Consider the following 72,089-nt stretch of genomic DNA (forward strand, 5'->3'; position numbering starts at 1 on the left):
CTCTATACTTTTAGAGGTTAAGAGTAATTTTACAATCTATAATAACCTCTCAATAAATAATGTTCTAGACCCCTATTCTACTTTTCATAAATTTTTCAAAATTTTTTGGGAACTTCAAGCACAGTTTTCAATTTTGCCCTTCCTTGACTGAAACTTTTCAAAATAACAATCCGGTCCCCACCCAAGTTTCACTTCAAAAGTTGCTTCTTCTTTGTCTCTACTATAGTGCCTAGCCCTTGGTTAGTTCTAAATTCCTCATTTACCAAGTTAAAATTTTCTAGATATGACAAAAGGCAAAGGAAATAGTTGAATAAGGGATTCACTGAAAGTAATTGTGCTTAAGTGTAAAGATGCTAGGAAATTGTTCAAGTACATGCATGTATGCTGGTTGATCATACATTTTCATCCTATTAAACCTATTTCAAACATTACAACCCACAAGATCACCTTGATTCATTTGTCTGAGTGTGTATTGTGATAAAGAGACTAGAATACTTAGAAGCCTATAGGAAGACCTAGCTTATATGTGTTTTAAATAAATTATTCGCTTTTAGTGATTTAAGCTAAGCACTTATTTCTAAGTACTCTCTTTTGTCTATTGCTTTGTTTAATCCTGCACGGCTTTAATTGTCTTGCATCTTTAGCTTATGACTTGTGTTAACCTGGTAATTATAGTTGGTTGAGTCATCACATCTATATCTTGAGAGCATGTCTTAGCTTCTCTCTACACTTGGAGTGTTTTAAGCTTTAGATAGTTTTTGCTTAGGAGTGGATCAAATTTATATCATGTTTTATGTAGCATTTTCAACGCACTTTGCTAGTTTCTTAAAGCTTATTGTATATCTTGTAGCTTTTGGCAAACTTAAAGTTATTGTATGGTTATAAGGTTTAATTTGGATGTTTTGCACATTTTTGTAATTGCTCTTGTTTTAATTTGATTCCTTGGACCTTTTGATTCTACAATATATTGTTCTCACCTTGTAGGTACCTAACAATATGAAAAAAGAAAGTGCATAGAGCCAAATAAAGAGCATCAAGGTTGAAAGAATCAAGATAGGCCTTTCTGAATCTACACCATGACCAAGAAAATTTGCACCTTGATGAGAGTTCTAGAATATGTATATGTGTGTCCTTTCTTGAATCTATGCCATGGTCAACAAAATCTATGCCTCGATGAGAGTGTTAGAATACTTTTATATATTGCGTCCTTTTTGGAATCTTCGTCGCAGCTAAGAAAATCTGCATTATGGTGAAGGCCCATTTATCATCATGCCTAATTTCAATTCCAGATGAGAATTTGGAGCCTACCCACACACAAACTGACCCAAATTTGACTCTTAACCATTAGTAACATTAGGTTTCAGCCAAGACTTATTCATCCATCATCTATCAAACCCTAAACATGTTTTCTCTCATCTTTTCTTCTCTTTTTGCACCCTCTTTGAACCATCCTTCCTTTAACCCTTCAGAGTATGCATTTTGAGGTGCTACAGTTCAAGCGATTCATGAAATAAACCTGTAGATTGAAAATTTGTAATTGGTTATTAGGTTACTATTCACTAGTTAAATTCCAGATTTAGTCCAAATTTAAAAAACCATAACTGATTATAGAAAAATCATATTGATATGGCTCAAAATTTTATTTGAAGCTCTTTTAATTCTCTAGAGGAAAAAAATATAAAACTAGACTTAACCTTTGCCAATTTATATAGTTTATTCATTAAATTTTACTGTTCATTTGGTAAAAAGTGTACTTTTCAGATTCTCTACTCTAAATTTGAGCAACCATAACTCTTAGCACATATATCCATTTAAGGTGATCTACCACTTGTTTTAAAGCTCAGGAAGTGTACTTTAACCATACCAAATTTCATGAGCAGAATCAATCATTTGGCTCATTGATGTATCCCTGTTTTATTATATATTTATATATATTTTGGGAATTTTATTATAATTTAAGGGTTTAATTGCAATAGTTGTCAATAATTTGAGCTAACAAGGAATTACATAAATAAATGCTTAAATAGGTCTAATTATTATGTTTTCTCAGTTAAACTAATCTACATGAAGGTATTTCTACTTTCTTGTGTGTCTTAGGATATTTAGGAGCTTTGAATCTAAGCTGGGCCTAGGACACTATTGCAAAGTGATAATAGATCAAGGAAGATAGGCTTTAGAGCCCAAACAAATTGATAAAAAAACGTAGGTGTTGACAAATCAATAGATTTCAGGGCCTTAAGGATGTATTTGGGCTAATTTATAGCATAGTTAGGGTCCATACATATTAACTTACTACTTATACCTCTCAAATAGGCCCTAATACCTCCACTTAAGCCTAAATAGCATCTCTTTCATGGCCTTTTTGTTCAAAAACGTGGCTCACCATGAATGAAGGGTAGGAAGGTGATTTCACAAGGTTTTCTTTCTTATTAGGTCAAAGAAAGTGTCACCTCATTAATGAAAGGCAATTTTGGGATTGCAAAATTAATTAAAGTAGGAATTGTTAATATCTAATTAGATATATCTAATTAGAGAATATTGTAAAATATCTTCTTTAAATTAATTATATCCCAAATCCATATTTGAATAAATCAAAAACTCCTACTAAATCCCCTTACTTTCTCTCCAAGTCTTTCCTTTTAATCATTTGAATTATCCTAAACCCTTCCTACTTCCATTCACATTGTGCCAACTAAGCTTCTCATTATCCTAACCATTAATTCAAATAAACCTAAGTCATCTTTTATCCTAATTCAAATATTAATTTGATGATTTATTTTTGCAAAGCAAAGATCAAGAGTCCAAGATAAAGTAAAGATCATAATCTTTATCCTATAAGGAGGCAATGAGGGGGTCAACCAAGCTATAAAAGGAGGTCCAAGGGCCAGGAGTAGGACACATCTTCTTCACTCACACTCTACACTCTCTACAAGCATCACTAAGGTGTCAAATTCTCTCTATATCATCTCTATATTTTGTTTTCTTTCTTTATCAATATGATGTGTTCTAGCCACATGAGTTTCTAGTCTCCTTGTTCTTGAGGAGAGATGTTGTGGTTTGAGTCCTATGCTTTAATCTGGATGAGTTGTAACTAGAGTTTTTAATCTTCCATATGTATGCTTTTATGATTTCCTATTTTTAGATTTTGAAACTCTTATATGTGATTCTTTTGATTATTAATGTGAATTTCTTTTTCAATTATAATTTGTGAGTTTATTTATAAATCCTTTTTCCTCTCATGATTATTTCATGTTATTCTAGTATGTTATTTTTGGGGTTGCATGAGTAGTTATAAATTAAGTTTAGCGCTAGCTTACTTTTTAAAAATATATCGTTTGAGTATTCTTGTTTTGAGGAACAAATTATAATTGGTATTAAATTTCACATGCTAAGTGGTTCTAAAATAATAATTTAGTTGATATTTATATTCTAGTTCTAGTTCTAGGTATAGATATTAATTAAATAATTATGACCTACGTGTTCACCTAGGGTTTATATTTTGACTTAGTACTCTTTTCTTTATCAACTCTTATTAATTTTTGGATCGGCATAGCCACACATCAATCCTTGGAAAGCTCATCTTATCGGTAAAGTTTTTCTTCTTCACTATCTCTTATTTTTACGTTCTCTTTACTTTCTTATTTACCTTAATTTAAAATCAACATTCTCTTCTACTCCTTATTCTTCTTTAATCATGTAACTCAACTTAAAAAATGTTTTAAAGCAAGCTTTGACTCCACAAGAGACCGACTTAGGGTTAGCTCCTATACCACATAGGATGAATACTAGTAATTAATTTGAAGTGCTAGTGACAAGTGCAATCACTCATTTTCACTCTGTCACTAATTCATGGCTCCTGTAGGGATGCTTTATCCCCCTAACTTGCATCAATAATTCATAATTAATTCTTTTCTTGCATAATACCATTCTATCCATGCATTAGCCATTCACATACATTATCATAGTCAGTTATACATGTCATCATCATTATTTAATATCACATAACATTAATGGCATGTTTATATCATACATTAACATACAAATTATACAATTTAATATAATTAATTTTTTCAATTCCTTTCCTCTTTCCTTACTTCCACTTCATGTATCATTTGCTTGATCATTATCATCTATTATGGTTAGTTAAGGGAGAGTGAGATTCAGGAGAATCTCAGTAGCAAATATTACCATTTATACATACAAGATAGATGCAAGTGTATGACATGCTTGCTTATAACATATTCTCATGCTTAATGTTTCATATTAATATGCATGACCATGGAAAATATTAATGAAATAGAGCATCATGCTAGCATTAGCATCTCATATCATTATCAAACAATATAATGCACATCAACACATGAGCATACACATCAAACACACAAGGAAGGTAAGTTTACTACCTTGTAACCTTTAGGCTTTCTTCTTGCTCCCTTTACTTTCCAACCACCAAGATTGCTTGAACAACCTTACCATTCCTCTTTCTTGGTGTCCCATGGCCCTAATTTGATAATACACAATAATAAGCAATCCATTAAGACTATGAAAAACCATTAACCATCTTAACTCTTAAACTTGTTCCTCTTTGACCTTAATTTTTACTTTCTTTTTCATAGCCTTTAAAATCATTCTCTTGGCTATTTCTTGCTCAATTTATCATGAGGAATCCAAATATGAGCTTGAATTTATCAAAATCCAACTCCTTCCCTAATTTCTTGACTTGGTGGAATACTATGCACTTAGGGTTCAAAAATTTCATTTTTAATTCCAAGGCTTCCAAACTTGTTTTCTCACCTTTACCGTTACACAATTTTTCATTCTAAACTCACTGGAAGCATTAGAATCATCAAAATCAAATCCTAGCCCCAAGAATCATCTCTGGCCAAAATCTTACTTAAGTTACATAATCATGAAAGTCAACCAATTTCAATATAAAACCACTTGACTCTTATTCCTTTCAAGCTTTTAAACATTATTCTAACATCAATTTCGTGTTTCCTCACACTTAATAATTTCACATAGCATGTCTTAGTAGGGTTTCAAGCTCCCAAAAACCATTAAAATCCATAACCAAGCTTAACAACAACAAGGATAGTGAAAACTACATCAAAAACCATAAACAAACCTTGTTTGAGAGCTTAATCTTGCAAGGGATCACTTGATCTTTCTTTTCCCTTCTTCTTTCTCCCTCTAGAATTTATTTTTGCAAGATTTTTCCCATGGATTTCTTAAGTCTTGGACAAAATGAGGGGAAAAGAGGGGTATATAGAGAGTTTATGAACAAATCATAGTCATTGATCTTGAAATTGCAAGATTAAATCTTGGCCATTCAATTTTCCTCTTTGTCTTGTGGTGCAAGTGTCCTCATGGCATCATGGTTACCTCATCTTACTTATATCATGCTTACATCATTAACCCACATGTCTTTAATACAACTGTACACATGTCTTGCATCTAACTGTACACGTATCTTGTATTCAACCATGCATGTGTCTTTCATCAAACCGTACACTTGTCTCTTCCATGTCTCTTCATTATTTTTGCATTAAAATAGGGAGAAAATTAATGAAAAATTCGTGCAAAATATAGCCCCTAAGCATTCCTCCACCTATCTTGCTATTCTGCACCGTATTGGGTGCTTTTCTAGGTCCAGACTTCCTCGGGATGACTGGGACATGTTTTGTATCCTCTTTTCACCTCAAAGAAGTCTATATAGTATTATATAACATTCCTAAAGAGGAAGTGATGCTCTTCCCTTGTTCTTCTAGTAAAACAATTAATAATATTTATTTCGGAGTAAACTTGATCGAATTCTTTCTACCAGTCTATTGTTCCAAGAATTTGTCTCTGGGTACCAATACTATTTATTCATCATAGGAAATTTCTCTAATTTTTCTTAAGTTAAAAGTCAATCTCTAGACATTTTACTTTGACTTTTCCGGATAGTGTATAAATAAGCTTTAAATTCTATTAAAGCCAACCTCTTTGCTTTTTGGGGGTGAAATTATTTTTAAAACCCATGATAATTCCTCAAGTACTCTCTCCTCTTTTTGTCCACTTATCTAAGACCTCCCTGTATTTTAAATAATTCTATTTTTGCTAATATTCAAAATTAGCCGAAACCCTAAGAATTTCACAAATTCCCTCCAGGAGTATTTTCATCATTTTTAGCCTCATACGGGCCTCTGGACTTCATTCCTATTTTTCTAAAATTCTTCTAAAGTATTCAGCCTACTTTCCATCACTGCTCTTTTTGGGCTAAAACTTTGCAAAACTTGCGTTTAAAGTCTTTGCTTAGGTTTAGCCTTAGGAATCCTCTTTTTGATGTTCCTAGCACAACTTTTAGCCCTTAATTGTCTCAACTCCTTATGCTAGACCCCAGAACTTCACATATAGGTCTTAATATGTCATTTCTCATTTTCTGAAATTTTTGGGCATAAATTTCATTTTTGTCCTCACTAGCCCAAAACTTTGTAAAATTACAATTTTACCCCTGGTTCGGTTTAACCCCATAGTTCACCTCATTGCGACCACTAACATAACTTTTGGCCTATATTTATCTCTCATTCTTGGGCCTTAAAACTTCACCAGAGTCTCTATCTTTCTCTTTTCTCAGTCTTAGAAAACTTTTCCTTTGCGATTTAGTCCTTGGGAATCCCTTCAGGGAACCTATAGGACCTCTACTAAAAAGAAGTATGGTAACCTGCCTATTTCAGGCTAATTCTGGTATTTCTAGACCTAAAATTTAAGATATGATAATTCTCCCCCTCTTAAAAGAAATTTCATCCTCAAAATTTTTAGGTCAAACCTCTATCCTTACCCTTAATGAGAGGTCAACTAAGAAGAATATCCGTATTTAAACTCAATTTTGGCTTTTTCAACTTTTCATCGTACCTTATTACTGGGTTTCAATCATGGATTCATTACTTACATAGCTTTCCATTCCCAATTTCTCTGTCATTTACATGAGCATGGCCTTTGCTTTTACATATTTTGTCATTACCGCTTGCATTTTTTGAAACATCCTTCCTTTAATATCCTATTATACAATGATTGGAATCCTTTAGGATCATTATACAAGCTTTAAGTATGAGAAAATGGTCAAAAATTTGAAACTTTTTGAAATTTTAGTCCAGGTCATGACTTTGTACTTCCAAGTCATGACTTGTGTTATACCTTACTATTGTATCATCTTAGGGTTTAATTAAGACCATTTTAGACCACATTGGATGGTCTTGGGCTCATTTTTATCTCAAAAATGCTAAATTTTGGACTTTTACTGTTCATCAGGTAAAAATCCAGTTTTCTAGCGCAACTTCAAAAATTCATAACTTAATAAAAAAAAATTGAAATGAAGCGGTTCAAAATTCTATAAAAAGCTCTTTGAATGCTCTTTCAGGGAAAAATCATTTTGGCCCTTAATTATTTAGGAATATTTCTTATTCCTAATTATTATAGTACTGGATGTGACAACTTGAGGTCACAGAGGCCATTTTTGCTTCCAGGTCGTGACCACAACTTGCCAGGTTGCAACCTGGGGTCACAACTCTCGTGTACTGTTTACTATTCATAGAAATTTTGCTCCAACTTTAAAAAATCATAACTAATTATAGAAAAATTGTACTGAGATAAATTAAAATTCTATTTACAACTTTTTTAGTACTCTCCAAGGGAATAATATCAAACTAGACTTATCTCAAGCCAATTCATACGGTTTAATACGTAAAGATTACTGTTTATTAGGTAAATCCTAGAATTTTTAGATTTCTTACCTCAACTTTGGAGATTCATATCTCTTAGTATAAAAATCCAATTGAGGTGATCTACCTCTCATTTTAGAGCTTGGGATGTGTACAATGTGCCTGCTAAATTTCATGGCTTAACTCATTTATTTGATAGATCAAACTGGAGCTAGAAGCTGACTATTTTAGGACCTACGTTTTATCTATTAAACAATTCTTGCTTTAATTCTTTTTATTACTTTGGCATGCATAACTTGGGTTTTCTCTTTCCCACTCATTCTCATACATTTCCATTTATGCCATAAACATTCTAAACCAATAGATTGCATTATTGGCATTCATATACATAATTTACATAATAGGAGAGTTATACATTAACTAATAGCTTAACATGAATAATTCTCCACTTTCTTCTCCTTCCTTCTCATGCTCTCCTTCATGCAATCATTGTCCATCATACTTGACCTAAATTTTTGGTTAGGGAGGGTGAGATTCTGGAGAATCTCAGTAGCAAATATTACCACATACATGTATAAGATGGATACTAATATATGGTATGTAATTTTCAATAAACCTAGGTTAACAAGTGACATGCCATCATGCTTTATGCTTGGTATAAAAATGCATAGGCATGAAAACATATTAAGAATAGAATTTTTAGTAATAATCATCATATCACAACATTATATAATCAACATATGAAAACCAATACATAAGCATACCACATCAAGCACATAAAGGGGTAAGTTCACTACCTTGCACCATGAGTTTTCTCTTGTTCTTCAACTTGCTCCCTAAGCTTTCCAACCATCTAGCTTTTAGTCAACCACATCCAAACCTTCTCTTAGGTGTCTCAAGGTCCTAATCACAGCCACAAGGGTAATATTACTCACTAGGACCAAGAACTACACAATGTGGAAGACATATGTCCTTAAACTTGATCTCTTTTCCTAAATTTATATTTTAGTGCTCTAGCTTTTTAAAAATTGTTCCCATAGTCCAATCCAACACAAATTTGCCCAAAGAATCCAAATATGAGCTTAGTTTCATTGAAATCAAACTTCTTCCCTTGGTTCTAGGGCAAAACCAAAATCTGTCACCTAAATTTTAATTTTGATTCCAATGCTTCCAACTTCATTCTTTCATCTTGTTCCTACACAATTTTCCATTCTAAATCTATTAGAAGCCTTAGAATCAACAAAATCACATCCTAGGCATCAAAAATAGCCCATCTTCTTTGGTTCTAAAGTTATGGAATTCAATTAATACAAAGCTGGAACCACTCGATTCTTGTTGCTTTCAAGCCTTTAAACATTACTCTAACATTAATTTCATCTTCCCCTACTCTTAAGAATTTCGTACAACATACCCCCCAAGGGTTTCAAACTCTTAAAAATCATTAAAATCTATAACCAAGCTCAACAACAACAAGGGTAGTGAAAACTACATCAAAAACTAAGAACATACCTTGTTTTAGAGCTTGATCTTGTATGGGATCATTTGGCCTTTCTCTATCCTTCTTCTTTCTCTCTCTAGAATTCATTTTGTAAGAGTTTTCCCATAGTTTCCTTGAGCTTAGGATGAAATGAGAGGAGGGGAGGGCTATTTATAGAGTTTAAGAACAAATCTTAGCCATTGATTTTAAAAATATGTGGCTTAATCTTAACCATCCATTTTTCCTCTTTGTCTTGAGGTAACAGGTATCCCTATGACATCATGCTTACATCATCTTGATGACACCATGCTTGCATCATCAAACCACATGTCCTTAATCTAACCATGCACGTCTTCTATCCAACCATACACGTGTCTTGCATCCAACTATACAAGTATTTTTCATCCAACCATACACTTGTCTTTCATCTAATCATGCACTTGTCTCTTCTATATCCCTTCATCATTTTGTCATTAAGATAGGGAGAAAATTGATATAAAATTCGTGCAAGATACAGCCCTTAGGCATTCCTTTACCTATCTTGCCATTCTGCACTGTGTGGGGTACTTTTTCAGGTCCTGACTTACCCAGAACCACTGGAACATGTTCTAGCACTATTTTTTCACCTCAAATGAGTCCACATGGTATTATATAATATGTCTGAAGAGAGAGTGATGCTCTTTCCTTGTTCTTCCATTAAAATAATTGATAATATTTATTTCAGAGTAAACTTGACTGAATTCTTTCTACCAGTCCACGACTCTGAGAACCTGTCTCTAGGTACCAATGCTATTTATTCATCATGGAAAATATCTGTAATTTTTTAAAGTCAAAAGTCAACCTCTAGATAATTGACGTTGACTTTTCCTGGATAATGTATAAATAGGCTTTAAATTCTATTAAAATCAACCTCTTTGCTTATTAGGGATGAAATTATTTTTAAAACCTGTGATAATTTCTCAAGTGTTTCCCTCCATGTTCTTCTAATTATCTGAGGCCTCCCTATACTTTAAGTAATTCATTCTTGATAATATTCAAAATTAGTAAAAACCTTAGGAATTCCATAAATTCCTTCTAGAGGCATTTTCGTCATTTTTAGCCTCATACGGGTCTCTGAATCTTATTCCTATTTTTCTGAAATTGTTTTAAAGTATTCAAGCCTTAACCTACTATTTCCCATTTTCTAGGATTTTTTTACCATTTTCAGGCATAATTTTCATTTTTCCCCTTACAGCCCAAAACTTTGTAAAATTATGATTTTGCCCTTGGTTTGGCTTAACCCCATAATTCACCTCATTGAGGCCTCTAACATAACCTTTGGCCTTTATTTATCTCTATGGCTCATTCCTGGGCCCTGAGACTTCATCCGAGTCTCTAATTTCCTCTTTACTTAGTCCCAAAAAACTTTCCTTTTGCGATTTAGTCTATGAGAATTCCTTTGTCCTTCCAGGGAATCTCTGGGACCTCTGCCAAAAAGGGTCTAGTAGCTTGTTCATTTCAGGCTAATTTCAGTACCTTAAGGCCTAAAATTCGGGATGCAATGATTCTCCCCCTCTCAAAAGAAATTTCGCCCTCAAAATTTCCAGGTCAAACCTCTATCTTTACCTTAATGAGAGGTTAACTGGAGAGAATATCCCCACTTATACTTAACTTTGTCTTTTTAACTTTCCATTATACCTTACTTCTAGGTTATAATCTTGGAATTCATACTTATATAGCTTTCTCTTTCTTACTTTTCTGTCATTTATATGAGCATAGCCTTTGCTTTTACATATTTTATCATTGCCACTCGCACTTTTTCCTATAATTTAGGCCCATTCTTTTATAACAATGCCATAGCAGTGTACCTGTCTTTATGGTCTTTCACTGTACTATGGCATTCTAGGTTCTTCTAACATTGCTTTTATCTGTTCTTTTCGGCATACTCTACCTTTCTCATCTTTGTCTTAAGGGCTTATCTCATTTCTTTCACATTCTTATTTTGCATCTAGCTTGCCTGAATGCATACTATTCAAGACTTCTAGCTCTTAGTTCCTTCAACTCTTACTTTCCTCACTTTCTTTCATTGACTAGAATAGAATTGAGCTCAGTCTAATCAACTATAACAGTACATATGAAAATGTCAAGGGTACTTTCTTTGTACTACAACCAACTTGAGGAGGTTTTCTCATCTTAAACTCATCCCTGGTCATCTCATTCTTATGCCCTAAAGAGATACTACTCTTATGGCTCAGTAACTTTTCCTTAGGCTTGGTCTACTACGACCTTGAAAGCTACTGCTTTCTACCATAAGCCTCTTCAGAATCCACCATGACACTTGATTCTTTCACATTATACCCGAGCCATGTTCCATTCTTTAAAGCATTTAGACTAGTGGACTGAGTTAAAGAATAAGTCATCTACCCTTAGCTGGTAACTTAACTGATTATTCCCTAAGACTAATCACAAATGCCAGTATTACCTTTTTAGGCCTTACTCAAATCTCTCTCTCAACTCTGGAATCATTCATCTTTCTTGTCTTTCCTTTTCTCTTAACTTTTAGCTACCTCAGGCTATTTTCCTTTCGTTGTGCCCCTGCAATTTTCTAGACCATTGGCTCATATCTATGGCCTTTTGGGCCTGTCATCATATCCATACCAGCTAGCCTGCCGTGTATTATGATTTTCTTTCTCATCTTATAGGGAGAGGTCTTGTAAAATCATATTTATCATTTTCTCAGGTATTCCATCCTTTCATCACTCTTAGCTAGTTTCGCTCTTATTGGGGTAAGGTTAACTCTGTAAACCTTTTCTTTTCTTTAGAGAACAGCTCACTCTCAGTAGAACGACGTCAACTTTGACCCCATCGTAACTATTTCCTTTCCTTTTCTTCAGAGAACAGCTTGCTCTTAATAGAGTGGTGTTAACTTTAACGCCATTATAACTATTTCCTTTCCTTCCCTTCAGAGAACAGCTCGCTCTCAATAGAGCGGTGTTAACTCTGTTTTCTTTCCTTTTATTTAGAGAACAGCTTCAGCTTCTTTGTTTGGTGGAGGTTCATCAGCCTCTTTTGGGAACTTCCTCGAATATTCCCTTATCAATAGTATTTCCTCTATTTCCACTTCTATTTTTGCTTACACTAAAGAGTTCTCATGACAATGTGCTTACATCATCTTACTTATCTTATCACATTGCATATTCCTACTTTAACCATACCCATGTTCTTCATCCAATCGTGCACGTGTCACTTGTCCATTAAAACAATTAATAAGACTTACTTCAGAGTAGGCTTGACTGGATTCTCACTATTAGTCCATGATTCTGAGGATCTGTCTCTAGGTACCAATGCTATTTAATTCATCACGGGGAATTCCTCTAATTTTTCTTAAGCTAAAAGTTAACCTCTAGAATTTGACTTTGACTTTCCCCGAGTAGTGTATAAATAGGCTTTAAATTCTATTAAAGCTGACCTCTTCGTTTTTTGAGGATGATATTATTTTTAAAACCTGTGATAATTCCTCAAGTATTTTCTGGACTGGTCAAACATGAATTGTATGCAAGATGGATATAAGTGTATGATATGCTTATCTGATCTAACTCATGCTTACTTATAACATATTTCATATTCAATGTTTCATCCTAACATGCATGGCCATGGAAAACATCATTGAGATAAAGCATCATGCTAGCATCACCATCTCATGACATCATCTAATCACATAATGCACATCAATACACAAACATGCACATCGAGCATACAAGAAAGATAAGTTCACTATCTTGTATCCTTGATTTTTCTTCTTGCTCCCTTTTGATTCCAACCATTAAGGTTGCTTGCTCAACCTTTTTTATTCATTTTTCCTTGATGTCTCATGGCCTTAAATGCACTAACACATCATTTTCATTCATTCATTAGAGCCATGGTAATCAACAACATCAATACTTTGTTTTCTTTGAGCTATATTAGCTTCTAACTTTTGAGCTTGATTTCCAACCATTTTAAAATTAATTTCACATGTTATTCCCACACAATTTTGCATGTAGAATCCATTTCCAAGCTCAAAACAATCAAAATCAAACTCCTTACCCATGAACTAGCCTTGACCCAAATATTACTCAAGTTACATAGTCATGAAATTCAACCAATTTTAGTATAAAACCACTTGATTCTTGTTTCTTTTACACGTTACATTATTCTAACATGAATTTCATCTTCCCCTATTCTTAAAAATTTCATGCAGCATATCCCCTAAGGGCAATAGCTTAGAGAATATTTATTTTCCAAATATTGGATAAGTTCAATCCAATATTTAGAAAATAAATTCTCTAGAATAGTACATGTGTCTAATTTAAAGCTTTTGCTTCCTTCATTTTGGTAGAGGTTCATCAGCTTAAAAAATTGAAAATTTGATGAACCTCCTATGGTTTGGTTTTCAAAGACTCCTCTTGGTGGATCATTAGCTTTGAATCTAATTTGATTGTTTTTCTTGCTTGCTTAATGTGCATGTGTTGCTTGCTTTATTTTTCTTTGAATTGATTGTTTTATACTATGGTGTGAAATGCTCTTTGATATTTGATATGCTTTGGCTAAATCACATTGATATGAAATGTGAATATTTACTCAATTCCTTAATGGAATAATTTGCTATTCATATAATTGGAATTGATTATGGTGCATTGCGACATGTCACATTTTGTAAGGCATGATAAACATGATAATTCTGATTCATTTCTATTGAGATTTCCATGAAATCTCACTCCTTTCAATGTATAAACAGTAATAGGAATCTTAGGTGGTATCACCAAGGACAAGGAGAAAGGACAGGAAGGCATATTAGAAGGGGATTAAGCTTAATGTTTTGTAATTATATACATTGTTATGTATATGTATGAAATTACATCAAATTGTTGTATCAGGGATAAGGGTACCTTACATGTGAATAATTGGTTAAGGAATCATAGTTAAATATGTGTCATATGATTAGAAAAAGCTAAATGAAAGAATGGTATGAAAAAGGGATAAAAGTTGACTTTTGAGAAAAAATTTTGACCAACATGATTATGAGTAATTGGATGAATCTGGATCTGAAATTTGACATGCTTATAGATGTCATTTTTAGCTTTAAAAGAAGTGGTAACTTATTAAATTTGGAGTTTTGTACAGAAAGTTATGCCCTTCCAAAGTTGGGTATAAATCTTGAAAAATTGGAAATTTGATGAACCTCCAGTGGATCAATAGCTTTGAATCTCCATCAGAATTGGAAAATTGGAGGGTGTGTAAGGAAACACCAAGGAAAAGCATTTAAAATCATTGGAATCAAAAGTAAAAATTTTGAAAAGTATATACCCCTATTTGGCCAAGACTTCGAGATAAGGCATATTATCATCATAGCCATTAATCTTAAAATTGCAAGATTAAATCTTAGCCATCTATTTTTTCCTCTTTGTCTTGTAGTGACAAGTATCCTCACGACATTATGCTTACATCATCAAGCCACACACCTTTAGTCCAACCGTACATGTGTCTCTTCCATCTAACCATACACTTGTCTCTTCCATATCCATTTATCATTTGGCATTAAAATAGGGAAAAAATTAATATAAAATTCGTGCAAAATACATCCCTTAGGCATTCCTCCACCTATCTTGCCATTCTGTACCGTATCGAGTACTTTTTCAGGTCCTGACTTACCTGGGACTACTGGGACATGTTCTGTACCATTTTCTCACCTTAAATAAATCTATATGGCATTATATAATATGTCTAAAGAGGAAGTGATGCTCTTCCCTTGTTCTTCCACTAAAACAATTAATAATATTTATTTCAGAGTAAACTTGACTGAATTCTTTCTACCGGTCCATGACTCTAAGAATCTGTCTCCATGTATGAATACTATTTATTCATCATGAAATAGGCCTAAAGCAATGACCATACCAGAATAATGTCAAGGATTGATAAACCTCAGGCAAGGACGATGACCGAAGGAGCATTCAATTTTAGTGATAGCCCAATGTACTCAGAAGAACCAGACATTTTAGACAGTGGGGTAGAAGTAGTGCCAAAGACAAGTTAATTTAAAGGCTCCTTATTGTATGACCCTGATGAAACAACTGGGAATCTAGCAAGCCTATCAGAGGTAAGGGTCTATACTTTAGAACAAAAGTGGATCAACAACCCAACTTCCATATGATCAATATAACCTCAAGAGAGGCAAGGTGGTAGGATAAGATGCTAAGGGTTGTCTCAACCCTTAAATAATGTAAAAACCCCTAAGGGATGGCAAACCAAGAGGGATACTGATTTGATGATGGTGGATGAAGAATTGATGATGAGTTAGGTACCTAGTGTAGACACAACATAGCAAGGTGATTAAATATTTGCTCTGTGACGTAATCAGTATATGATGATTAATACCTAACCATACGAATGATTAGTTAGAAGATAAAGAAGGTTAGAAAGAGTAGAGTCAGGCAAGATCCTTATTGAGGATAGAGTCAGATGGAAATAGATGAGTATACAATAGTTAATGGGTGTATTGGCAATTTATATGTAATGAGAAATGAATCAAGTCTCTATGGTGCCTAAACCCTGAGGGTGCTCAAATGTCAATAATGTTAGGGACTATATGACATTCCTTGGTGTCCCTAAACAATTATAGGTATGCAACCATGGCACACAGAATAGTGTGAGAACCGAGAGACAATTTTCCCAATAAGAAATTCCACTGCCTATGGAATTATATAATTTCAGTGGAGAAGCCCCCTTCTAATAGGGATATGGAATTGAGGAGTGTACCCTGACAGGGGATTGAATACCAAAAAAAAAAATGAATTATCCATAAAGTACCTTTTTGAAAGTAGATATGATTCCCCGACACAGAGTTGACACTGCTCTACTAAGAGTGAGCTGTACTGTGAAAGGAAGGAAAGAAAACTGATATGATTCCCTAACACAGAGTTGACACCGCTCTATTGAGAGCGAGCTGTTCTCTGAAGGAAAGAGAAGGAAACAGTTATGATGAAATTGGCAATGATATACCCTCTATCAGTGGCGTTGAAAATAGGGGACTGCTAATTGCTTGGTATGAGTAATACATTCACCACAAGGGCAATTTCTCTAATGAGAATAAGGAAGACTGTCAAGCCAAAATACAGAATGAATCTTATCCTAAGGAGAGAGAAACTGGTCAAGAGTAATAAGAAAGGCATTATGGGGTAGATACATGAAACTCCTTGAGCTTAATAGGGTACTATGGTATAATGATGGGTAATAAGAACATGATAATGTAAGCTCTCTCCTAATACTATTTAGAATAGATAAGAGGCAGCAAGGACTACAGAGTCCTAAGACAAGGCGGATTGACATTAACACGATGATAAGCTAGTGAGCTCTATAGATGAGCTAGTGCTTGAAAATTCAAGAGGCACCATGAAAGGAAGTAGCCTAAAGTAGTCAATTAAAGGATTAAAGGGATATGAAAAGATTAAGAAATCCCAATAACCTCTACCAAAAAAGAGGAGTAGAATTTATGATTGAGGAGATACATAGGATGGGATTAATTTTAGAGGCTCCCCACCGTGTGACTCCTAATGAAACAGCTGAGAATGGAGTAGACCTAACAGAAACAGGAATCTATGCCTTAGTAAGGAAGTAGAGATATCCTCCCCAGTGAACTTCTTATCAAAGATAAGAATAGAGGTTTGAGTTGAAAATTTTGAGGACAAAATTTATTTAAAAAGGGGAAGAAATGTCACATCCTACAAAATTTAGCAGTAATAGAAAGGATGAAAAATTTGGTTAAGGGCCAATAGGGAGAGAAGATTGGCTAAGAAAACTAGGCATGGTGTGAGACTCAAAAAGGGCAAAATGAGAAAATTTGAAAAAAATTCTAGAAAATTTCTTGAAAATAGAAAATTGGTGAATTAGAGGTTTTAGAACCTCAAGGGAGGCCCTAGATTGAAATTGGTGTGAAAAATAAATTATTACAGAATTTCCCAAACACAGAGGTTTTTCGGGAAAACATTGGAAAATTGAGAAAAATAATTATTTTAAATAGCTAGAGGCCTCAATAATTCCAGGAAAAATATGGATTAATTACCTAAATATTTATGAGAATTTAAAAATTTAGTTGCAGGCCTTGAAAGTATAGGAAATTATTTTTGGGAATTTATTTCCCATGGTATTATTGATAAAGGCCTAATTGAAGAAAATTCAAAATAAATAGTTGGAGGTAGAGAAAAATTCTAAAAAATTCTAGATCATGTCCTTATATTAAAAAAGGATTTTTCATGGTGAGAAATGAATTTGTGAAGGCCTAAAAATATGTTACTAGTGAACAATAACTAATAAAGTTTGGAATGATTTGGGATTGTGATTTAGTTTGTGGGCCATTTTTTTGGGCCATCCTAAACCAAAAGTGGTCCCCACATTGAGCCCAAAGAAGGCCCAATTCTATGATGTCTCTAGACCCTTCCATTAAATTGAAATAAAATCAATTTTCACACAAAATATCAATAGGAATATTCTAGAGACTGGACACTTGGCATGATTTGAAAATTAGAGGGTTGGATGGCAGCCAAATGGCCTCCTAAGTGGGAGAAAATCACACCTAAAATAGAGAAGGGAGGGCAGATTTATTTTTCTGATACAAAAATTATGAAGGGATATAACAATTTACATTTGGTGCATTCAACTTGAATATAACACTTGACGATGGCTAATTTCCATTAAGTAAATATGGTAGGCCTCTGTATGATAATGTTACATAACCCAACATTTCACATAACCATAATTTCTTAGTCAATTGCTCATAGTTAGAGCATCCTTAATCATCAATATACTATTCCAACATAGTTTACAATAATACATAACAACTCATAATAATTTACAAATCATAACTTCAATGACATTAAGCTTAATCCTCCAAGTGAATATCTTCTCTTTCTCCTTGCTCTTAATAACACCCCTTGGGGCTCTTATTACTGTTGACACATTAAGGGGAGTGAGATTTTATAGAAATCTCAGTAGCAAAGAACCATAATCATCATGTAACATGTAAAAATGTGATATGTGTGCATCAAATCAATATCGTTATGCAATATTTCATGTGCATATCATTTGCCATGTAAAAAGAGCAATTCATTAAGCCATCAAGTCATTCTGTAAACATATTGTCAAGGCACATTTAACATATAATTTCATGCATCATCACATACATTGCTCAACCACATCATGGCAACATTAATAACATAACACATATACATTTAAACAAGAAAGAAAGCAATCAAATTATATTTTCAATGCTATCTCTTATGCTTAAAACAGTTCAAGCTCCTCAAGAAATTATTGTTCTCCTTGGTTCTTCTCCTCAAAAACCAATCAATCCATACATAAACATGTTCTAATTTATCAGTAATTCAAGCATAAACACTAATGCTTGACATTAAACTTAATTAAACCCCTTTTTCCTTGATTTTTGACATAATTACTCCCTCTTTGTTTCCATAAACCTCTTGGTCTATTCCTACACAATCTTTCATATAGAATCCAAATATCAAGTCAGATTTTTCAAAATCACATTCCTTTCCTTTTATTTAAGCTTGGCTGAATAGGGTAGTATACATTCCAAAAATTTTATTTTTGATTTCAATGATTTCAAACACTTTCTCTTGCTATTTCCCTACACCAAAACACCTTTTGAACTCATTGGAATCATCAAAACACATAAAAACAAACTCTTACTCCAAGAACAAGTCATGGCCGAATAGGGTACTATATAAATCTAACTTTGATTTCTTCCAAAATTCAATCTAAACATCAATTAAACATATAGTTTCAAGTCTTTAATCATTCTTCATGTCAATTGAAATTGGATAGCATATTACCCTCGAAAGACAACTTGAAATTCCATCCAAAATAAGCTTTGAATCCAACCAAAACAAAGTCAAACTTACCTCAATCAATCCTTGATAAAAGTTGAACACTTTCTCCTTAATATGCATGATCAGAAGGTATCTTTCAAGGTCAAGAATTCAGTTTGGCAACACCTCCCCTATGTGTTTCTATTTTGGCCAAAATATTAGTAATATAAGGGGGCATTTATAGAGAGAAAAATCTGATCTCTCTCCTTCATCAACGGCCAAAATTTGGCCAGAAAAATGGCCATGTGGGTGCCATCCAATGCACTAATTTTCATATCATGACAAGTGTTCAGTCTCCACAATCTTCCTACTGATATTTTTACTAAAATTGGGCTTAAATCCAATCAATTGTTGGGCCACTTATTTGCATGAAATTTTGGATTTTCCTTGGCCCAAAATAAAGTCCAAAAAGAAAGAAAAAGTAGGGCCCACTCATAACTATCAATTCTAAGCAATATTGCAGTTTATCGGTTACTATTCACCTGTAACTTTTCATAATTTTTTTGGGCCTCCAAAATTACATTTTTCTCCATAAAAAACCCATTTTAATATAAGCATACAATCTGAAAAGTTTTAGGATTTTTCTCTACCTCTAACTATTTATTTTGAATTTTTCCCGATTAAGCCTTTATCGGTAAAACTGCGAGAAGATAAATTCCCTAAAATTAATTCCTATGCTTCTAAGGCCTAAAATCAATTTTATAAATTCAATTGGCTATTTAGATAATTATTTGATATTTTTTTGGAATTATTGAGGCCTCTAACCATTTACAATAGTTATTTTTCTCCTATTTTCCATTGCTTTTCCCAAAGAACTTTTATTTTCAGGAAATTATGAAATAATCTATCTTCATACCATTTTCACCTTTAGGGCCTCCATTGAGGTTTCAAAACCTCTAATTTATCTTTTTACCATTTTTTATTAATTTTCTGAAATTTTTTCTAAATTTTTTTATTTTGCCCTTCTTGGACCAATAATTCCATCCTTAAAATTTTCATTTTCAGATTTCCACACACTATTCATAGAATTTTGGGCTAATTTTGAAAATTCATAACTAAATGTAAAAAGTTTGAAATTGAGTGGTTCTAAGTTCTATGGAATGCTCTTGACATGATCTTTAAGGGTTTGTTTGGTTGGAGGGGAGGGGAGGGGAGGGGAGCCCCTCCCCTCATTTAGTTAAAAATTTTGGAGGGGAGGGGAGCTAAAATGTCCCCTCCCCTCCCCTCCCCTCCCTCCCCCCATTTTGGCTCCCCTCTAAATTGGGGGTTTTTGGAGGGGAGCCAAAATTTTGGACCATTATGCCCTTATAGTTTTTTTAATATTTCACTTCTACCCATAAAATATATTATTATAATATTTATTTAAAATAAAAAATATATTATCCTAAGTAAAAAAATAAAAAATATGTACATTATTATAATTAAAAATATATTATAAAAATTATTTAAATAAAACATTATAATATTATAAAATTAATTGTTTTTTATAAATATATTATTTATTAAATATATTTTAAAGTTGGAAAAAAAGATAGCCTAAAAAGAATAAAATTTCATTTTTCTTAGAGCATATAAAATTTGTTAATTTGATTATTTTAAATATATTATTATATTAATTATAATAAAAAATTACTATACCAATTTTTTAATGCACATATTAACATGATAAGACTAAATTTTTATTAAATTATATGATTTAAATTAAGATGTAAATTAATTTATATAATATATCAATAAAAAACATAAACTAATATGTAAGGGTAAAATGGTAAATTGATTATTACTATCCCTCCCCTCACCTCCTTGAACCAAACAAGGGATCATTAAATACCCTCCCCTCTCCTCTTTTTTAATCAAACCAAACAAGGTGAGGATGAAACCTCTCCTCCCCTTCCCTACCCCTCCCTCCCCTCCCTCCCCTCAAACCAAACAGGCCCTAAAGGAAAAATACTTGTTGGTATCCAGATCTCATGCATCAATCCCAGATTTTGTTTAAAGTGGTATTGTTAATTTGGTCATCTTTTAATTTTTTAAGATTTATGCCCAACTTTGGAAGGGCATAACTTTCTATACAAAACTCCAAATTTAATGAATTACCACTTGTTTTAAAGTGAAAAATGAGATCTGTAAGCTCGTCAAATTTTAGATCCAGATTCATTCAACTGTTCAAAATCATGCTAGTCAAACTTTGCTCCAAAAAAGTCAATTTTTATCCCTTTTTCATACCATTCTTGCCTTTTCTTTTTCTTTTCCTTTCATCTAGCTTTTCTAATCATATGACACATACTTAATCATGATTTCTTAACCAATTATTTACATGTAAGGCACCCTTATCACTGATACAACAATTCGATATAATTTCATACATATATATAACAACGTATATAATTAAAAAACATTATTTCAATAACATCAAGCTTAATCCCCTTCCGATATGCCTTCGTATCCTTTCTCCTTGTCCTAAGTGATACCACCTGAGATTCCTATTATTGTTTATACATTAAGGGGAGTGAGATTTCATAGAAATCTCAGTAGTAATGCATCATAATTATCACGTTAATCGTGCCTTATAAAATGTGACATGTCTCAATGCACAATAATCAATTCCAATTATACGAATGGCACATTATTCCCTCAAGGAATTGAGTAAATATTCACATTCCATATCAATGTGCATTTGGCCAAAGTATATCAAATATCAAAGAGCATTTCACACCATAGCATAAAACAATTAATTCATAGAAAAATAAAGCAAGCAACATATACATATTAAGTAAGCAAGAGAAACAATCAAATCATATTGAAAGCTCCCTCTCTTACACTTGATACAATTCGGCCTCTTCAAGGGTTAACTTCTCTTACTAAGTTTAGTTTGAAGCTCAACAAAATGAAATGGGGAGCACCTCCCGTTGTTTTTACCAATTTTCTACCTATTTTTAGGTATTTTGAGGGGGTATTTATAGGCAAAATAATTTGCCATTTTCCCCCTTATTTCAGACAAACAAATACCACCTAAGGGGTGTTATTTGGCTGCCATCCAATGCAAGATACCTTTAGATCATGCCATATGGATTTTTGCTAGGATATTCCAATATTTATCCATGAAAATTGAGTTTTTCTTTAATTAATTTCAAGGCTCTAGAATAGTCATGAAACTGGGCTTGAATATAGTAACTCGGAGCCAAAGCTAAAATTTTGAAATTTTCTCATGCTTAAGACTTGAATAATGGTTCTGAATAGTTCCAATTGATATATAATAAGGTAATAAAGGAGGTGTGACACTTTTTGGTATCAGAACAAAGGTTCTAGCTTACTGTAATATGCTCTAATTATGTGATACGTTTGCTATGGATTAAAAATTTTGGGTGTGTTTGATAAATGTTTTGGTAGTAGTGCTCTGTGGTACTGTATGGCATTGTATTGCCCTATGTTATCTTGAATTGTACTGTGCTATATTGTTTGAATTATATTATTGGTTTAGTTTATGGCACTACCAGGGAAAGAATAGAAATTAGAAAGATGGCATACTATGAAAGTGATTGCTTAGTAGAGGTTGTTAACCAGAGGATGCTTGGAGAACTATACCCAGAATAGTACTACCCTCTAGTAGGAGATCCCAATGATCCTACTCCCTCAATAGGATATTACCATTACTCATTTCCTAGAGAAACCAAGGATACTCATTCTAGAATGGGTTCGAATCAAATAATAGAGCTATAGGAGGATGAGGCAGAGTCCTGCACACAGCCAACAAAAGAGTTATAGCTGAGATTACGTTCACGACCAATACCTAGATCAAGAAATCATGACGATAAGGTAGGCCCTAGTAGAGCTTTACCTCTAAGGAAGAGGTCATCATTAGTGCCTAAGGAATTTAACACAATTGAGGATCTTCAAGTACCTAGGCAGGCACATTAAGAGGGATAAAGATCAGTATGCCATAGTTTACCTTGACTTCTTCTATTGGGTTAGGTGATTATATACATTAGTTGACAAGAAAGGCCAAACGCTGGATGTAGACATGGGGGGTGCAGCACTGCTTGAAGGGAATTGAAAAACGCACAACGGAAAATAAACTTAAAATTTCAATCCCTTGCCCGGATCTACCGATCGTGTTTAAGTCAAGTAGTAAGAAGCATTACCTTCGATGTTCGATTTCTTGGTGGCTCAGTGATTCCACCATTCAGGATGCCTCTGCTCGCCTCCTTTGTCGCTAGAAGTCGACAACTCCGGTCGGCTTCCTCTATCAGTATCCACACGAGCAGCTCTCCAGTCACGAATAACGTGCTAGCACCTCTTTGTTCGTCTAGGGTTTTTCAAAAGAATCCGTCCTCCCTCTCTATTTTTGGCCGTCTCTTATCTGCAAGTGTTTTCACTCTCTCACTAAAACCCTAGCTCCTAATATCAAATATATAGGATGCTATAGGTATTATGAATGATATTTAATTTCAAAATTAATCCTAAATTAACTCCAAAATTAATACAATATCAAATATTGCCTAATCAGATAAGAGAACAATTAAATAAATATGGTTTATATTAAATCCGTCTCACATATTTAATTCACCTATTTATTTAATTCAAAATAAAGATATGACGGAATTAATTTATATAGATTTAATTTATCCTTATAAATTAAATCTAACAATTAATATCTCTTATATTTATATAATATGTATATATATACAAATTTATATATATATACACACGTCCACCCTATATTATTCATTGAATCTGGACATATCTTAGATTCAATGAATCTGGACATCATAACTCGTGTTGGGCTATTTTGTGTGCGACCCTGTAGGCCCATATGAAGTTGGCAGTGCGCCATTAATTATAATGACTCACAAGTCGTAAGCGGTCTCTAGCAAGACATCACGACTACCCAAATCATATGAGGATCGTTGAACGATGTAACCTTTCATACAACCATATCACGTCCGTTTTGTCACACGACATTTTGGTCATGGATGAGGCATGGAGAACGTCATCCTCCTATTCATGACTGTTACTTTCTCTATCCCAGAGTAGTCTGAGTATAGAAATGGAACTACCTTTCCATTATAGTATGGCCATACATTTCTCAGACTCACTCATCGAGGGGCCCAGTAATATCTCTCTATGAATGTGAGGGACAAATTCCATCTTGACCATTCACATTCCTCCGCATGAAAAACCACTAAGCCTGAACATAGTCTTTATGATCACTCGGTCAAAAGTGACTTTTGACTAGGTCAAAGCTGAGCATTTCTCAAGTAGGAATCCATGATGATCTCTGGCTAAAGGGCACAGTGACATGGTTTGTATATGAGAGAAGCTTATGACTTAACCCATGCAGCTCTCTCATAGCGGGTCGGTCCAACACCTTGTACTCTTACATGTGCCTATGACTTTAATTTATATCTCTATATATCTTTAAAGTTATGCTGGTCTTATTTCATCTTTACTCCCACATAGATGACCGACCAGGGACATTTAGGATAAATCATGAGTTATCCAAGGATAGTCATCACAATAAACATGCAAATAATATGATAATGTAATGAATAAATTCATAAATCAACAATGTTCATAACATAATGATTGGCCCCTAGGGCACAATTTCCAACATCGCTATCTACTCTTCTGAAAACATGGATATAGGAAGAAGCCATACTATCTATCTATGACAGGGTAGATAGGCATACTTTTAAGTAGATGCTGGATGTTTTAGAAGACTTTGTCACTAATATTTTTCTTTTTCCAGAAGGGTTCTAAATAGCTATAGTAACTACATGACTTTTGATATGACTGGCTGTGGCTAATAGAACTATGCTGCCATTTGTATATGAATGGGTCATGCATATATATAAGTAAAGGTTATATAGTAATGTTGTTCCTTGTGAAGTTAAGAGAAGATAGTAAGTATAGGGAGGATAAGATATGACATACAAGAGGAAGAATAGAACAAGCCCCCTGTTGATCTAATTGAGATAATAATGAACCCATTTAAGGAACAACAGTAGACGATACAAGAGTTACAAATAACCTAAGCTTATCAAGAGCAAGGAAGGGATGCTACAACAGCAACAATGATAACAACAGCCACAGTATAGTTGCAACAACACGGGCAAAGAGCAGTTCATATAACCCAACCCTAAGAATTGATAGTAGAGCAAGCAAGGCCTGCAAGGGAAGTAGATAAGTTGTAACAGTCGATTACATACTTGGTAAGCATAATCCACTAGTGTTTGTGGGCACACTGGATGTGCGAATGGCTAGAGACTAGACTACCTGGCTAAAGGAAATCTTTAGAATAATGGATTGCTCTGTTGAGATCAAAGTACAGATGGCAATCTACAAGGTAAAAAGGAGAACTGGATAAGAGGTAGAAGAACTCAGGAATAGTCCACTAAATTGCTGAGACCCTAGTTACTAGAGGACCTTTTAAGGGTTAATTCTTCTAGGAATATTCCCTTGAGATCAATATGGGGTGAGAAGGAAATAGAACTCCTTACTGCAAAGCAAGCAGAAAATAAACCTTGTGATGAGTATTTGGCAAGACGCATTAAATTATCTCAGTACCCCACCTATCTACAAAATATGAATGACAAACGGTAGTTCGTTGAGAAAGTGATTAGAGGTTTAAGACCAGAAATAAGAGCAAAAGGGTAGCCTGAGATAAGTTGGGAATATCAATAAAGTAGTGAAAGCCTACTGAATCACCAGGAGTAGTTGGAATTATTATGATTGTACCAGAATAATGTCGAGCGTTGATAAACCTCAGGTAAGGACGATGATTGAGGGAGCTTTTAATTTTAGTGATAGCCCAAGAAGGGCATGCACCGAGAAGAGCTGAATATTTTTAGATAGGCCTAGATTTGTGAAAATTATGGGAGAAGTCACGGAGACTGGTGATACACAACGGATTAGAGTTTATACCTTTATTTTAGAAAACTCAGATAGTTTACGAGGGAGTATTGCTCTAGGGGCAGGAGTAAGCTAGTGAGTCGCTTAAGGTGACTTGAGATTTGATCCATGTAATTAATTGTACAGGGTACAATATTCGATTCAGGCACCTGCTATTTGATTATACCATATGGTTATGAATGGCAATTGGGTTTTACTGGGAAATATTGCCATATGATTTTCACTCCCATTGGCACTAGAGCAGTAACCTCTGGTGTGTCTGAATCGTATTGTCCAGTGTATATATTGCCATACTATCTCTGATCTAATGTGCATATCATCTCGTGCCATTGATTTGAAAACTGGCCTGAATTGATTTTCACTTAATAATGTCCTTCTTGACTATAAAATTTGAAACTTAAACTTTTCGCTCCTAAGGAGCTTATCTCTTGCCTAAAGGTAAGATTGAATTTTACTAATGAGGCCCGGATAGAGAAATAATTAAGAAAGGATTGTTAAAGGTATATGATAACTCTCAATGTAGGTAGAGATAACAGTGGAGACAGAGGAAATGTTATTGATAAGGGAACGTCAGGAGAAGTTCCTAAGAGAGATTAATGAACTTCCATTAGAACAAGAAATTAGGAAGTGCGATGGAAGTAATGCCAAAGATGAGTTTAATTTAAAGGCTCCTTATTGTATGACCCTCAGGAGACGGCTGAGAATATAATAAGCCCCTTAGAGGCAAGGGCCTACATTTTAGAACAAGGTGGGGCAACAACCCAACTTTCGTATGATCGATATGACCTCAAAAAAGGTAAGGTAGTAGGACAAGATACTTAGGGTTGCTTGAGTCCTTGAATAATGTAGAAATCCCTGAGGGATAGTAAACTAAGAGGGATAGTGATTAGATGATATTAAATAAAGAATTAATGGCGAGTTAGGTGCCTGGCCTGGCCTGGACACAACACAGCAAGGTGATTAAATATTCACTGTGTGATGTGATTAGTGTATGATGATCAATACCTGACCATAGGAATGATTGGTCAGAATGTAAAGAAGGTTAAAAAGAATAGAGTCAGGCAAGATCCCTCTTAAGGATAGAGTTAGATGGAAATAGATGAGTATATAATAGTTAATGGATGCATTGGAAATTGATATGTAATGAGAAATTAATAAGTCTCAATAGTGCCTAAAGTCTGAGGGTGCTCTAATATCAATAATGTTAGGGACTATATGATTACAAGGAAAGTTTTCGCCATAAAGTACCTCTCCAAAAGTATATATGATCCTATGTCACAGAAATTATATTACCCTCACAAGAGCAAGTCATTTTTTACAGGAATTACAGTAAATAGGCTAAATAGAGTTGATAGTAATATATCCTTCATTTGTAATTTTGATGATGATGGTGGTAGGGTATAGTTAAGGTAGGGTGAGGAGTGGATCTTACCTTGAGAAGAGTGAAATCGGTCAAGAGTAATGGGAAAGGTATTATGAGACAAATATATATAACTCCTCAAACTTAAAAGGGTACCATGGTATGGTAATGAGTAATAAGAAAATAATTATGGAAGCTCTGTCCTGATGTTATTTAGAGCTGAGAATGTGATAGTCGACGGTTGCACTAGGAATTGGTTTATAAAGAGAGATAAATAAGTTCCTGATAATGTTTAGACATACAGTAATGCTTGGGACTAGTAAGTGTTCCTTTATGTCCCTAAGGCATCAATGAGAAGTGCGACTATAGCACTCAGGCCAATAAGGAATGTAAGAGGTAAGATTTTTATGGATAGATGCCATTACCATGGTGATCAAATGAGTCAGGACGAGAGGGTCCCCTAATAGGGATTTGACATACAAGAATATGCCGAGACAGAGATTAAGTGATCGGCAAGTCTAAGCCATATAATGTCTCTCAAATTGGGAGGTAGTTCTCTAATGCAGAGTTAACATTACTCTACTAAGAGCAAACTGTTCTCTAAAAGGAAGGAAGAAAAATGGTTAAGATGGAGTTAACCTTACCCTAATGTGAGCAAAGCTGGCGAAGAAGTGATGAAAGGATAAAATGCCCAAGAAGATGATAGAAATGATTTTACAAGACCTCTCCCTATGAGATGGGAAAGAAAATCATAAGACATAGCAAACTAACATGGATATGATGACAAGCCCAGAAGGCCATGGACATGAGATAATAGCCTAGAAAATTACAGGGGCACAACAAAAGGAAAATAGCCTAAGGTAGCTAAAAGTTAAGACAAAAGGAAAGACTAGAAAGATAAATGATTTTAGAGTTGACAAAAAAGATTTGAGTAAGGCCTAAGAAGGCAATACTGGCATTTATGATCAGTCTTGGGGAATGATCGGTTAAGTCACCAATTGAGGGTAGGCAACTTATTCTCTAACTCAGTCCACTGGTCTAAAGGCTCCTAAAGAGTAGAACATCATTGGAGCAGAATAGGAAAAAAGCCAGGGTCATAGTAGATCCTGAAGAAGCTTATAAGAGAGCGTGGTAGCTCTTAAGGTCACAATAGACCAAGCCTAAAGGAAGGTTGCTAAGCCATAAGGGCAGTATCTCTTTAGAGCATGAGAATGAGATGATGAGGAATGAGTCTAAGGTGGGAAAACCTCCTCAGGTTGGTTGCTTAGTACAAAGAGAATACCCTTGACTTTTTCATAAACATTATTATTGTTGAATAGACCGAGCTCAATTCTGTTCTAGTCAACAAAGGAAAGTAAAGAGAATAAGAATTAAGGGAACCACAGGCAGTAGGTCCTAAAGATTATGCATTCAAGCAAGCTATATGTGAAATGAGAATATAAAAGAAAGAAGATAGGCCCTTAAGATGGAAAAGAGAAAGGATGAGTATGCCGAAAAGACCTGATCAAGGCAGTATTATGAGAGAATGCCATGGTATAGTAAAATACCATAAAAACAGCTACATTGTCATGGCATTATTATGAGAGAATAGGACTAAAATATAGGAAGAATGCGAGTAGTGATGATAAAATACATAGAAGCAAAGGCTATGCTCATGTAAATGACAGAAAAGTAAGAAAGAGAAAGTAATGAGTATGAATTCTAGGGTCAAAACCTGATAATGAGAAGTTGAAAAGGCCAAGTTAAGTATAAGTAGGGATATTCTCCCCAATTAACCCCTCATCAAAGATAAGAATAGAGGTTTGACTTGGAAATTTTGAGGACAAAATTTATTTAAGGGGAGGAAATGTCACATCCCATCAAAATTAGCATTGATGGAAGGGACAAAAATTTGGTTAAGGGCTAGTAGGAAAAAAAGATTGGCTAAGAGGACTAGGCATGGTGTGAGACCCAAAAAGGGTTCGAACTGACATGCTTAAATTTATCGATCCAAAAAGGACAAAATGAAAAATTTTGAGAAAAATCTAGAAAATTCTCTAAAAATAGAAAATTGGTGAATTAGAGGTTTTAAAACCTCAATGGAGGTCCTAGAAGTGAAATTGGTGTGAAAATGAATTATTATGGAATTGCCCGAATACAGAAGTTGTTCAGAAAAATAGCAAAAAATTAAAAGAAAATAATTATTTTAAATAGCTAAAGGCCTAAATAATTCTAAAAAAATGGATTAATTATCTAAATATTTATGGGAATTTATAAAATTGGTTTCACGTCTTGAAAGCACAGGAATTAATTTTAGAAAACTTGTTCTCTCGCAATTACATTGATAGAGGCCTAATCAGAGAGAATTCAAAATAAATAGTTAGAGGTGAAGAAAACTTCTAAAAATTTTCAGATCATCTCCTTATATTAAAAAGGAACTTTTCATGGAGAGAAATAAATTTTTGGAGGCCTAGAAAAATTATGAAATGTTACTAGTAAATAGTAACTAATAAAGTTTTGAAATGGTTTGAGATTGTGATTTGGGTTGTGGGTCATCTTTTTGGGCCATCCTAAACCATTTATGGGCCCTACATTGAGCCCAATTCAAGCCCAATTTTATGACTATTCTGGAGCCTTCAAATTAATTAAAGAAAAATCCAATTTTTATATGATGATCTTGGAATATTCTAGCAAAAATCCACATGGCATGATTTAAAGGTATCTTGCGTTGGATAGCAACCAAATAACCCCCCTTAGGTGGCATTTAGTTGTCCAAAATAAGGGGGAAAATAGCAAATTATTGTGCCTATATTAACCCCCGAAATACCCAAAAATAAGTAGAAAATTGGCAAAACAAGGGAAAGTGCTGTCAAAATGTTTTCTTAAGCTGAAACCTAAATTGGATAAGTGCTTTTGGACAAGGAATCATCAAGCTTTAATCAAGGATTCACCAAGGTATGTTTAAGCTTTATTATGGTTGAGATTAAAGCTTGTTTGGTTAGGTTTTTGAATTAAAATTCCAAGGGGCAGATGGCATAATTTTTGTCCAGCATACTTGTGCTTTAAGGAAGGATAGAAACCTTAAATATGATGATGAATAGGCATGTTTAAATAGTATTTGAATTGAATTTTAGAAGAAAACTAAGATAAGGTCCTCAAGGGTTCAATTTAGCCATGACTTGCTCTTGGTGTAGGAGCTTGTTTTAATGTGTTTCAATGATTCTAATGAGTTCAAAAGGTATTTTTGTGTAGGAAAACACTAAGAGAAAGTGTTCAAAATCATTGGAATCAAAAATAGAATTTTTGGAACATAATACCCCCTATTTGGCCAAGCAAAAATGAAAGGGAAGGAGTGTGATTTTGATAAATCTGAATTAATATTTGGATTCTACACAAAATATTGTGTAGAAATAGACTAAGAGATTGATAGAAATAAAGAGGACATAATTATGTCAAAAATCAAGAAAAAGTGGTTTAATTAAGCCTAATGTCAAGTATTGGTGTTTATACTTGAATTATTGATGAATTGGAATGTGTTTATGCATGAATTGATAGGTTTTGTAGAGAAGAAACAAGGAGAACATTGAGCCCTTGAAGAGGCCAAATTGTATCAAGTATAAGAAAGGTAGCTTTGAATCTAATTTGATTATTTTTCTTGCTTACTTAATTGTATGTGTTGCTTGCTTTATTTTTCTATGGATTGATTGTTTTATACTATGGTGTGAAATGCTCTTTGATATTTGATTTGCTTTGGCCAAATACAAATTGATATGAAATGTGAATATGTACTCAATTCCTTAATGTGTCATATGATTACAAAAGTTAGATGAAAGGAAAAGGAGAAGAAAAGGCAAGAATGGTATGAAAAATGGATAAAAGTTGACTTTTTTATAGAAAAGTTTGACTAACATGATTTTGAGCAATTGGATGAATCTGGATCTAAAATTTTACATGCTTATAGATCTCATTTTTAGATTTAAAATAAGTATTAATTCACTAAATTTGGAGTTTTGTACAGAAAGTTTTACCCTTCCAAAGTTGGGCATAAATCCTACAAATTTGAAAAATGACTAAATGAACAGTATCACTTTGAACAAAATTTGGGATTTATGCATGAGATCTGGATACTAATGAGTATTTTTTCTCTAAAGAGCATGTCAAGACTTTTCATAGAATTTATAACCACTTTGTTTTGATTTTTTTACATTTAGTTATGAATTTTCAAAGTTGGCAAGAAATTTAGTGAACAGTGAATAGTAACTCGGAACCAAAGTTAAAATTTTGAAACTTTCTCATACTTAAGACTTGAACAATGGCTCCAAATGGTTCCAATTGTTATATAATAATGTAATAAAGGAGGTGTAACACTTTTGACCAAAATATTACTCAGGTTACATAGTCATGAAATTCTTCCAATTTCAATATAAAACCACTTGATTCTTGTTCCTTTCAAGCCTTTAAACATTATTCATCAATTTCATCTTCCCTTATTTTTAAGAATTTTGTGCAGCATATCCCCTAAGGGTTTCAAGCTCCCAAAAATTATTAAAATCCATAACCAAGCTTAATAACAACAAGGGTAGTGAAAACTATATTAAAAACCATGAACATACCTTGTTTTAGAACTTGATCTTGCATGGGGTCACTTAGCCTTCTCTCTCCTTCTTTCTCTTCCAAGAATTCATTTTGCAAGAGTTTTTTCATGGTTCCTATGAGTTTGGATGAAATGAGGGGGAGGGGAGGGGGTATTTATAGAGTTTAAGAACAAATCCTAGCCATTGATCTTAAAATTACAAGATTAAATCTTGGCTGTCCATTTCTTCCTCTTTGTCTTATAGTGATAAGTGTCCTCATGACATCATGCTTTACCTCATTGAAAGAGAGCCTTTCTGTCGTTCGCCTTGGGGTTCTCAATCAAAATTTAATCCAAGCTATGCAGTATAGTGCAAACTCGGGTCGTTTCACTTTTGGGAGCCTTTATTAATTACCTAAACTAGACTAAATGCCATGCAATGCAATGAAATGGGGTTTTGGGTTTTTAAGACTTAAATGAATGGTGCCTAAACTAAATGCAATGAAAACAAACCTAAGATACTATATTTTTGGTGTTTTAAGATAATAATGATGGAATGGAAATGAATGATAGGAAATCTCTTGAAAATGGCTTTGATGGCAATCATAGTTCACTTAAAATATTGGGAGTTTCACAAATCATTAGGTTTTCTTAATAAGAACCTCATTAACTCAATGAGTCCAAAGCTTTCATTAATGAACTCATTAATGAAAGCTTTGTTTAGCTTCCCTAATGTGTAAATTTGGAATGATCATGTAATTAGCTTAATGTAACACACAATCAACTCAGTACCCAAACACAACCATGCAAGATAGGAGAGAATAATAAGAGTTACAATAAGCATATATGCAACCACATATATTTAAGCACAAAGTTCAACATCAATCAATCCAAATTACAAATGTAATCATTAACCAATAATTACAGTATCAGTCCCAAGTTCCTAACTAAGAAATTACAACTCCTAGACCTAGAAAGCCATAAATCATAGCTAAAAATTGCAAACTGAAACTAAACTCCCCTTTGAAGCTTAGGAACTCAAGCCACACCACCATTCTTCAAGAGTTGATAAACCCTAGCCCTCCATAGCTTTAAGAAGAGCTCCAACTGAAGTGAATCCGTCGGCCATGGTAGCTGGGAGTGGAAGGAATTGAGATGGAGTGAATGAAAGATGAAGGAAATGGATGGGGAAGAAGATGGAGATGGAGAGGCAAGAGGATGGGAGAATAGAGGTGTTGGAGATGATAGAATGGAGTGATAGGTTGAAAATAGGGTTTCTAAGGGTTTTAGGGGTCCATCTGGGTCGGATCATATGATTAGAAGCTCCATTTTCGCGTTCTGATCCGGATCTGGCGTTGCTGATACGAAGAGTTCGTCGCGGCGAAGCATGCCCGAGAGGAGCTCCGCCTAAACTTGTGATTTCGCCGCGGCGAAGCTGTAAGTTGGCCGCGGCGAACTCTGCCCGAGAGACTACTGGTGAGATTTCAATTTGGCGCCGCGGCGAAGATTCTCTTCGCCGTGGCGAACTCTATTAGTGCTGATACTCTGATCTTGTGTTGTGTCATCCTTTGGTCTTTGATCTTGGCTCCAATTCTCAATTGTCCTACAATAAAAAAGCAACAATTTGAAGCATCAATTGTCCTAGAAATCAACTGAATACAATTAATAACCAATTATGACAATTTTAACCTCAAAAAGACACTAACTCAAAGCAAGGACTCTTAATCTAAATTAAGCACAATTATCATCAAAAGGAGCCAAAATCTATGATAAATACCCTTAAAATGATATGAAATAACATAGAATAATTGGGCTAAATCACTCATCATGCTTACATCATCAAGCCACGTGCCTTTAATCCAACTATACACGTGTCTTGTATTTGACCGTACATGTGTCTTACATCCGACCGTACATGTGTCTTGCATCCGACCATACATGTGTCTTGCATCCGACCGTACATGTGTCTTGCATCCGACCGTACATGTGTCTTCTATCCGACCGTACATGTGTCTTGCATCCGACCGTACATGTGTGTTGCATCCAACCGTACATATGTCTCTTCCATCTAACCATACACTTGTCTCTTTCATATCCCTTCATCATTTAGGCATTAAAATAGGGAAGAAATTAATATAAAATTCGTGTAAAATACATCACTTCAGTATTCCTCCACCTATCTTGCCATTCTACACCGTATCAAGTACTTTTTCAGGTCCTGACTTACCTGGGACCATTAGGACATGTTTTGGCACCATTTTCTCACCTCAAATAAATCCACACGGCATTATATAACATGCCTAAAGAGGGAGTGATGCTCTTTTCTTGTTCTTCTATTAAAACAATTAGTAATATTTATTTCGAAGTAAACTTAACCGAATTCTTTCTATCGGTCTATGACTTTAAGAATCTGTCTCCAGGTACGAATACTATTTATTCATAATGGGGAATTTGCCTAATTTTTTTTAAGTTAAAAGTTAACCTCTAGATAGTTTACTTTGACTTTCCTCGGATAGTGTATAAATAGGCTTTAAATTCGATTAAAGCCAACCTCCTTGCTTTCTGAGCATAGAATTATTTTTAAAACTTGTGATAATTCCTCAAGTATTTTTTCTCATTTTTGTCCAATTATCTGAGGCCTCTTTATACTTTAAATAACTTATTTTCGATAATATTCAAAATTAGTCATAACCTTGGGAATTCCATAAATTCCTTCCGGGGTATTTTTATCATTTTTAGCCTCATACGGGCCTCTAGACCCTATTCCTATTTTTCTAAAATTTTTCTGAGATATTTAGGCCTCAACCTACCATTTTCCATTTTATGGGATTTTCGAGCTTAATTTTCCTTTTTACCGTTACCAGCCCAAACTTTACAAAATTATGATTTTGCCCTTGGTTCGGTTAACCCCATAATTCATGTCATTAATGCCTCCAATATAAGCTTTGGCCTATATTCATCTCTATTTCTCATTCCTAGGTCTTGATACTTCATCTGATTTTCTAACTTCCTCTTTTCTCTGTCCTAGAAAACTTTCCTTTTGCGATTTAGTCCCTCATAATACCTCTATTCTTCCAAAGAATCTCTGTGACCTCTGCTAAAAAGAGTCAGATAGCCTGCCGATTTTAGGCTAATTCTAATACTTTTAGGTCCAAAATTCAAGATGTGACAATTCTCCCCCTCTCAAAAGAAATTTTGTCCTCAAAATTTTTGGGTCAAATCTCTATTCTTACCCTTTATGAGAGGTTAATTGAGGAGAATATCCCTACTTAAACTCAACTTCGGCCTTTTTAACTTTCTATTATACCTCATTGCTAGGTTTCAATCCTGGAATCCATACTTACGCAGCTTTCCCTTCCTTACTTTTTTGTTATTTATACAAGCATGGCCTTTGTTTTTACGTATTTTATTATTACTGCTCGTACTTTTCCTATACTTTAGGCCTCTTCTTTCATAATAATGCCATGACAGTGTCCCGTCTTCATGGTATTTTACTATACCATGGTTTGAAGTTCCTTTAACACTTCCTTTATTAAGTCTTTTTGGCATAGTCTACCTTTCTCTTCTTTACCTCAAGGGCTTATCTTTTTTCTTTTACATTCTCATTTCACATATAGTTTACTTGAATACATACTATTCAGGACTTATAGCTTGTGGTTTCCTTAATTCTTACTTTTCTCACTTCCTTCTTTAACTAGAACAGAATTGAGCTCGGCCTGTTCAACAATAATAGTGTCTGTAAAAAAGTCAAAGGTACTCTCTCTGTACTAAGCAACCAACCTGAGGAGGTTTTCTCATCTTAGACTCATCCCTGGTCGTCTCATTCTCACAATCCAAAGAGATACTACCCTTATGGCTCAATAACCTTACTTTAGGCTTAGTCTATTATGACCTTGAGATCTACCATGCTCTCCCATAAGCCTCTTCAGGATGTACCATGACCCTGGATTCTTTCACAGTATACTGAGCGATGTTCCATTCTTTGGAGCCTTTAGACCACTAGACTGAGTTAAAGAATAAGTCGCCTACCTCAGCTGGTAACTTGAATGATTATTCCCTAAGACTGATCACAAATGCTAGTATTGTCTTCTTAGGCCTTTCTCAATCGTTTCTATCAACTGCAAAATCATTCATCTTTCCTATCTTTCTTTTTCTCTTAACTTTTAGCCATTTCCCTTTTCATTGTGCCCCTTTAATTCTTTAGGCCATTGGCTTATATCCATAGCCTTTTGGGCTTGTCATCATATCCATGCTAATCTGCAATGTCTTACGATTTTTTTCCTCATCTTACAAGGAGAGGTCTTGTAAAATCATCTCTATCATCTTCTCAGGTATTCCATCCTTTCATTACTATTGGCTAACTTCGCTCTCATTGGGGTAAGGTTAACTCCATGAGCCTTTTCTTGGATGTTGTTACTCTTTCTTGTCGGGACGGGAGACAATGTATTGCTTGTACCAGCACAACATTACTCAACCACTTTCCCTGCCTTGATGGAGGACATAACATTTTATAGGTACAGTGCCAACTCTATCCCTCAAGAGGATACGCTGTTACCTTTATAATGTTGTCAACCTCATCATAATGGTTTCCTTCCTTCCCTTCAGAGAACAGCTTGCTCTCAGTAGAGTGTTGTAAACTCTATGTCAGAGAACCACCTCCCAATCTAAGAGACATTCTATGGCCAAGACCTACTGGTTACTTAATCTCTGTCCTGGCACCTTTTTCTTTTATATTTCTTAGTCATGAATAGTAGATTATGCTAATTTATGGTATATTAATTTTCTCCCTATCTTAATGCTAAAATAATGAAGGGATATAGAAGAGATAAGTGCATGATTAGATGAAAGACAAGTGTATGGTTGGATGAAAAAATACTTGTACGGTTGGATACAAGACACGTGTACGGTTGGATGCAAGATATGTGTACGGTTGGATTAAAGACATATGGTTTGATGATATAAGCATGATGTCATCAAGACAATTTAAGCATGATGCCATAGGGACACTTGTCACCTCAAGATAAAGAGGAAAAATAGATGGTCAAGATTAAGCCACATATTTTCAAGATCAATGGCTAGGATTTCTTCTTAAACTCTACAAATACCCCTCCCCTCCCTTCATTTCATCCTAAGCTCAAGGAAACCATGGGAAAACTCTTGCAAAATAAATTCTAGAGAGAGAAAGAAGAAGGAAAGAGAAAGGCCAAGTGATCCCATGTAAGATCAAGCTTTAAAACAAGGTATGTTCATCGTTTTTTATGTAGTTTTCACTACCCTTGTTGTTGTTGAGCTTAGTTGTGGATTTTAATGATTTTTGAGAGCTTGAAAACCTTAGGAGGCATGCTGCACGAAATTCTTAAGAGTATAGGAAGATGAAATTGATGTTAGAATAATGTTTAAAGGCTTGAAAGGAACAAGAATCAAGTGGTTCTAGCTTTGTATTAATTAAATTCCATGACTTTGGAACTAAAGAGAATGCCATAGCCTAACTCGTCTAGTACCTAGGATGTGATTTTGTTGATTCTAAGGCTTCTAATAGATTTAGAATGGAAAATTGTGTAGGAACAAGATGAAAGAATGATGTTGGAAGCATTGGAATCAAAACTAGAATTTAGGTGACAAATTTCAGTTTTGGCCTAGAACCAGGGGAAGGAGTTTGATTTTGATGAATCTAAGCTCATATTTGGATTTCTTGGACAAAATTATGTAGGATTGGACTAAGGGAACAATTTTTACAAACCTAGAACATTAAAATATATATTGAGGAAAAGAGATTAAGTTTAAGGACATAAGTGTTTTACATTGTGTAGTTCTTAGTCCTAGTGAGTAATGTGACCCTTGTGGCTGTGATTAGGACCTTGAGATCTAAGAGAAGGTTTGGATGTGGTTGACTGAAAGCTAGATGGTTGGGAAGCTTAAGGAGCAAGTTGAAGAACAAGAGAAAACTTATGATGCAAAGTAGTGAACTTACCCTTTTATGTGCTTAATATGGTATGCTTATGTGTTCCTTTGTATATGTTGATTATAGATGTTGTGATATGATAATTGTTGCTGAAAATGTTGTTCTTAATATGTTTTCATGACAATGCATTTTTATGCTAAGCATAAAGCATAATGGCATATTACTTGTTAACCTAAGTTACATACCATATATTAGCATCCATCTGGTACTGAGATTCCCCTGAATCTCACCTCTCCCTAACCAACCATTTAGGCAAAGTATGATGGACAATGATTGCATGAAGGAAAGCATGAGAAGGAAGTAAAAGAAAGTGGAGAATTATTCATGTTAATGAATGAAGCTATTGGCTAATGTATAATTCTCTTATTATGTAAATTATGTATATGAATACTAATGATGCGATGTATTAGTTTAGAATGTTTATGGCATGGATGAAAATGTCTGAGAATGAATGGGAAAGAGAAAACCCAAGTTATGCATGCCAAAGTAATAAAAAGAATTAAAGCAAGAATTGCTTAAGAGATAAAACATAGGTCCTAGAGTAGTCAGCTTCCAGCTCCAGTTTGACCTATCAAATGAACAAGCCATAAAATTTGACAGGCATATTATACACATCCCAAGCTTTAAAATAAGAGGTAGATCACCTCAATTGGATGTGTATACTTAAAGATATGACTTTCCATATACAGTAGCATTCCTTACTAGGAACTTCATCTCTCAAATTTCACGTTAGCCTGGGTGCCATGGTGATATACTCTTAATTGTTCTAGGGATACCATGGGGTACTATATGATCCCCTATATTATCAACTATTTAAGCATCTTCCAGCTTTAGGCACTATCAATAACTTATTCGTCTTTCATTACCTGTTAGTTCCCAGAGTAACCATTAACTGTAACATCCTAACTTTTAGGTCTAGAAGTACCAAAAATAGCCTGAATTGGATAGGCTACTAGACCCCTTTTGAGCAGAAGTCCCAAAGATGAGAAAGGAAGTCAAAGCAGTTTTAGGGACTAAACTGCAAAGTAAAAGTTTTCAGGGGCTCAAGTATAATCAAGGCTAGAGGCTCTATTAAAGTCTTAAGGGCCTAGAAAGATAAAATAGAGTAGAAATAGGCCAAGGGTTAATTTAGAAACCTCAACGAGAGGATTCTATGAAGTCAAGTCCAAGCAGGGACTAAACTGAAAATTCAAAAAGTTATGACCAACAGGGGTAAAAATAGAAGAGTATACGAAGAATTCCAAGAAAATCTCAAAAAATAGGAAATAATATTCTAAGGCTCTTCTGTGAAGAGAAATGACGAAAATACCCCACAGACAGCTTAAATGGAATTTATAAGGTTATGGCCGATAAAAAGTACATTGTTTAAGGTAATTATTTAAAATAGCAAGAGACCTCCAAAATATACATAAAAATGAGGTTAAATGGTTGAAAGGTTGTACTAATTTATAAAATTGGTCCCCCAACCAAAAGGCCAGTGGAATGGCTTTAATAAATATAAAGCCAGTTATGCCGTTAAAAGGGCATTTTAGTAAATAATTTTTATGCAAGGCTTAAAAGAAGTGTTATGGCCTGAGAAAATTTATAGATATTTTCTAGAATAAAAGGGAAATTATGGAGCAAACAAAAGAATTGTCTGAGCTCCGGAAGGCCGTCAAAAAAGTCAGAGAAACGTAGGCCAAGTAAAGTAGGAGGAAACTTAGGGAACAAGTTTTGATCCAATGGCTAGGATCTAATCTCCCTTCTCCTCCACAACTTTTGTGACACCTAGCACCTTCTTAAAGAATGAGGTAAGAATGATGCAAGAAGATGATGCAATGATGATGTAAAGGTCAACTTAAAGTTCCAAAATTGCCCTTACTCTTTCTATTAGCCACCAAGGGTATTTTGGTCCATTCAAGCCAAAGTTTTGGCTATAAATACCCCACCTTGGAAGAGCATTTTGGTAGCCATTTGTAGATGGAAAACTTTGCCAAACTTTAGAGAGAAAAACGTGGGGGTGAAGGCCAAGAAGAAAGAACAAGATTCAAGCTTCAAGATCAAGGTATGCGATGGTTGTAGCATCTGACTTGATGCCTATTTTGAATAAGTTACTCTTTGTATCTAATTCTAGAATTTGGCATGATTAAATTACACTTTGTAAGCTTTAAATCCATAGGTAGAACACTTTATTTGGATGTGTGTACGATTTATGGTGACTTTTCAAAGTTAGGGTTTGAAATCTGGAAACAGTGTTTAACCTTTGGAAGAGTGGTGAATTTTGTACAATTCTCATACTGTTCAGCATAGAATTGTTTCTTAAACTATTTTTTCTTTAAAGAGACTCAGAACCACTCAGTTTTGATTTTTCTAGAATTAATTATTAATTTTTAAAATTGAGTAAAAATTCTGGAATTTCTGTGTGAATAGTACCTGTGAAGTAAAATTTTCAGATTTGATCTTCTTGAATCTGAGGCTATCTAAAGTGGTCCTAATTGACAAGAAATGGATCTTGAGATAGGAAATGATGAGATTTATGTTAGAAAAGCCAGAAAGAAAACCCTAAAACCAAGAGAAAAGGGTTGAGGTTCAAGAGAGCTAGTCTTGAATATTATGTAATCTAGTGGTTCTAATGGATTGTATGATCAATGTGACTATGTTTAGGACCTTTGGAACATCCAAGAGGATGTTTGGGGATGTTGACTGAATGCCCACATGGTTGGAAAGTCAAGGGAGTCAAAGGAAAAGTAAGAGAAACGCTTGAGGTGCAAGGTAGTGAACTTACCTATTATCATTGCTTGATGTTGTATGCTTGTGTGTTATTGTGACATGTTTTAGCTACTGTGATTGCTATTCATGATGAGTAGATTATGTCTCCATGGCCATGCATCAAGAAGTTAGCTTTGAGCATGCTAATATGTCACTAATTAACAATAGAATAAATAAGTTACGTGTAGTGCATTAGCATCCATCTAGCATAATTAATATGGTATTGTTTGCTACTCAGATTCTTCCGAATCTCATCCCTCCCTAACCAACCATTTAGGTCAATCATCAATGGGCAATAATGGCATGAGAAGCAAGGAGAAGAAAGTGGAGAATTATTCATGTTAATGAATGATATTATTATTCAATGTGTAATTCTCCTATTATGTAATTTATGTTATGGATGCCTATGATGCCATGTAATTAATTATAATATTTATGGCATGAATAAAAGTGTATGAGTATGAATGGGAAAGAGGAAGTGTAACATCTAAACTTTTAGGCCTAGAAGTACTAGAAATAGCCTGAATTGGATAGGCTACTAGACCCCTTTTTTGCAGAAGTCCCAAAGATGAGAAAGGAAGGCAAAGCAGTTTCAGGGACTAAACTGCAAAGTAAAAGTTTTAAGGGGCTACAGTGTAATCAAAGTTAGAGGCTCCAGTAAAGTCTTGAAGGCCCAGAGAGAGAAAAGAGACTAGGTATAAGCCAAAGGTTAAGCTGGAAGCCTCAAAGAGAGGATTATATGAAGCTAAGTCCAAGAAGGGACTAAACTGTAAATTCAGAAAGTTATGACCAACAAGGGTAAAAATGGAAGAGTATGTAGAGAATTCTAAGAAAATCCTAGAAAATAGAAAATAATATTCTAAGGCTCTTCTGTAAAGAGAAAAGATGAAAATACCCCTGAGGAAGCTTAAATGGAATTTATGAGGTTATTGCCAGTAAAAAGTATACCGTTTGAGGTAATTATTTGAGATAGCAAGAGACCTCAAAAATGTACACAAAAGTGAGATTAAATGATTGAAAGGTTGTACTAATTTATAAAATTAGTCCTGCAACCAAAAGGCCAGTGGAGTGGCTTTAATAAATTAAAGAGCCGGTTTTGCGGATAAAAAGGTATTTTGGTAAATGAATTTTTATGCAAGGTTTAAAGGAAGTGTTATGGCCTAAGAAAATTCATAGATATTCTCTAGAATTAAAGGGAATTTATGGAGCAGACAAAAGAATTTTCTGAGCTCCGGAAGGCCATAAAGGAAGCTGGAGAAACGTGGGCCAAGTAAATTCAGAGGAATTAAGTTTGATCCAACGGCTAGGATCTAATCTCCCTTCTCCTCCACCACTTTCATGACACTTGGCATCTTCTAAAAGGTTGAGGTAAGCATGATGCAAGAGGATGATGCAATGATGATGTAAAAGTCAACTTGAAGTTCCAAAATTGCCCTTACCCTTTCTATTAGCCACCAAGGGTATTTTGGTCCATTCAAGCCAAATTTTTGGCTATAAATAGGCATTCCCTCCCCTTCATTTTTGGCCAAGCAAGGATCTATAGGGAAAATCTACCACTCTTGCATCTAGAGAGAGAAAGAGCCATTTCTAGTGAGAGAAAGTTCACCTAAGTTCAAGCTTCAAGATCAAGGTATATGGTGGCTGTAGCATCTGATTTGATACCTATTTCAAATTAGTTACTGTTTATATCTAATTTTGATATTTTGTATGGTTAAACTACACTCTGTGAGCTTTAAATCCATGGGTAGAACACTTCATTTGGATATGTGTACGATTTATGGTGATTTTTCAAAGTTAGGGTTTGAAATATGGAAACAGTGTTGAACTTTTGGAAGAGTTTCGAATTCCGTACAATTCTGGTACTGTTCAGCATAGAATTAGTTCCTAAAACTATTTTCCCTTTAAATTTAACTTAAGGAGATTTCAGTGAGACTTGAAACCACTCAGTTTTGATTTTTCTAGAATCAATTATGAATTTTTAAAGTTGAGCAAAAATTCTAGAGTTTCTACGTGAACAGTACCTGCGAACCAAAATTTCCAGATTTGATATTCTTGAATCTAAAGCCATCTAAAGTGGTCCTAATTGACAAGAAATAGATCTTAAGGATGGGAAATGATGAGATTTAGGTTGGAAAAGCTAGAAAGGAAACCCTAAGACTAAGAGAAAGGGTTGAGGTTCAAGAGAGCTAGTCTTGAACTTTATGTAATCTAGTAGTCCTAATGGATTGTATGATCATTATGGTTATGTTTAGGACCTTGGAACATCCAAGAGGATGTTTGATGATGTTCATCCAATTCCCACATGGTTGGAAAGTCAAGGGAGTCAAAGGAAAAGTAAGAGGAAAGCTTGAGATGCAAGGTAGTGAACTTACCTATTGTCAGTGCTTGATGTTGTATGCTTGTGTTTTGCCGTGTACATGTTATTGAATGTTATTATGACATGTTTTAGCTACTGTAATTGCTATTCATGATGAGTAGATTATGTCTCCATGGCCATGTATTAAGAAGTCAGCTTTGAGCATGCTAATATGTCACTAATTAACAAGAGAATAAACAAGTTACGTGTAGTGCATTAGCATCCATCTAGCATGATTATGTGGTATTGTTTGCTATTGAGATTCCCCCGAATCTCACCCCTCCCTAGCCAACCATATAGGTTAATCAATGATGGGCAATAATGGCATGAGAAGCAAGGAGAAGAAAGTGGAGAATTATTGATGCCAATGAATGATATTATTATTCATTGTGTAATTCTCTTATTATGTCATTTACGTTATGGATGCATATGATGCCATGTATTTAATTATAATACTTATGGCATGTATAGAAATGTATGAGCATGAATGGAAAAGAGTAAGCCCATGTTATGTATGCCAAAGAAATAAAAAGAATTAAAGTAAAGAGATGTTAAGGGATAAAACGTAGGTCTTGGAGCAGTGAGTTTGTAGCTCTAGTTTGACCTATCAAATGAATGAGTTAAGTCACAAGATTCAAAAAACTTATATTACACATCCCAAGCTTTAGAATGAGAGGTAGATCATCTCAATTGGATGTGTACACAAGGAGATACAAATTTCCAAAGTTGAAGCACATAATCTAGAAGTTTCAGATTTTTGAGATGAATAGTAATATCTATTGATTTAACTGTATGAATTGGTCAAGAATAAGTCCAATTGGATATTTTTCACTTAAACCATTAAAATAGCTTTCCGTAGAATTTTAGAACACCCCAATACAATTTTTATGGAATTAGTTATGAATTTTTGAAGTCGAACCTGTAATTTGGGAATTAAACAGTGAATAGTAACCCAGGTAATTATGTTGAAATTTTAAATCCATGGGTTTGTGTCATGATCTGATTGAACCATAACGCTTATGAATGCATGCTCTGAGGGGTTAAAGGTAGGACATTTCAGTAAGCCCATGTTATGTATGCCAAAGAAATAAAAAGAATTAAAGTAAAGAGATGTTAAGGGATAAAACATAGGTCTTAGAGCAGTGAGTTTGTAGCTCCGGTTTGACCTATCAAACGAAGTCATGAGATTTGGTAGACTCATAGTCCACATCCCAAGCTTTAAAATGAGATATAGATCATCTTAATTGGATATGTACACAAGGAGATACAAATTCCTAAAGTTGAGCCACAGAATCTGGAAGTCCCAGATTTTATGAAATGAACAGTAATATTTATTGATTAAATTGTACGAATTAGGCAAGGATAAGTCCAGTATGATATTTTTTCCTTAAAGAGAATTGAAGGAGATTTTTGCAGAATTTTAGAATACCTCAATATAATTTTTATGAAATTAGTTATGAATTTTTGAAGTTGGACCTGTAATCTAGAACTTAATTAGTGAATAGTAACCTGAGTAATTATGTTAAAATTTTAAATCCACGGGCTTGTGTCGTGATTTACTTGAACTATAATGCTTACGAATATGTACTCTGAGGGGTTAAAGGTAGGGCGTTTTATTTTGGTATCAAAGTGGAGGTTCTGGCAAGTATCTAAACAGAACAGAGGTTCTGGTAAGTGTTTAAACAGAACAGAAGTTCTGGTAGGGGTTCTCACTAAGGTATAAGCAGAGTATTGGTTCAAGCAAAGCTTGATATAAGAGAAAACATAAATTACAAAAGTAACAGGTTACTAGGATTGGTCTAACTAAGGTTAAGATATTGAGGTGTTTTCTCCAAGGGAAATAGGCGTAGAAGAGAAGCAAGGAATGATAGAGAGTAACCTGAGAGCTAGGTAGTCACAGCTAAGAGACTCCGCCTCAGCAAAGGAATAGTTGAGCTGAGAGAGCTTAACTAGGGAATAAATCAAAGCTGAAAGATGTCTCCAGAGGGTAATGGCTAAGAGTATGATAAGCCAGTAAGGGGTAGGAGTCCAGACCTTAATAGGGAAGCAGGATGACAACCTAAGCTTCAGGTGGTTGATTAAGGTACCTGATTGGAATGCCACACAACAGAGATGTTTTAATGGTCAATGCCTGCTGTGTAATATCACTACCAGAAAAAAGGCTTTTCACGGCGGTTAATAGTGGCTTTTCACGGTGGTTTTGAAGGCGAAGTTGATACAGGCGACGTTGAAAGATAAAGAAAACACGGTGATTTTTAAATAAAAAACTGTTGTGGAAACTCAATTTTCAACGGCGGTTCTTAGTAAACCGCTGTGGAAATTAATATTTCCACGGCGGTTAAACAAAAAACCGCCGTTGAAATTTAACTTTCAACAGCGGTTTTTTGTCCTAACCGCCCTGGAAAATACTTTTAACGGCGGTTATAACTATAACCGCCGTTAAAAATATTTTTTTTTAAAAAAAATTCTGCTTGATTTTCATTTTTACCACCCTGCAGTTTACAGTTCCAAATAAATGTAGGCAGTGCAGAATACACAGAACAAGATCAATTAGCTAGTTAATATATATACAGCATTGAAATTTCTTTTACACAATGAGAAAATAGGGAAACCGGCCAATAGCACTAAGGGGTTAATTAAGACCAAGGAACACGTATTGGCTAGGACCAACAATTCTGAAATAGAAGTAACTACTTCTCTGTACAATAGAAATCATGAACATGTACATATAAGAGGGAATTGAGAGAAAACATCTAACAATGAATTTTTTGAGAAATGACCTAACTATTTGAAAGCTAAATTTCAATAGTTTGTACCAATGTTGTTGACAAAGTGTCCCTCATCAAGTTGATGTCATCCATGAGATATGGTGCAGTATTTTGAAATATCTGTTAATCAAAAATAACATAGTAAACTTAGTCAAAAATGTGAAATGAATTTAAGAACATCATGCAACATAACTCATCTTTACCTCGTCTAATTTCTCAGTTGTTCCTGTCTCAATTATGTCATTCATGTAGCGGATGACATAATATCCACACTCAACATGTCCTTGTTGACAATGGTACTAAAAAAAAAAGATATAAAATTGAATATTAGACATTATTGATTATAAACATTAACTTTAATTCATCCAAAAATGTTTAAAAGTTAGTTCAAAACAACATGTACCTTTGGAAAAATCCATGTTGGTGCTTGTCTATTTTGTTTAATCGCCACAACATTAAAAGTATGAAAAGCCCTTTCAATAGTATAAGAGAAAATGATATTAGAGCATGCTTTTATAAACTTCACAAGTAATAAATATATAAATATAAACTAACGTGTCGATGACATCTTTGGTTTCTTCGGATGGACTTCCACAGAGTGAATCGAACCAATAAACTTTGTTGTCAAAAGGGGCACAAACAATTAGAGTCCAATGATAACTGCAAAAGGCAAACCATGTTAATTATAACCCGACACATAAAACTTGTATATCTCAAATACAATAATACACTTACCCTTCCACGTAAGGTGCAAAATATATTGGCTTTCTGGTTTGAGTCATTGTGGTCATAATGTAGATTGACCTTGCTTCCACAGTGTTAAATTCTTTCTGCACCCTTTGAGGACACATAAAGCCATCTGTTCCTTCAAGTCCTCCATTTTGACAGATTTGATTAAAGTGCCTGTTGTTCAAGTAAAAAACATTAGGACATACATGAAGTATAATATGTAATAAGAAAATGATATTGTACCTTACAAAATAGCGAGCTGCATAAAGACTATATCAAGCTCCTCAAAGTTGAGGAACTGAACGAGGTCCCTCTTGTCAATGGTGAAGTCGTATGTTATATCTGAACCCACAATCCCCGACGGCATCTTAAAAGTCACAGGCTTATCCATGTTTGGCACCATGGAATGAAGAACCTCCAAACTGGAATACATAAGCGCAACATCACCAGGAAGAGGCAAGAGTACAGGATTTGATGATGCACTCGTTGTGGCCTTCTTCGCTGCCGCCTTCTTCACTATTGGCTTTGCATCTTTTTGACCACAAAATGAAATGTCCTTTAGCTTGGGCCAAGAGTCGAACCTCATCAGTAGGATTAGGCACTGGTTTACCCCCTGACCACGAACAATTCTCTCCATTGTCACCCTTGCTTGATTGCTCAGAATTTGTTGCCGTGAATCGTTGTGCCCATGAATGCTCAACCACTAGCAACATGAACAGGTGAATTTTCATAATCCACATAGAGAGAACACGGCATCCCATTTTTGCCCTTGCTGGTTATAACTTTTTGAATTTACGGTTTTACCCCTGCTTAAGCCTAACCTCATAGAACTATCTCTTTGAGGCTTCTAAATTAATCTTTGACCTATATCTAGCCTCTTTTCTCTCTCTGGGCCTTTGAGACTTTACTGGGGTCTCTGACCTTGATTATACTGAAGCCCCTGAAAAACTTTTATTTGGCAGTTTAGTCCCTGAAACTGCTTTGACTTCCTTTCTCATCTTTGGGACTTCTGCTCAAAAAGGGTCTGGTAGCCTATCCAATTCAGGCTACTTTTAATACCTCTAGGCCCAAAAGTCTGGATGTTACAATTATCCCCCTCTCAAAAAAATTTCGTCCTTGAAATTTCGGGTCAAACCTCTATTCTTACCCTTAATGAGAGGTTACCTGAGGAGAGTATCCCTACTTATACTTAACTCTGACTTTTTCAACTTTTTATTATACCTCATTTCCGAGTTTCCACCCTAGGCTTCATACTTACATAACTCGTCATTCTAAACTTTTCTGTCATTCATATGAGCATGGTCTTTACTTTTAAGCATTTTGTCACCACTGCTCACATTCTTCCGATACTTTAGGCTCATTCTTTCATAATAATACCATGATAGTGTGACTGTCTTCATGGTATTTTACTATACCATGACATTTTGGGTTCTCTTAATACCACATCTATCTCTTCTTTTCGGTACCCTATCATTCCTCTTTACTTTAAGGGCGTATTTCCTTTCTTTTCTTCATTGATTAGAACAGAATTGAGCATAGTCTAATCAACAATAGAGGTATCTGGAACAAGTCAAGGGTACTCTCTCTATATTAGTCCACCGCTGAGGAAGATTTCAGTATCTTAAACTCATCTCTGGTCATTGTCTTCCCAAAGAGGTACTGTACTCTTACCCTTATGGCTGAGCTATTTTCTCTTAGGCTTGGTCTACTATGACCTCAGGAGCTATTGCGCTCTACCGTAAGCCTCTTCAAGATCTACTATGACCATAGAATACTATCATCAATCTGAGCCATGTTAGGATCTCTAGAAGACTCTAGACCATAGAGTTGAGTAATAAAATAAGTCATCTCCACTCAGCTAGTAACTTGACTAATTATTCCCCAAGACTGATCACAGATATCAGTATTGTCTTCTTAGGCCTTACTCAATCCTTTCTATCAACTCCTGACATTCTTAGTCTTCCCATATTTCTTTAGACATCAGTTTTATCTTCCTTAGGCCACTTTCGTTTTCTGGTGTCTTTCGAATGCTTAGGCACTGGCACATCTCTAGAGCCTATTAACTTGCCATTGCATCAATGTCAGGCTACCTCGTCTTAGAACTTTGTAGTCCATGTTGTCTTTTAACAATTTGGACAATCATCATGAGAGGACTTATATCATCATATTCTCATTATCCTTTGATATTCCATCATACCCTGTTAAGCTCGAGGAGCATCTGCTTGCATATCATGCTTCTATTGTCTTAACCAGTCTCTCTCTCTCTCTCTCTCTCTCTCTCTGGGATAAGGTCCGTCCTGTGCCTTGCCTCTACTACTTCTACTTTGCCTATGGTAGGACAGATTACTCTTAATGGAGCATCGTCAACTCAACCACTTACTTTCTGTTTCATTCCTTCAGAGGATAGCTTACTCTTACTAGAGTAACGTCACTCTGATCTAGAGAACCACTTCCCAATCTAAGAGAGATACTTCATAGTCAAGACTTTCCTCATATGCAGTCTCTATCAGGGTACATTCCTCGAATACCATATCCCTATCAAAGGGAGCCCCTCTATTGGATTACTCAATCTTATAAGCAGTGGTATCTATCTATAGGAATCTCATTTCTTAGATTCCTTAATGGCCTAATTGCCATGGTTGCATGCTCTTGGATACCTTAGGGACATAAAAGAATATTGTTTTAGTCCCTGACATTACCATATATCTAAGCATCATCGAGCTCTAGGTATCACAAGGAACTTGCTTATCTCTCTTTGTTCATTAGTTCCCAATGCAACCATCCACTATCATGTTCTTATTCATTTCCTTTCATCTCCATCCTCAAGAGGGATCTTGCCTCATTTTACTCTCTCTGACTTTCTTCACCTCTTGACCAATTATTTTTCTGGTCCGGTATTGATCACCCGTTACTTTTCTAATTAGGTTTTCTCTCATACCGGGCTTTGTTTAAACCAATACTCTGCTTATACCTTAGTCAGGACCTCTACAAGAACTTCTCAACGGTTACTTATCATTGGGTTACTTTCGCCTAAGCACGCTTAACTGAATAGTGCTGATAGGCGCGAACCCTAGTACCTTATTGTCTTAGATCCTTCTTATTTTACCTTTAGTCAGGTCTGTTCAGCTTACATTCTTGTCTCTTGCCTCATCTTAAGGATTTACCCGTCAATACTTAGTCTATCTCTATATCACATGGGTTCTTCCTGTATTTAGAGCTAGCCTAAGTGTCTCTTTTTCAGGTCTTATGGCTCTAACTCCTCTAACTTTGGCTTTCCTCTATTAATCGGAAGTAAATTGAATCCAGCTTAATTAATGATAAGGTTATCTGGAAGGAAATCATGGGTACTCTCTCAGTACTGGTTTACAACTGAAGGAGGTTTCCACATCCTCAACTCATCCCTGATCCTCATCTTCCCAAACAGGTACCAATCTCTGGGAGACTTAGACTATAGGACTAAGTGAAGTCATCTCCACTCAACTGATCACCATACCAATAATTCCCTAAAACTGTTCCATGAACCAATACCATTTTCTTAAGCCTCCTGTCAATTTCCCAGGCCACCTATTCGTCTCTTTAGGTGCCTAAGCCAATCCGTCTTAGGAGTTCTCTTACTCTTCCAGCTGCTCTTACCGTCTCTTACTACTTTAGAACGGTACAGAGAGAGGACTTATGCAACTTCTCTTTCCTCTACTTTACTTTTCAGTACGAGCATACTCTACCATGCATAATGTCTGACATTTTAATGCAAGGAGTGTATGCTCTTACTGGTTGCTATGTCCGTAGCATGCTAGTCAGACATCTTATCCCTACAAGAGGGAGCCTCTCTTCTGTTCGCAGCTGTTTTGGGAAGTCATAGGGAGAGGACTTTTGAGGTTCTTTTTCTTTCTATTTGCCCTTCTCTACTAAGCTTAGGGACATTGAACCCTAGCTTAATTCTTGGCTAGTCATGCTTCCATTGGGGTGAAGTCAACTCCGCTTGCTTTACCTCGGCTGCTTCCCTTTCTTGCTCGTACAGGGTATCTTGCTCTATCTAGAGCAGTGTCAATTCTGACTCGGAGGACTAGTTCCCCGCTTTCTCTAGGAAGACTGGTAGCCAAGACCATATCCTTTGTGAAGGGCGCCTCTCAACCTAACCCCAAGTGACTGAGTATCTCTTAACATCATCAGGAACATGCCGACCTCATAATACTAGTTCCCCGCATAGCTATCTATCTTATTCTCATCTCTTTCTCTTCTTTTTAATCCCTAAGAATTCCACTAGGGTTATCTACCTTGACTTCACTATATCCATGTTCCTATTTATCTATTCAGGAACTTGAGATAGCTACTCTATCATAGTGCCCCATCTTTAACAAGGCTTCAAGAGTTTGCCCAGCTTAGGTAGCCACTACACCCTCTTAGCAGTGTACAGACTCAACCCCTAACTATCTCGTTCATCTCATCATCACTCTTCCTCTTGAGGGGGAATCTGATAGCTTTTAAATAGTGGCTACAACCCTCTCTCTGGGCTCTATTAGTCTTACTCTTAGGGACCTCATAGTCCATCAAGTCGTGTCAAGATACCACCTCAGCATCTGAGAGTCACTATCTCTATTTGTCATGACCAGAATTCTTATTCGCCACCACTTTCTTTATTTCATCATGACGAAACATACTTTCTCTTACTTTTGCTAGTTTTACTTAGCTTTGTTCATCGTAACCTTAACTGCTGCCTGAGGGACTTTCATGTCCTAGCCTTACTGTGATCCCCAACTAAGTTAACTATTTCCTTTCAAGTAATTAAGGAAGGGTCTAGCTCACAACTCTAGGCCATTAGTACTTTTGGTTTCCTCTATCCTCAGGGATCACTGGCAGCAGAAAGTGATCTTTAGCTCTTCCTAGCTTTTATATCCATTTAGAAATCGAAGATAGCTACTTTGGTCGTGCTGCCTTAACCTTGTATCAAGGCTACAGTGACTGTATCTAACTTAGGTTGCCACTGGACCCTTTTCGTCTAGGGTTTAGACTCATACCTCTATCCGACTTATAAGCCATTATCCTTTTTTTTCTTAGAGGGAAGTCTCTTTATCTTTACATAGTGGCTACTTTCCTCTGCGTAGAACTCCTTATCATCATTTTATCTGTACCTTTATAATAGAGGATCCCAACTTCATTTAAAGATCCTTATTACTTATTTTTCCTAGAGCATTCACCTCCAATCCATAACCTTAGTTGGACCTTAGCTAGTATTCCACTACTAGCTCTAACCTGAAAAGGGCTTTTCTAAATTCTTGCAGATAGTTCTCTTCTTCCTATGCCAGAACCTCTGCTCTAATACCAAAAATGTCACACCTTACTTATATAATACCTTAGTATTCATTTAGAACCATTCCAGACCACTTTGGATGGTCTTAACCATAAAAATTTCAATTTGGACGTTAATTTTCGGAAAATTACTGTTCACTGTCCAGTTTTCAGATTACAGGTCCAACTTTGAAAAATCATAACTAATTCTAGAAAAATCATATGGAAGTGTTCCAAAATTCTACAGAAAGCTCTTTCAATGATCTTTAAGGGAAAAATATTAAACTGAACTCATCCTCACTGAAAACGTACAGTTTATTAGATTAAGATTACTATTTGTTTGGTAAAATCTGGACTTTCCAGATTCTGCGCCTTAACTTTGAAAATTCATATCACTTCATATACACATCCAAATGAGGTGATTTACCTCTCATTTTAAAGCTTGGGATGTGTACTATGAGTCTACCAAATCTCGTGACTTAACTCATTCATTTGATAGGTCAAACTGAAATCAAAACTAACCGCTTCAGGACCTACGTTTTATCCCTTAACATCTCTTTACTTTAATTCTTTTTATTTCTTTGGCATACCTAACATGGGCTTACTTTTTCCCATTCATGCTCATACATTCCTATGCATACCATAAGCTTTATAATTAAATACATGGCATTCACAACATAATTATAACATAGGAGAATTATACATTGAATATTAATATCAATCATTAGCATCAATAATTCTGCACTTCTTCTCCTTGCTTCTCATGCCATTAGTGCCCATCATTGATTGACCTAAATGGTTGGTTAGGGAGGGGTAAGATTTAGGGGAATCTCAGTAGCAAACAATACCATATTAATCATGATAGATGGATGCTCATGCACTACTCGCAACTTGTTTATTCTCTTGTTAATTAGTGACATACTAGCATGCTCAAAGCTAACTTCTTGATGCATGGCCATGGAAACATAATCTACTCATCATGAATAGTAATTACAGCAGCTAAAACATGTCACAACAATATGCAAATAACATGTACACGGCAACACACAAGCATACCACATCAAATAATGACAATAGGTTAGTTCACTACCTTGCACCTTAAGCTTTCCTCTTACTTTTCCTTTGACTTCCTTGACATTCCAACCATGTGGGCATTCGGTCAACATCATCAAATGTCCTCTTGGATGTTTCAAAGGTCCTAAACATAGTCACATTGATCATACAATCTATTAGGACCACTTGATTACATAAAGTTCAAGACTAGCTGTCTTGAACCTCGACCCCTTTCTCTTGCTCTTAGGGTTTTCTTTCTAGCTTTTCTAATATAAATCTCATCATTTCCCATCTTTAAGATCCATTTTCTATCAATTAGGACCACTTTAGGTGGCTTTAGATTCAAGAATACCAAATCTGGAAATTTTGGTTCGCGGGTACTGTTCACGCAGAAACTCCAGAATTTTTGCTCAACTTTGAAAATTCATAATTAAATCTAGAAAAATCCAAATTGAGTGCTTCCAAGTCTTGCTAAAAGCTCCTTAAGTTAAATTTAAAGGAAAAATAGTTTCAGGAATCAATTCTATGCCAAACAGTACCAGAATTGTACGAAACTTGACACTCTCCCAAAAGTTTAACACTGTTTCCAGATTTCAAACCCTAACTTTGAAAAATCACCATAAATCGTACACATATCCAAATGAAGTGTTATACAATGAATTTAAAGCTTACAGAGTTTACTTTAAGTATACAAAATTTAAGAATAAGATACACACAGTAACTAATTCGAAATAGGCATCAAATTAGATGCTACAACCACCACATACCTTGATCTTGAAGCTTGAACTTAGATGGACTTTCTCTCACCAGAAATAGCTCTTTCTCTCTCTAGATGCAAGGGCGGCAGAGTTTCCCCTATAGATCCTTGCTTGCCTGAAAATAAAGGGGAGAGAGTGCCTATTTATAGCCAAAAATTTTGCTTGATTGGACCAAAATGCCCTTGGTAGCTAGAAGAAGGAGTAAGGGCAATTTTGGAAGTTCAAGTGGACTTTTGTATCATCATTGCATCACCTTATTACATCATCCTTGCATCATGCTTCTAGAAGAGGCCACGTGCCATGAAAATGGTGGAGGAGAAGGGAGATTAGATCATAACCGTCGGATCTAAACTTAGCCCTTGAGTTTCCTCCTATTTTACTTGGCCCACATTTCTCCGACTTTCTTTATGGCCTTTCGGGTTTTAGAAAATTCTTCCATCTACTCCATAAATTCCCCTTCATTCTAGAGAGTATCTATAAATTTTCTCAGGCCATAACACTTCCTTTAAGCCTTGTATAAAAATCATTTACTAAAATACCCTTTTATCGGTATAATCTGCTCTTTAATTTATTAAAGCCATTCCACTAGCCTTTTGGTTGCGAGACTAATTTTATAAATTAGTATACCTTTCAACCAATTAACCTCATTTTTATGTATATTTTTGAGGTCTCTTGCTATTTTAAATAATTACCTCAAATAGTGTACTTTTTACTGGTCATAACCTCATAAATTCCATTTAAGCTATCTCAGGGGTATTTTCGTCTTTTCTCTTCATAAAAGAATCTTAGAATATTATTTCCCATTTTTTGGGATTTTCTTGGAATTTTTTGTACACTTTTCCATTTTTGCCCTTGCTTGTCCTAACTTTTTGAATTTACGGTTTTACCCCTGCTTAAGCCTAACCTCATAGAACCATCTCTTTGAGGCTTCTAAATTAATCTTTGGCCTGTATCTAGCCTCTTTTTTCTCTTTAGGCCTTCGAGACTTTACTGGAGTCTCTGACCTTGATTTTACTGAAGCCCCTGAACAACTTTTACTTTGCCGTTTAGTCCCTGAAACTGCTTTGACTTCCTTTCTCATCTTTGGGACTTCTACTCAAAAAGGGTCTGGTAGCCTATCCAATTCAGGCTACTTTTGATACCTCTAGGCCCAAAAAGTCTGGATGTTACATAGAGCAAGGTGATTAAATATTCACTATGTGATGTGATGAGGGTATGGTGATCAATACCTGACTATAAAAATAATTGTTCAAGAGGTAAAGAAAGTTAGAAAGGTGAAGTCAGGCAAGATCCCTCTTAAGGATAGAGATGAAAGGAAATAAATAAGAATATGATAGTAGATGGTTGCACTGGGAACGAATACATAAAGAGAGATAAGCAAGTTCCTAATGATACCTAGAGCTCGATGATGCTTAGATACATGATAATGTCAAGGAGTAAATATTATTCTTTTATGTCCTTAAGGTATCCAAGAGAGTGAAACCATGTAACTTAGGTCATTAAGGAATCTAAGGGATAAAACATAGGTCCTGGAGCAGTGAGTTTGCAGTTGTAGTTTGACCTATCAAACGAATGAGTTCAGTCATGAAATTTAGTAGACTCATAGTCCACATCCCAAGCTTTAAAATGAGAGGTAAATCATCTTAATTGGATGTTTACACAAGGAGATACAAATTTCCAAAATTGAGCCACAGAATCTGGAAGTTTCAGATTTTATGAAATGAACAGTAATATTTATTGATTAAATTGTACGAATTGGGCAAGGATAAGTCTAATGTGATATTTTTTTTCCTTAAATAGAATTGAAGGAGCTTTTATGTAGAATTTTAGAACACCTCAATACGATTTTTATGGAATTAGTTATGAATTTTTGAAGTTGGTCCTGTAATCTAGAACTTAAACAATGAATAGTAACTGAGTAATTATGTTGAAATTTTAAATCCACGGGCTTGTGTCGTGATCTACTTGAACCATAATGCTTACGAATGCGTACTCTGAGGGGTTAAAGGCAGGGCATTTCATTAACCATCATACGCTCACCTATTTCTGTCTAATTCAATCCTCAAAAGGGATCTTACCAACACAACTTGATTGAGCTCAATTTATTCTTATCTTTTTATTACATCATCCATGGTTTTGTTGCATTTTCTAGCTCTTTTGGCTATAATTGAGCTTATTTTAGATTAAGAGTCCATGCATTAAGTTAGTATCTTTTTTAGGGTAAAATCGTCATAATTAGTTATTAATTGTATTCAATTAATTTCTAGGACAATTAATGCCTTAAATTGTTGCTTTTTAGTGTAGGACACCTAAGATTGGAGCTAAGATTGAAGACTCAAGGCACACAAAGCAAAGAGGAGCCTTTGCCACCCTTTGCCGCGGCGAACCCCTCGTATCAGCACATTCAGACCCAACCATTTCGGGAAAAATTGACTTACCCACTTCAATGAACCGACCTAGACACATCATATTCGGGTTAAAAACCCTATTTTTAGTATGAATGAGGTCAGACACGAATATTCAGCCACCATCCACGTTTTCTCATCATCTTCTCTCATCTCTCCCACCAGAACCCTAATCCCTCACCTTCCATTGTCACCTTCATCCATGGGCAACACTGAGTCAATTTCAATGGAGATGTTTCTGCATACCATGAGTGGCTAGGCTTCCTCCAGCTCTTGAAGATGGATGATTGGCATGAGTTCTAAGAGCTGAAAAAGGGGAGTTTCAGTTTCATCTTAGTTTTAGCTATGTATTTATGAATTTCTAGGTCTAGGATTTGTAAATTCGTAGTGAAAGACTTTGATTGTTATGTAATCACTAGTTGATGATTCATATTTGTAGTTGGATTGGTTAATGTGGATTTCATGCTTCAATATATGTAGTTACAGATATGTTCTTTGTAGCTTTCTTGATTCTCTTCATCTTACACGGTCATGTTTTGATGATGAGTTGTTTTTCTGTTGCATTGAACCATTTGCATTAATCATTCTTAATTACATATTAGGGAAGCTAAACAATGTTTTCATTAATGAGTTCATTAATGTAAGCATTGGACTCAATGAGTTATTGAGGTTGTTATCAAGAAAACCTAATGAATTCATAAAACTCCCATATCTTAAGAGAACTATGATTGCCAAGAATCTATTTTCAAGAGGTTTTACCAATTGATTCAACACTTGATTTCCATCCATTTCATCTTAATCCCCCAAAAATCCAAAAATACATTTAGATTCTATTGCATTTTATCTTAGTTACAAGTCTCAATGAAAACCCCCAACCTTTTCCAGCTCAATTTGCATAAACATGGCATTTAGTTAATCTAGGATCATAATTTCGGCTCCACAAGTGAAACGACCCGAGGTTGTGCCTATAGTACAATCCTTGGATTAATTTTGAAATTGGCCCCAAGGTGTAAGCAAAGACAAGTCAAAGCGATTTTCACAACTCTTCTAACTTCTCTATCTTTTTGACCTATTGTTTCCCTAGTCAATTATTAATTATCACCTGCTAATCATATTACATAATAATAATTTAACCACCTTGCTATGTCATATCTAGTTAAGCATTTAACTCATCATCCACATTCTTCATTTAACATTGCCCAATCTCTATCTCTCTTAGCTTATTATCCCTTAAGAAATTTTTTTCACTATTCAGGTGTTTAATAAACTTCAAACATTTTGTCCTGTTACCTTGCCTCTTTCGAGGTTATATCGATTGCTCAAGGTTTCAATTGTCACTCTGCTTCCTTATTAGAGTATAGGCTTCTACCTTCTTCATGCCTACCATATTCCTAGCCATTCTATTAGGAGTCATGCAAAGAGGAGTCTTTAAAAACCAAACCTGTTTTGGCATCCTCTCAGTCACAACTTCTGCTTCCTTTGTTCCGGTGGAGGTTCATCAGCATGGAGTAAGAACTTTCTAAATATTAAACAAGTAGAAGCTTTAATCTAAATATTGGATTGAATTTATAAAATCGGTTTTAGGCCTTGGAAGTACAGGAATTAATTTTATGAAATTTATTTTCCTGTAGTTACATCAATAGAGGCCTAGTTGGGAAAAATTCAAAATAAATATCTAGAGGTGGAGAAAAATTCTAAAAATTTCCAGATCACTTTCTTATATTAAAAGAGGATTTTTCATGAAGAGAAATAAATTTTTAGAGGTCTAAAAAAATTATGAAATGTTACAAGTGAATAGTAACTAATAAAGTTTCAAGATGATTTGGGATTGTGATTTGGTTTGTGGGTCATCTTTTTGATATCAGAGCCTGATATTTAGATAATAATAAACATAAAGTTTCAAGATGGTTTTGGCAGCATAATCCACATTGGGCCTAGAGGAGGCCCAAATTCATGCAGAATCTAGACCCTTCCGTTAAATTTAAATAAAATCTAATTTTTACATAAATATCTTGGAATATTCTAGGAATTGGACACTTGGCATGATCTGAAATTTGTTGACACTTGATGGCAGCCAACTACCCCCTAGGTGGCTTAGGTGGCACCTTGCACGTCCAAAACAAGGGGGAAGGGGGCAGATTTGTTGGTCTATAAATACCCCTTCAAAATACCCAAAAATAGGTAAAAAAAATTGGTAAAATAAGGGGAGATGCTACCAAAACATTCTCTTGATCTTCAAACCTGAACTTGTTGAGTGCTTTTGGACAAGGAATTATCAAGATTTAATTAAGGATTCACCAAGGTTTGTTTGAGCTTTGGTTTGGTTGAGATTAAAGCTTGTTTTAGCTGGAATTTTGAATTAAAATTTAAGGTGAAGTTGCTGCCATAATTTGGTCAAGACAAGCATGCATTAGAGAAGAATAGAAGCCTAGAAAATGAATTGAAATTATCATGTTTAAGTGATATTTGGATTAAATTTTAGAAGAAAGTCAAGTTAGGGTTCAAATAGGGGTATTTCGACCATCATGAGTTCTTGATGTAGGAGTTTGTTTTGATGTGTTTTAATAATTCCAATGGGTTTAAAAGGTATTTTTATGTAGGGAAACACCAAAAAAAAGTGTTTAAAATCATTAGAATCAAAAGTGAAATTTTTTGAAAAGTATATACCACAATTTGGCCAAGACTGAATGAAAGAAAGAGTTTGATTTTCATAAATCTAAATTGATATTTGAATTATGCATGAAAAATTGTGTGGAAATGAGCGAAGAGATTATTGGAATTAAAAGAGGAATAATAATGTTAAAAATCAAAGAAAAAGAGGGAATTAGGAAAGTTTAAGGTTAAGTATTGTATTCAAGTTGAATGACTGTTAATGTGGCTTGGAATTACACTTGAATTGATAGGTTTTGTGGAGGAAGTTCAAGGAGAGCATAACTTCCTTAAGGAGGCCGAATTGCTTCAAGGGTCAAGAGGTAGCATTGAATTATAATTTGATTGTTTATCTTGTTTGTTTAATGTGTTATGTTGATTGCTTTGATTTGATGAATTTATATTGTGAAAATTTATTGACTTTATAACACTTGATATGCTTTGGCCAAATACATAATAATATGCCAATGTAAAAGTGTGATTGTTTCCTCACTTGATACGATGCATAAAATGATTTTATATGACTTAAGGATGTCTTGAGATTTTACAACATATCACATTATGCATTGCTTAATTAACATGACGATTATAGTTCATTCCTACTGAGATTTCCATGAAATCTCACTCCTTCCTATGTTAAATTATGCACTAAATAAGAAATGGATCAAGCAAGGGCAAGGACAAGGAATTTGTCTTGGGATAGTGAATTTATGTGACTCTTGTGGCTATGTAATATTATGTTGTTACTATTGAACTTTGATATGACTTTTGCAATGGATTATGGATTTGATATACTCTAGAACTATGTAATTTAAATGTTGGATTGTTGTATATGAATGTAGTCTTAAGCATGGCTGAATGGCATGGTAAGGAAAAGAGGAAAGAAATTCAAGAAAATTGTTTAAGGGATAAAAATGCCCTAAAAAGGAGTAACTTTGTGACACATGAAATAATAAGTAAATGAATGAATTTGGATCTGAAACTTGGTAGGTTTATAGATCTCATTTGTGGCTTTAAAAGAAGTGGCAGATCATTAAATTTGGAGTTTTGTGCTAAGAGATATGGCCTTCTAAAATTGTGCTAAAATACCAACAAATTAGAAAATAAACATATGAACAGGAATTAATTTTAGGGAACTTATAAAATTGGTTTTATAAATTCAAACCAATTTTATCTAATTTGAAACTACTTGAGGAGCATAATTCAATCCAACAATCACAATACAAATTTCTCAATAAAAGCAATTAATATAATCACATTAAACAAGCAAGATAAACATTCAAATTATAATTCAATGCTACCTTTCACACTTGATAGGTTTCGGTCTCCCTCGGACAATTAGTCTCCCCTTGCATTCTCCTCACAAAACCTATCAATTCAAGTATAATTGCAACCTACATTGACAATTATACAATTATACTTTAACCTTAACCTATAAAATTCCTTTCTTTTTCTTTGATTTTTAACAATATTATTCCTCCTTTACATTCTAAAATCTCTTAGCTCAATCATACACAATTTTTCATGAGGAGTTCAAATATCCAATTAGATTTTTAAAATTCAAACCCCTCCCCTCTCAAGTTGATTTGGCCGAATAAGCATGTATAACTTCCAAAAATTTCATTTTTGATCCTAATGATTTTAAACATTTCCCTTTAGTATATTCCTACATAAAAACACATTTTAAACCCATTGGAATCATCAAATCATAGCAAAATAAGTTGCTGCACCAAGTTCCCCCTTTGGCCGAATTGAAGCATATAAAAACCCCAAGTTGGTTTTGTCACATCCCGAATTTTGAGCCTAGAAGTACCATAATTAGCCTAGAATCAGTAGGCTGCCTGATCCTTTTTGGTAAAGGTCTCAGAGATTCCCTAGAAAGACAGAGGGATTCCTTGGGACTAAATCCTAAATGGAAAGTTTGCTAAGACTAAGAAAAAGGAAGGTTAGAAACTCTAGTGAAATCTCAAGGCCCAAGAATGAGAAATAGAGATAAATATAGGCCAAAGGTTATATTGGAGGCCTCAATGAGGTGAATTATGAGGTTAAGCCTAACAGGGACAAAATTGTAATTTTGCAAAGTCTTGGGCTGGTAAGGGAAAAAATGAAAATTACACCCGAAAATCTCAGAAAAATCCCAGAAAATAGGAAATGGTAGGTTAAGGCCTGAATAACTCAGAAAAATAGGAAAAAGGTCTAGAGGCCCGTATGAGGCTAAAAATGATGAAAATGCCCCTAAAAGGAATTTTTGGAATTTCTAGGTTTTGACTAATTTTGAATATTATCATAAATGAATTATTTAGAATACAAGGAGGCTTAAATTATTGTAAGAAAATGGGAAAAAATACTTGAGGAATTATCACAGGTTTTAAAAATAATTCCATCCCTAGAAAGTGAAAAGGTTGGCTCTAATAGAATTTAAAACCTATTTATACACTACCCGGGGAAAGTCAAAATCAAATGTCTAGAGGCTGACTTTTAACTTAAGAAAAATTAGAGAAATCTCCCATGATGAATAAATAGTATTGGTACTCGAAGATAGATTCTCAGACTCATGGACCAGTAGAAAGAATTTGGTCAAGTTTACTCTGAAATAAATATTATTAATTATTTTAATTATTTTAATAGAAGAACAAGGAAAGAGCATCACTTTCACTTTAGGCATGTTATATAATGCGATGTGGATTTATTTGAGGTGAGAAAATGGTACCAGAAGATGTCCCAGTAGTCTCGGGTAAGTCAGGACCTAAAAAAGTAGCTGATACGGTGTAGAATGGCAAGATAGGTGGAGGAATGCGTAAGGGATGTATTTTGCACGAATTTCATATTAATTTCCTTCTTATTTTAATGCCAAAATGATGAAGGAATATGGAAGAGACAAGTGTATGGTAAGATGGAAGAGACATATGTAAGCATAATGTAAGCATGATGTTAACAGGACACTTGTCACTACAAGATAAAGAGAGAAAAATGGATGGCCAAAATTTAATCTTGCAATTTTAAGATTAATGGCTAGGATTTGTTCTTAAACTCTATAAATACCCCCTCCCCTTCCCCTCATTTCGTCCAAGCTGAAGGAAACCCTGGAGAAACTCTTACAAAATGAATTTTAGAGAGAGAAATAAGAAGGAGAGAGAAAATCCAAGTGATCCCATGAAAGATCAAGCTCTAAAACAAGGTATGTTTATGGTTTTTGATGTAGTTTTCACTGCCCTTGTTGTTGTTAAGCTTGGTTATAGATTTTAATGATTTTTGGGAGCTTGTGTAACATCCAAACTTTTGGGCCTAGAAGTACCAGAAATAGCCTGAATTAGATAGGCTACCAGACCCCTTTTGAGCAGAAGTCCTAAAGATAAGAAAGGAAGTCAAAGCAGTTTCAGGGACTAAACTACAAAGTAAAAGTTTTCAGGGGCTCAAGTATAATCAAGTTAGAGGCTCCAGTAAAGTCTCGAAGGCCCAAAAAGAGAAAAGAGGCTAGTTACAGGCTAACGGTTAAGCTAGAAACCTAAAAGAGAGAATTGTATGAAGTTAAGTCCAAACAGGGACTAAATCATAAATTCAGAAAGTTATGACCAGTAGGGGTAAAAATGGAAGAGTATACAGAGAATTCCAAGAAAATCCTAGAAAATGGGAAATAATATTCTAAGGGTCTTCTGTGAAGAGAAAAGACGAAAGTACCCCGAAGGTAGCTTAAATGGAATTTATAAGGTTATGGCCAGTAAAAAGTACATTGATCGAGGTAATTATTTAAAATAGCAAGAGACCTTAAAAATGTATACAAAAATGAGATTAAATGGTTGAAAGGTTGTACTAATTTATAAAATTAGTCCCGCAACCAAAAGGCCAGTGGAATGGCTTTAATAAATTAAAAAGCTAATTATACTGATAAAAGGGTATTTTAGTAAATGAATTTTTATGCAAGGTTTAAAGGAAGTGTTGTGGCCTAAGAAAATTCATGGATATTCTTGAGAATTAAAGAGAATTTATGGAGTAGATAGAAGAATTTTCTGAGCTCCGGAAGGCTATAAAGGAAGCCGGAGAAACGTGGGCCAAGTAAATTCGGAGGAATTAAGTTTGATCTAACGACTAGGATCTAATCTCCCATCTCCTCCACCACTTTCATGACACTTGGCATCTTCTAGAAGGATGAGGTAAGCATGATGCAAGAAGATGATGCAATGATGATGTAAAAGTCAACTTGAAGTTCCCAAATTGCCCTTACTCTTTCTGTTAGCCACCAAGGGTATTTTGGCCCATTTAAGCCAAAGTTTTGGCTATAAATAGGCACTCCCTCCCCTTCATATTTTGGCCAAGCAAGAATCTATAGGGGAAATTCTGCCTCTCTTGCATCTAGAGAGAGAAAGAGCTATTTCTAGTGAGAGAAAGTCCACCTAAGTTCAAGCTTCAAGATCAAGGTATATGGTGGCTGTAGCATCTGATTTGATGCCTATTTCGAATTAGTTACTGTTCATACCTGATTTTGAAAATTTGTATGCTTAAAGTAGACTCTGTGAGCTTTAAATCCATGGGTAGAACACTTCATTTGGATATGTGTACGATTTATGGTGATTTTTCAAAGTTAGGGTTTGAAATCTGGAAACAGTGTTGAACTTTTGGAAGAGTTTCGAGTTCCGTACAATTTTGATGCTGTTCAGCATAGGATTGGTTCCTGAAACTATTTTTTGTGCAAATCTAACTTAAGGAAATTTCAGTGATACTTGAAACCACTCAGTTTTGATTTTTATAGAATTAATTATGAATTTTCAAAGTTGAGCAAAAATTCTGGAGATTCTGCGTGAATAGTACCCGCGAAGCATAAATTCCATATTTGATCTTCTTGAATCTAAGGCCATCTAAAGTAGTCCTAATTGACAAGAAATGGATCTTAAGGATGGGAAATGATAAGATTTATGTTAGAGAAGTTAGAAAGAAAACCCTAAGAGCAAGAGAAAGGGTTGAGGTTCAAGAGAGCTAGTCTTGAACTTTATGTAATCTAGTGGTCCTAATGGATTGTATGATCATTATGATTATGTTTAGGACCTTTGGAACACCCAAGAGGATATTTGGTGATGTTAACTGAATGCCCACATGGTTGGAAAGTCAAGGGAGTTAAAGGAAAAGTAAGAGGAAAGCTTGAGATGCAAGGTAGTGAACTTACCTATTGTCAGTGCTTGATGTTGTATGCTTGTGTGTTGCCGTGTACATGTTATTGAATGTTATTGTGACATGTTTTAGCTGCTGTAATTGCTATTCATGATGAGTAGATTATGTCTCCATGGCCATGCATCAAAAAGTTAGCTTTGAGCATGCTAATATGTCACTAATTAACAAGAGAATAAACAAGTTACGTGTAGTGCATTAGCATCCATCTAGCATGATTAATATGGTATTGTTTGCTACTGAGATTCCCCTGAATCTCACCCCTCCCTAACCAACCATATAGGTCAATTAATGATGGGCAATAATGGCATGAGAAGCAAGGAGAAGAAAGTGGAGAATTATTGATGTCAATGAATAATATTATTATTCAATGTGTAATTCTCCTATTATATAATTTATGTTGTGGATGCCTATTGTAACACCTTACGTTTACGACCTTATATTGTGCCAAGTTAAGACATTCGGAAGCGCAATCTAAGGTTACCGGGTTGAAAAACCTGAATTTGAAAATTTCTTTTCCCGCATTACTATTCACCGTAACCTTAAACTTGGCATAACTTTGAAAAATCATAACTAATTCTAGAAAAATCGAAATGAGGTCATTCCAAGTCTCACTCGAAGCTCTTAACATCATCTATCAAGGAAAAATGACCTCAGGTTCCGCTTTAATCAGAAACGCATTCGTTTTCAATTTCGAAAAGCACTGTTCATTTGGTCATTTTTCTATTTTCCAGGATTTTTGCCTAACTTCGGAAAGTCATAACTTCTTACACAGAGCTCCGATTGTGACGTTTTACCACTCATTTTAAAGGGAAAAATAAGATCTATTTGCATGCCAAATTTCAGGGAAAAAGTCAACCATTTGACCAGGGTCTTCGTTGGTCAAAGTTTGGTCAAATCTAGACCATTTTTATCCCCTTTTTCACTAATTCTAACAGCATTTCATTTTCCACTATAATCATACTATAATCACATGTAAAGCTATTCTATCATTAATATATATTCCAAAAAGGTTATCATATCATGTATTCATGATCATAGCATGTTTACATGGCTTGAAAGAGAAAGGTTCAAAACCGTATAATACATTACATAATTCATAACTTCCTCAAGCCATGACTATTTCCTTTCCCTTCTCCTTGGCAGTAGTGGCACCTAGGATATCATGTTATAGGAGGAATGAGATTTCATAGAAATCCCAGTAGCATTGAACATACAACCATCAAGTCAACATGCATAAGATGTCATGCTACATGCAGTAAGATAACATTTCTAGTCTTTATGCCATGCTATAATCATTCTGTATCCATGTCATCATATCATGGAGCATATAATCATTCTGGTCAAAACTCAATCATGCAAGAGCCAAGGCATACATTGCAAGGAGTTCACATCATCTGTACATAACATTCTCATGGCACATAAACACACATAGCAGATACACCAAATGCAGATCAACAAAATAATTGCAGTTCACGCTACCTCAATTCCTTGCTTAACGTTTCCTCCTTGATCCCTTGCTGGAGATCCTCCTAGGTTTCCAGAAGAGTTGCCTATCAACCATACAGTAAGGGTATGGTAAATTCCATATCCAGTATACCATTCTTTCTCAATATAATGCTACCCTTGTGTCCTTCAATTATAATTTCTGTATACCTTTGACCTTGGTTTGACCAAGCCTTAACCCTCAATTAAGGTCTTGGAATTCTTCCTTAATCCATGATTAATCATGCTTCCTTGGTTAATCACTAACCCTTAGTCCTTAATCCAATACTTAATTAAGGTCCTCAAGTCACATAGTCATAATCCTTTAAGATTAAATCACTAATCCCTTTTTGGATTAACCATTAATCATTCTCTAATCAACATGATTAACCATTATTCATTCCTTAATTAACATGATTAATCATTTTCTAATCAATATGATTAATCATTAATCATTCTCTAATCAATATGATTAACCATTATTCATTCCTTAATTAACATGATTAATCATTTTCTAATCAATATGATTAATCATTAATCATTCTCTAATCAATATGATTAAGCTTTAATCAATACTTAATCAACATGATTACCCATAATTAATCATCCTTCAATTATCATAACTAATCACTAATTAATTAGGGTAGCTAACCTTAATCACTTACTAATCCTTAATCAAATAACATAATTAACCTTAGCTATCACTAAACCATAATTAATCAAGGTAATTAATCCTAATCTTCCTCAAATAAATAATCAACTAAAAATAATTAACACTTAGGGAGATAAACATACCTTAATTAGCGCTTAATCGGCGATTAGAGGTGATTAAGCTTGCTGTCTCTCTTTCTCTCTCTTCTTTCTTCCTTTCTCTCTCCTAGAACTCAAGAACACAAAATTCTCTCCCAACAAACACCTCTTGGCCGAATTCTTCATGAAAGGGGGGGTATTTATAGGCCTTGATATTTCAAAATGCCGAAAATGCCCTTCGGGAAAAAGATGCGATCTCGGCCGTCCATTTTTTCTACTTTACACGTGGACAAATCTTAGGGCACTCACCATAAGAAAGTGACACATGTAGGGACACCTAATCACCATGTGATTTTCATGTGGAAAATAAATATTATTTTATTGTTTTGTCTCTTATTTCCCTTTATGCCCTTGAACAATTTGGAAAATTCCAACTTTGTCCTCCCCTTCTAATTTTGGCCGAATTATTGCTCTTAATGTTGGAAAAATATGACTCATCCAATAATCAGTGCAATCCACTGATTATTTGTGTATTTCCGGTCCGATTTTCCAACAATCCTGTCCAATTTACTGTCACAAAATTTTGATTTCAACATCTCATTAAATTCCTCTCATTCCAAGGGTAATCCATGATTTTTCTCAAGTTTTATCTCCCTCTATAATTTTCTAAATTTTATTCTGTCAAAAATCACTATTCTACCGATAATAATTCGGTAATAAATATCCTTTAAGCTAACCTCTGCACATCCAAAGGTGGGAAATAATTTTATAAATTAGGATAATATGTCACATAATTTATCCATATTTTTCCTTGAATTTTTGAGGCCTCTATATATTTTAAATAATGGAAATTGGCTAATTTTCCTTAATTAACCAAAAATTCCAATAATTACAAATAATTTCCTGATAAATTATTTTTAATCTCATATTCATCTTCTAAGCCTCAAACATTATTCTGTACCCTCCTTTCTATTTTTCATGATTTTCTGGGAATTTTCAGGAAATTTGGACATTATTTCCAATACTGCCCTTTCTTAACTGATCTTTTCAGAAATGACCGTTATGTCCCTATCCTGATTTTTCCTCATAACCTGGATCCTCTACCAGTCTACTATACTACTTGGCCTTAGTCAGTCACAAATCATTCATCAGTTAGAATAAAATTATCAGGGTGTGACATTTCTTCCCCCCTAAAAAATAAATTTCGTCCTCGAAATTTTAACACATACCTTATGTGAAGAGCTCTGGATACTTGCTCCTCATCTCGTCCTCCTTTTCCCACGTGGCTTCTTCTTGATTTAGATCTTTCCAAATCACTTTGACCAAAGGGATTCCTTTGTTCCTCAGCTGCTTGACTTTCCGATCCACTACGCGTTCTGGTCTTACTTCAAATGTCAGATTGTTCTTTAGCTCAATCTGATCATATTCTAGCACATGTTCTGGATCCGGATTGTACTTCTTCAACTGGGAAACATGGAAGACGTTGTGCAACTGACTTAAGTTCGGGGGTAAGGCCAGTCGATAGGCTACAGGTCCTACCTTTGAGAGTATTAGGAATGGTCCCACATATTTAGGCGTCAGCTTTCTCCCCTTAATAGATCGTCCTACTCCGGTAGTTGGAGATACCTTCAGGAATACATGGTCTCCAACCTCGAACTCTAACGGCTTTCTCCTACTGTCGGCGTAGCTCTTCTGTCTGCTTTGAGCCGTGAGTAGCCTCTGTTTGATCTGTTTAATCTGTTCAGAGGTACGATCTACTTATATCTGGACCCCAAATTTTTCTCTCTCCGAGTTCTGTCCCACAAAGCGGGGATCTGCACTTTCTTCCGTACAATGCCTCGTATGGTGCCATCTGGATACTGGAATGGTAACTGTTGTTGTATGCGAATTCTGCCAAAGGCAGATATTCATCCCAGTTCCCTTTGAAATCCAAAACGCACGCTCTTAGCATATCTTCTAGTGTCTGTATCGTTCGTTCTGTTTGTCCGTCCGTTTGCGGATGATAAGCTGTACTGAAACTCAGTACCGTGCCCATGGCTTCTTGCACTGCTTTCCAGAATCTCGACATGAATCTTGGATCCCTGTCAGACACAATGTACTCTGGAACCCCATGTAATCTTACGATCTCTTTAATGTATAACCTCGCTAACTTCTCTGGCGAATATTTAACATTAATCGCCAAGAAATGGGCCGACTTCGTCAGTCTATCAACTATGACCCATATTGCATCGTATCCTGACGACGTACGAGGTAGTCCTACTATGAAGTCCATAGAGATACTGTCCCACTTCCATTCAGGAATACTAAGGGGTTGTAAAAATCCTGACGGCTTCTGGTGTTCCGTCTTCACTTTCTGGCATGTAAGGCACTTTGTCACATACTCAGTGACATCTCGTTTCATACCAGGCCACCAAATAATGACTTGATGTCTTGATACATCTTGGTCATTCCTGGATGAATCGTATATTTGCTTTTATGTGCCTCATCTAGAATTTGCTTCTTGAGATCATCTACAGGAGGAACATACGATCTCCCTCTAATTCTATTACTCCCTCTGTTGAGATCTCAAAATCTTTTGTCTCGTTGCTCAAGACTTTAGCTCGAAGGGTCTTTGCTAAAGGATCCCCTCTTTGAGCTTCTTTAATTTGTCTTATCACATCAACAGTTGTTCTCTGCACTAATGGCTCATTAGCCACATCATCTGCCGTTAACTGCATGTGATAAATAGGACCCCAATCTCTTATATCTTCTAACAGATCACCCTCTTTGATCATGAGGGTAGCCACTTGCACCACTTTTCTGCTCAAGGCATCAGCCACTACATTGGCTTTTCCCGGATGATACTTGATTTGATAGTCATAATCTTTCAACAACTCCATCCATCTCCTCTGTCTCATGTTAAGTTCTTTCTGGTCTTGCAGGTACTTGAGACTCTTGTGATCACAGAACAATTCTATAGTTGCCCCATACAAATAATGCCTCCATATCTTCAAGGCATACACTATCGCTGCAAGCTCCAGGTCATGAGTGGGGTAATTTTCTTCGTGAGGTTTTAATTGGCGCGAGGCGTAGGCAACAACTCTTCCCTGCTGCATCAGTACACATCCCAATCCCTGTTTACTAGCATCTGTGTACACTACATATGGTAGTGTTGGATCGGGGATAACTAGTACTGGGGTAGAGGTTAGCCTTCGCTTCAGCTCTTGAAAACTTGCCTCACATTTCTCGTCCCACAAGAACTGCTGGTTCTTCCTGGTTAGCTTTGTCAGCGCTTAGGGCAATTCTAGAAAAGTCCTGGATAAATCTCCTATAGTAACCTGCCAGCCCTAAGAAACTTCGTATTTGTCACTGTCTTAGGCTGCTCCTCAGTTCAGTACTGATTCAACTTTACTGGGATCTACGGCCACACCTTCATGGTTAATCACATGGCCTAGGAATTTAACTTCCTTTAACCAAAACTCACATTTACTGAGCTTGGCGTAGAGTTGTTTCTCCTTCAGTGTACTCAGCACAATTCTCAAGTGCTGCTCATGCTCTTCTTGAGTTTTGGAGTACACTAGTATGTCATCAATAAAAACTACTACAAACAGATCTAAGTATGGTCTAAAAATCCAGTTCATGTAGTCCATGAAAATAGCAGGTGCATTTGTCAATCCAAACGGCATCACTAAGAACTCATAGTGTCCGTATCGGGTCCTAAATGCAGTCTTCGAAACATCTTCTGTCTTTATCCGCAGCTGATGATATCCCGATCGTAGATCGATCTTGGAAATACCGTTGCTCCTGCCAGTTGGTCTAACAGATCATCAATTCGCGGCAGAGGGTATTTATTCTTTATCGTCACCTTGTTTAGCTCTCGATAGTCAATGCATAGCCTTAGACTACCGTCTTTCTTTTTCACAAAGTACTGGAGCACCCCAGGGAGATACACTTGGTCTTATAAAACCCTTCTCCAACAGCTCCTCAATTTGTCTCTTTAGCTCAACCATTTCGTTGGGAGCCATTCGATATGGAGCTTTGGATATTGGTTTTGTCCGGTCCCTGGTACAAGATCAATCGTGAACTCCACTTCTCGCTCTGGCGGAAGTCCCACTGATCTCTGTTGGAAATACCTCTGGGAAGTCTTTCACTATCGGTATTTCTTCAATTCCTTCTTCTACCTCTGCTCGAATTGAGAAGAATACAAATATCCTTGACATCCGTGCCGTAAGCATCTACTCGCTTCGGCTTCAGTCATAAAATTTAAACTTACTTCTTTTCTAGGGATTTCTTCCTTAGAGGGTAATACTAACGTTTTCTTACCACAATCTAGAAGTATGTTATTGGCAGATAACCAATTCAAACCAATTATCACCTCAATGTCACGAAAAGGCATGCATATCAAGTCAATGACAGTGCAACAATGCTGATAACAGACCACACAATTCAGGCATGCTTTAGAAGTCACAACTTTAGGACTAGTGGGAGTAGAAACAACAATATCATATGGCAAGGTATCAACAGTCAAACCCAATCGCCCAACACAATCATGTGATATAAAGGAATGGCTAGCACCTGAGTCAAACATGGCATACACAAGGCAATCATTAACAGTGATCGTACCTTGGATCATGTCAGGTGACTTACGGCCTCTTCCTGTGTAAGGGCAAACACCCTGCCTTGGGTCTGCTGTCTCGTCCCTTCTGCCCCTTGTGGACATTCCTTTGAAAAGTGTCCTGGTCTCCCACATCTATAGCACACGTTCTGGCCAAATAAACATGGCCTGTCGCCATGATTCTTGCCACACTTCTCACATTCCTTGGCCCTTCGTGTGATATCAAACCCTTCAGGTCGTCTGCTCCCTCTTCTCATCTTTCTGCCAAAGCCAGGCCTCTTCCTCTTCTTATTAACATAAGAGGTTCCTTCTTGATTCGGCCTCGATGGGGGTCTCTCAGCTTTCAAAGCTATCGGCATCATTCCTCGATGATTCTGACTTGCTTCAGTAATACGGCAGACTTCTACTGCCTTGTTAAAACTCTCGATCTGCTGAGGCGCCACGACCTCTCTGCGTGGCTTTAATCCTCTGACCAGCTTCTCCGTATTCCACCGTTCATCATTGAGACGTTTTAAATAAGCAGAATAACGGGACAGCCGAATGTGCTTGGCTAAGTAGTCATCAAAAGTTTCATTATTCCCCTGCTGCAACACTAGGAATTCAGCTTCCATTTTATCCTGTGCTGATCGGGGAAAGTACTTCTGATAGAATCTTTCTTTGAACACCTCCCATGTTATTGGGGTGTTGTTGGCTTGCAGTACCAACTCAGTGTTGTTCCACCACTGATCTGCTTCTTTCTCTAGCTTATAAATTGCCATCTGAGCTTTAATCTCAGATGAGCATCCCATTACCCACCCGAGATCTTCTCCAGTCGGGTAATCCAATCTTCAGCTATTTGTGGTTCTAATGAACCCTTGAACTCTGGTGGATTATGTTTGCAAAATTTCGTAATCCACTGCTGAATATCTCCTTGGTTCTCAGCCAATCCTTGCTCGCTAGTGTTTCTCTCTCGGCTTGCTCTTCATCTGTGCTTGCTGTTGGACTTGTGGGGTTGCTTCAGCTTGCATTTGCTCAGGTTTTCTAACTGAGCAATCGCTGCTGCTACCGCTGCTGCTATAACGGCGTCTCTCTCTTCTTGCTGCCGTAACTGTGCCTCTTGTAGTTGCTGTACGACTCGTTGTTGCTCATCATCCAGCCTATTCATTACTTGCTGGATAGGATCTCTATGTGGTTCCTCAGGAGTGTTTCTTGCTCCTCTCCGTGTTCTCACCATTTCGCGCTTGTTCTTTAATAACTATGGGAGAATAAAGGAACTCTTTAATCATTTATCATATAACATACCCTTCTTATTTATATAACAAACATTTGTACAGCAACACAAGGGTTACACAGAGTTTTTAGCAGTTAGCCTAACTTATATACAGTCCAAACTATTTACACACTATATACACATCATCAGTCTGCATTGAACCATGACCAGCTCATGGAAGTAGCCCATACAAAGTCTCTATGGCGTCGACCATCTCCAGGAAAGTACATCTGGGTA

The sequence above is a fragment of the Neltuma alba genome, unplaced genomic scaffold (genome assembly GCF_004799145.2).
Source record: "Neltuma alba isolate B1F8T4 unplaced genomic scaffold, ASM479914v2 tig00010198_pilon, whole genome shotgun sequence".
NCBI classification, from domain to species: domain Eukaryota; kingdom Viridiplantae; phylum Streptophyta; class Magnoliopsida; order Fabales; family Fabaceae; genus Neltuma; species Neltuma alba.